This window comes from Mustela nivalis (assembly GCF_964662115.1).
Source record: "Mustela nivalis genome assembly, chromosome: 1".
Classification (NCBI taxonomy): domain Eukaryota; kingdom Metazoa; phylum Chordata; class Mammalia; order Carnivora; family Mustelidae; genus Mustela; species Mustela nivalis.
In genome coordinates this window covers 114848199-114919821 of record NC_139020.1, presented here as the reverse complement: position 1 = coordinate 114919821, position 71623 = coordinate 114848199, and the positions used below count along the sequence as shown (strand labels likewise).

General features: G+C 39.6%; 3 protein-coding genes and 1 long non-coding RNA gene across 9 annotated transcripts in view; 3 read left to right on the top strand and 1 right to left on the bottom strand.

Moving 5' to 3' along the window:
• Nucleotides 1–20808: 20808 nt before the first annotated feature.
• Nucleotides 20809–26446, bottom strand: CEP19 (centrosomal protein 19). Of its 6 annotated transcripts, none has more exons than XM_082700448.1 (4): nucleotides 26103–26231; nucleotides 24322–24379; nucleotides 22788–22984; nucleotides 20809–22156 (listed from the first exon to the last, which is right to left on the bottom strand). In XM_082700448.1, the coding sequence occupies exons 3-4, from the start codon at nucleotides 22915–22917 to the stop codon at nucleotides 21795–21797; spliced, it is 492 nt and encodes a 163-aa protein (XP_082556574.1). In that variant the 5' UTR covers nucleotides 22918–22984; nucleotides 24322–24379; nucleotides 26103–26231; the 3' UTR covers nucleotides 20809–21794. The 6 variants fall into 6 exon arrangements, with proteins under 6 accessions (XP_082556574.1, XP_082556575.1, XP_082556571.1 ...); XM_082700449.1 differs by having other exon boundaries at nucleotides 22788–23237; nucleotides 23456–24379; nucleotides 26103–26228; XM_082700445.1 differs by lacking the exon at nucleotides 24322–24379 and having other exon boundaries at nucleotides 22788–22928; nucleotides 26103–26446.
• Nucleotides 26432–62889, top strand: PIGX (phosphatidylinositol glycan anchor biosynthesis class X; the record flags this gene model as incomplete). The annotated part of the gene is made up of 6 exons (XM_082722612.1): nucleotides 26432–26618; nucleotides 29932–29995; nucleotides 45065–45206; nucleotides 55877–56090; nucleotides 58576–58676; nucleotides 62499–62889. Coding segments are annotated over 6 exons (852 nt in total), but the record flags the coding sequence as incomplete, so codon positions are not given.
• Nucleotides 62890–66096: 3207 nt separating this feature from the next.
• On the top strand, nucleotides 66097–68124 carry LOC309848816. Its single transcript, XR_014303307.1, has 2 exons — nucleotides 66097–66270; nucleotides 66499–68124. It is a non-coding gene; the product is annotated as an uncharacterized lncRNA (long non-coding RNA).
• Nucleotides 68125–69476: 1352 nt separating this feature from the next.
• The window catches only part of PAK2 (p21 (RAC1) activated kinase 2), a 94721-nt gene continuing 92574 nt past the window's right edge, over nucleotides 69477–71623 (top strand). Inside the window, exon 1 of the mRNA XM_082700075.1 lies at nucleotides 69477–69879. The gene's annotated coding sequence lies outside the window, so the exon portion shown is untranslated. The remainder of the gene's footprint in view (nucleotides 69880–71623) is intronic.

Below are 71623 nucleotides of genomic sequence, written 5' to 3'. Positions count from 1 at the left end.
GGTAGGGTTTGTACGGGGCGGAATGTAGAAATCATAGCTACAAAGACAGGCTGAGTTCTAAACGAGCCTAGTTGACGGATTACTGAAACCAGTGTTCAGATCCTACCTCTGCCACTCACATGATGCTAGGTTGCCTACTATTTGCTTCACTCTGCCTTAGTTTCTTAATCTGTATTATCCAAACAGAAATTTCTCTGTGAGGAAATTCTCTGGAAGGATTCCAAATCCAGCAGATTCAAGCATCTGACATTGGCACACTCCTGCCCCCTGGTGGTTACTTTTTAGAACTATGTGGGTTGAGGTAAGGGCACAAATAAAATGTGGAAACTGTAAAGACAAAAATCATGAGATGCCTTCCTTGTAGTGCACTTTAGCTTTTTGGTTGTTAATTTTCTTGCTCTTCAGTGCTTTTACCCTCCACTACTAGTCCAAGCACACCCTGCAGGAAATTTCAAGAGTCATCCAATTACCCCAGGGGAACTGTAGTATATTTGCTTGCATTTGTACATTTCTTCCTCCTCCAGATCTCAAGGATTTGTGGAGCATAGTCATGTCTTTTTGTCATTAGCCTGGCCTTTTTAGGCGGTGTGACCACAGAGTCACACCATGGGAGATACACGGTATCCACCAGAAGATCATTTAAATATGTAAAACTATTGTGTGGAGAATATGAGAAAAATTCAAGATTGAATGGAGTAAATTGATAAATTGAATTTAATTAAGAAGTGAAGCCACTGAGTTATGAAACTTTACCCAACCTAATTAGGTGACTAAGTGGAAAGGAGTTCAAAGAATTATCAGGGCTTTTAATTGGACTCAACTGAATAGGATTACCAATTCAACCCTATTGGTAAAGCAAATTTCTTTCTTGTTTTTTTTTTTTATGATTTTATTTATTTACTTGACAGAGAGAGACACAGCGAGAGAGGGAGCACAAGCAGAGGAGTTGGGAGAGGGAGAAGAAGGCTTCCATGGAGCAGGATGCCCCCCGAGGACTTCAGAATCATGACCTGAGCCGAAGGTAGATACCCAACGACTGAGCCACCCAGGTGCTCCGCAAATTTCTTTCTTAAAAATATGTATTTTTGGGTGCCTGGGTGGCTCAGTTGTTAAGCAGCTTCCTTTGGGTCAGGTCACGATCCCAGTGTCCTCAGATTGAGCCCCACATGGGGCGCCCTGCTCCTCCGGAAGCCTGCTTCTCCCTCTTACATTCCCCCTGCTTGTGTCTCTCTCTCTGTGTCTCTCTCTGTCAAATGAACAAATAAAATTTTTTAAAAAGTGTATTTTCCTGCTTTTCATGACTGCAAATGTGAGTTTGGAGTTGGAGAAAGATGGGAAGCAAAGACAGAAGGAAAAGGAGTTGGAAGAAGATCTCAGAAATGGAGGTGGGATGCTGGAAGGGGTAAGAGCAAAGAGCCTGGCCCCCTTGCTTCTTGGTTGACCAGGGTTCCTGTTCTGTCACCCCAACTGGACACCCAGCTGGACACAAGGGGGGGTATAAGTTGGATGGCAGCCTGGCGTTTTCAGGTCCTAGTTGGGGGGGGCGCTCATTACCCTAAACTTCTAGAGCTTGTATCAACTTGACTCCCCCCCCCTTTTTTAATGATTTTAAAGAAGTTGTAAAGATCAAATGTGTAAAATACATGGGTAAGTATTTATAAAAAGCAAGGTTCTTATCACTATCAAGCAGTGGCATTAAAAGCTAGTATGTGATAATCTGCTGCCTCTAGCCTCCCCAGATCAACTTTATGGTACTCTCAGATTCTCATTCCTTTCTGTCTTTCCCCTTCCCCTATCATGACCTGATCTTTGTGTAGAATTGCTATCCACACCCAACTAGTAGTAAATCAGAGATTTATACAATCTTATCTGAAATGGTTACATCTTGTGCCAAAATATTTGCAAGTTAAACCTTACCTCTCTTCGGTAGTAAAAATATTTAGCCCTTGTTCAAGAATCAATAGGGGCCCCTTGGTGGCTTAGTTCATTAAGCAGCTGCCTTTGGCTCAGACCATGATACCAGGGTCCTGGGATCAAGCCCCATATCCCCATATCTGGCTTTCTGCTCAGCTGGGAGTCTGCTTCTCCCTCTCCTTCTGTCCCTGCTTGTGTTCCCACTCTCTGTTTTTTTTGTTTTGTTTTTGTTTTTGTTTTTTAAAGATTTTATTTATTTATTTATTTGACAGAGATCACAAGTAGGCAGAGAGGCAGGCAGAGAGAGAGGAGGAAAGCACCCGCTCTCTGTTAAATGAATGAATAAATAAATAAAGTTTTAAGAAAGAAAGAAATGTTAACCAGCAGTTTGTGAGAGGGAATAGAAGCAAGGCTTTCCCATGCTCTGCAATCACTCTTATTTTATGCTTGGATTATCCTATCTCAGCTGGAATTCAGAATGAATCTTTGGATCAGTATTTTTTTTTTTCTTTTTTGGATCAATATTTTAAAAGGACAGCTCTAGAGAACCTAAATTCCATTTTTCTTTCTATGTGTATGGTTTGTTTTTAGTTAGGCTACTACTACACATACAGTTAATAGTCTGTTGAGAAATATATTAGTAAGGGGGTTTAGTGCACAAATTCTGGAGCCAGTTGACCTCGGTTCAGATCCCTGCTCTTCTACTTGTTATCTGTGCAGCCTTGGATAGGCCATTGAAATGCAGAGTCTCAATTTCTTTATCTGTAAAATGGGGGAAATTAATAATACCTATCTCCATCGATTTATGGGAAAGATTCAGTAAGTTAATAGGTCAAAAACAGTGTCTGGTACTCAGTAAGCATTAGCTGGTATTTCTTCTAATTACATGTAAAAAATCTCAAACCATACAGAAATTCAATTTTGAAAAATTAAAAATCCCACCTAAACTCCCAAGCTCCCCACCTCCCATGTTAACCTCCTTCCCCTCCTCAGAGGCAGCTGTTAACAGTTCTCTTGTGATCATTCTTCAAGAGTTTTTACAGATATATTTTTCAAATCATGGGATTATAACATACTCATTTGGCAGCTTGTTTTTCTTGCTTAACTGTGTAACTAGGAGACTTTTCCAGGTCACTAGTCCAGCCCTATCTCCTTTTTCCTATGCGTGTCACAATATGCCATCATGGACAACTCTACAATTTATTTAACCAATGTCTTTTTTTTTTTTTTTTTTTTTGGCACCCTGAGCAGGAACAGGAATAACGTCTTACTGATGGATGCTTGGGCTGCTTCCATTTTCCACTATCAAGTTCACTTTTGACACATTCTTTTCTCTTTGTAATTCAAAACCATACAACTGAAGCCAGGCAGGACTTCCGCATTGCAACACGGGAGCTCATTTCCTATTGAGCAAAAGTTCTTCCTCAGGTCCGCTCTTGCCACACCCTGCACGGGTGGGGGCTTTTCCACAGAAAGAAGAAGTGGAATTATCTCTCCTGGGCCTTGGGAGTAAACATGCTCACTACCTCACGGGAGCTGCTCAGCCCACACAGCGCCGCTGCCCCCCACCTCCTCTGGGGATCCTCTACAGCCTACCAAACTGATACAACAAAATCAACGCCTCCTGGCCTGCAGGGCTTCATATGTTCTCACAGTTGTGGCCACAGACAGGATGCCTTCCCATAGCAATACTTCACCGCTTTGTCCAAGAGACGTGTGGGCCAGGGTGGGCCCATCCCCCTGCCAGTGTCATCCCAATATATGTGTCTGTTTTCAGGGGTTGTTGGCTATTGGTTTACTTGTCGGGAATACTCTTTCCAAAAAACTCTAGAGTTTTATTTTATTTATTTATTTATTTTTGAGAGAGAGTGAGCATGAGCAGGGGACAGGGAGGGGTGGAGGTAGGAGCAGAGGGAGAGGGAAAAGCCGGCTCCCCCCTGGGATCATGACCAGAGCTGAAGGCAGATGCTTAACCTACTGAGCCACCCAAGCTAAACAGACAACCCTCCCTTTGAGGATGAACTGAAATCTGATCCCTTTTCTGAAGCTTTCCCAGTTGCTCCAGCCTACATTAGTCTCTCCCTTCTCTGAATCTCCTCAGCAAGAAGGCTAAGTGTACAGCACCTTGTGAAGGGGATCCCCTGGGCCACAGATAAATGCGCACAGAACCAAAGGTTGTGGGAAGGTTCCAGATGGAAGGCCACAGTATACATGAATCTCATAGAAATCATGTTATTGCTAAAGGAGAGGCCAATAAGCAGAGGGTACTTTGGAATATGTTGGAGTTAATAGGAACCAAAGGGAATCGTACATTAGAAACAGGAACATCCACCACAAGAAAGAAGGAAAGCAAGTCTGAGGGAGTGTTTCTCACAGGGTAGTCTTGGGAATTCATTAGAAATGCCAATTCTCAGGGGGCGCCTGGGTGGCTCAGTGGGTTAAAGCCTCTGCCTTCAGCTCAGGTCCTGGGATCGAGCCCCGCATCGGGTTCTCTCCTCAGAGGGGAGCCTGCTTCCTCCCTCTCTCTGCCTGTCTCTCTGCCTACTTGTGACCTCTGTCTGTCAATAAATAAATAAATTCATTAAAAAAAAAAGAAAGAAAGAAAGAACTGTCAATTCTCAGGCCCACCCCAGACCTTGAATCAGAATCTCCAAGGGTGGGTGGGGCCCAGCAATGTGTGTTTTAACAAACCCTCCAAGTAGGTGTGAAGAGACTTCTGCGATCCAAAGTCCTATGGGTTGTAAAGTAAGTGGAAGACTCTAGGCATTATTTAATGCACCCCATCCCCCTCCACTATCAGTTGCTGAATTCCCCCCTGGTGATGGGAAGTGGAGGAACAAATACAGATGACACATGTTCCTTCATTTTAAGGGAAGACAGGATGCGTAAGATAGGAATCATCATGAAAGGTAAGATGGGCTCCAAGCCAAAGGGAGTGATAGACTCCACTGGTTCCCAAATGTGGTCCCTTGGGAGACACTTGTTACAAAGACAGGTTCCCAGATCTTACCCTGCAAGATTCTGATTCAGAACATCTGTGGAGTTACTGGGTCTGTACTTTTAGAAAAAACTGCTCAACTTTTTTGAAGCTTAGTTTGGGAAGCCTTGGTATAAATGGTAGTAATGAGGAGGTTCTGAGGGAGGAGAGAGCTCAAGTCTGGGCAGAAAGGAATCCTACCTGGAGAGCTCCCCTCCAAGGGCTGTGCTGGTCCAGTCATGGCTCCTGAAGGCCTGCTGGACAGGAAAGGTACAGATGTCCAGGGCTAGACTTCTGACTGAACCTTGGCCCCAGGATTTCTCTCCCCCTTGGGGATGGAGAGGCAAGCCTTATCTGCCAGAAGTGGAGATTGATGGAGGAGGGAGGACAGGAGGAAGGCCTGCACGAGGAGGCAAACCAAGGTGGGAAGGGGGCTTGTGAGGAAAAGCTCAAAGGTTAATGCTAGGTATCCAGCACGCTGTGAGGGATTACAGACAAAGGGCTGCTGACGGGAAGGCTAAGACTACTGTGGAGGCCGAAAAAAATCAAGGCCAGCCCACCTCAGATTTAGCCTTAGCATAAGTACAGCCATCTTAGCTCTGGCAACCATCTCAGACCCCTGTGCTCAAGGGCTAAACTTTTCCCCCATCCTGCTTTAGTAAGCCCCACCCTGCTTTGGTTCCAGGAATCCCTACCCTGCTTTAGTAACAGGAACCCATAAATACTCCTGCCTTAACTAAGCTCAGGGTTCAAGTCCTTACTCTGCAGCGTCGGGTATACTTGGGCCCAAGCGTAAGCATGTCACCTCAGGTTCCAAGTCCCTACTCTGCTGTGTAGGGTATACTTGAGCCCAAGCTTAAGCTTGTCGAATAAACCCTCGTGTGATTGCATCGGTGTTGGCTCCTTGGTGGTCTCTCGGACGTGAAAACTTGGGCATAGCACTACCTTATTTTTTTTGTTTTAAGAGAAGGGCCATTTAGAAAGCTGAAGAAATGACTGAGCTCAGACAGAGCTAAGACTTATCTAGATTCTATTCTAGAGTGCTCTCTGACCAGTCTTGGGCCAAAGAGATGGGTGTTACGTCGACCCCTGAGTTGGTGAGAAAGCCATCAGTCCCCAGTGGTTTTCAAAAATTTAATTTAACAGCAGAGCCCTTGACAAATATCTCAAGTAGAAATCCGAAATGGGGAAAACTGAAAACACAAGAACCGAGCTACTGTGGTTCAAGTAGGGATCTCATTTCCACCTCTTTAGTCTCCTTCCTTTCTAATCATTCTGGAATGATTACCATTCCCCTCCCCTCCCCTGGTTCCCTAGGATGCCACTCCCTAGAAAGCGGTTTGAAAACCACTGATCCACTTAACCTCCCAATCACTGCCTTCCTAGATTGCTTTCAGGAATGGTCAGGTCATTATTTAATGGAAGTCATCCTTCCTATGCTGAAACTGATCCTCAGAAAGTTCTTCCTTTTATTGAGGTGAGATCTGCTCCTTTAAACGGCTACCCACTGTGCCAGAGTTGCCCTCCGGAAGTACTGCTGCATTCTTCCATACAAAAACTCTTTAAATAACATGCATTAAGAGCAATCTTCTCTTTTCCAGGCAAAAACCCCAGCATGTCTCCCCATAGATTCTCATGTGGCATGGTCCACTTTGTCAATGTCCCTTTTAAAATGAGGGTCCCGAAAGAACGTGGCTCCAGACAGGAACTGGCCAAGGGAGAGTACACTGGGCCATTCCTTCCCTGGATCTGGACATTAAACCTCAATTAGTGCAGCCTGGGATTACATTAGTGTCCTTGGCAGCTGCTCTGTGGTCTGCTCAGGCTGAATCTACTGTCAATTAAACCCCCTCTGTCTCAGGCTAATTGCTGTTAAGTGGATTCTTTCCCAGCGTGTGCTCCTGCAGTTCATATTTCTTAATGGAAGCTCTGGACTTGATTTTGATCTCTGTAATATTTCATCCTATTGGTTTTATGCAGTCCTTCAAAATATTACAAAATCTTGATTCTGTTCTTCAATGAGCTATTACTGCCCAGTCTCAGTTGCTTTGAATTTTAGTGTTCCTTCTGTATGTCTGGAAATACAGATGTACACACTAGCGTGTATCTGGAGCTTACAAGAGCACTAGAGGCAAGGGCCTTTTTATTTCCCAGTTTAAAAAAATGGGGGGGGGGCGTGCCTGGGTGGCTCAGTCATTAAGCATCTGCCTTCCGCTAAGGTCATGGTTCCAGGGTCCTGGGATCAAGCCCTGCATCTGGCTCCCTGCTCTGCAGAAAGCCTGCTTCTCTCTCTTCCACTCGCCCTGCTTGTGTTCCCTCTCTCCCTGTGTCTTGTTGTGTCAAATAAATAAATAGAATCTTTAAAAAATTTTTTTAAATAAAAATAATTTTTTAAAAAATCGAACTGTAGTTGACACAGAGTGCTAAATTAGTGTCAGGGGGCCAGGTTGGTGCTATGACAAGTCCACGTGCTGTGCTGTGCTGTGCTCGCCGCAAGGGTAGCTCCCATCTGTCCCAATACAACTCTATTACAGAATTACTGACTGTATTCCCTATGCTCTTTTATTTCCGTGGCTTATTCATTCCATTAACTGGAAGCCTGTGTCTCCCCCTCCTCACTCATTTTGCTCATCGCCCCACACCTCTCACCTCTGGCAACCATCAGCTTGTCTTCTCTACTTGTGGCTCTGTTTATTGCATTCAGTTTATTTTCTGTTTGTCCCTTTTGTGTTTTTAGATTCCACATATGAGTGAAATCTTGTGATATTTGTTTTTGTCTGTCTGACTTACATCACTTAGCATAATGCCCTCGAGGTCTATCCATGTTGTCACAAATGGCAAGATGGTTGTTTTTTACGGCCAGTATTCCATTGTGCATTATGGCTAATAGTCCGCATCTTCTTTGTCCGCTCATCTCTCAGTGGAACTGGGCTGCTTCCGTATCCTGACTGTTGTAAATACTGCTGCAATGAACAGAAGGGTGCGTGTGTCTTTTCAAAGTTGTGTTTTCGTCTTTTTTGGGTAAATACCCAGTAGTGGAATTATTGGACCATAGGGTATTTCTAAGTTTAATTTTTTGAGGAAACTCTACACTGTTTTCCACAGTGGCTGCACCAGTTGACATTCCCAGCAGCAGTGCATGAGGGCAAAAGACATTTTTTTAAACTTCCATCTATTGAATACTGACTCCTTGCCGGATGCTTCGTACGCATACACTACCTTATGAGTCTTTACACTGGCCCAGTGAAAACAGGTTTTAACATCTCATTTTACACATGAGGAAATGGTGGGGAGGGGACAAAGAGGAAGATATTCTGTTCTCTAAGGGTCTCTGAAGGGTCTTTCTCAGCAGTCATTGGTCTCAGAGACAACTGAGTGTACAGGTTCTCCTTTGCACACAAACCTTACCAGCCTCCCCCTAAAGGGAGGCTTTGGCTCAGCTGTAGCTGAAAAGATTGGCCCCGGGGGGAGGGAGAGCAGAAAAACTAAGCCCTGGCTCCTTTCCCTTAAGGTGACCTCTCATTAGCCTTTTGAAGAAGATGAAGCCACACATGGAGAATGGACAAAAATTAGAAACAGCTAGGAGAAGATGAAGTTGGAGTGTATTTCTTATTTTTATTTTTTTTAAAGATCTTATTTATTTATTTGACAGAGAGACAGAAAGTGCACAAGTAGGCAGAGAGGCACACAGAGGGAGAGGGAGAAGCGGGCTCTCCGCTGAGCAGGAAACCAGATCCCAGGACCCTGGGATCAAGACCTGAGCAGAAGGCAGCCGCTAACCCGCTGAGCCACCCAGGCACCCCTGAAGCTGGATTTTAAAAACAAAGTTTAGGGGCACCTGGGTGATTCAGTCGTTAGGCCCCTGCCTTCAGCTCAGGTCATGATCCCTGGGGTCCTGGGATCAGACCGCATCAGGCTCCCTGCTCAGTGGGAGGCCTGCTTCTCCTTCTGCCTCTGTCCCTGCTTGTGGTCCCTCTCTTGCTGTGTCTTTCTCTGTCAAATAAAGAAATAAAGTCTTAAAAAAAAAAAGTTTATTGGGCATAAAATGTTACAAAATGTGACTTGGTCATACAGGTGTTTTAGTTACATGATCTTGGAATTTCCATTCGTGGCTTTATCGGGCTGAATTTTCTTTCCCTGTATTCCTTTCTACATTTTGTAGGAGGAAATGATGATTAAGGGAAGGATTAACCCCAAACAGCCCTACTTTATCTGCACAGCATTTATAGTCATATGAGATTTTTCTTATTTACTTATTTCTCCCCCACTGAAATGGGAGCTGCAAGAACATGCGTTCCTGTCTGCCATGTTCTCCTCTGTATCACTAGTATCTAGAAGAGTGCTCGGCACATAGTAGATGCTTAAAATAACTGAATCTAAGTATGCTCCAGAAAACCTAGCATTTTAAAAAGATTATTTAAAAACTATGTGGGCGCCTGGGTGGCTCAGTGGGTTAAGCCACTGCCTTCGGCTCAGGTCATGATCTCAGGGTCCTGGGATCGAGTCCCGTATCGGGCTCTCTGCTCAGCAGGGAGCCTGCTTCCTCCTCTCTCTTTCTGCCTGCCTCTCTGCCTACTTGTGATCTCTCTCTGTCAAATAAATAAATAAAATCTTAAAAAAAAAAAAAAAAACAACTATGTAAAGGTTCACCCCAGCATTCACTCTGGATGTGAGTGTAGGCACATGGCTTACCTTTTAAGAAAATATTACTAACATCCTTCCAGTGCCAAGCCAAAGCTGCCTTTTGATAGATTAAACACACACACACACACACACACACACACAACAACACACATACACACTGCCCTCTAATGGTAGTGGGGGCTTTTTGTTTTCAGTTTTAACAGAAATACTTAAATTCCAGTTTCCTTTAAGGTGGAACTATGGCTGCGGATAATGGCAGAGACAAGGAGTGGCTGGAGAGGGACTTTAAGATGTATGACGTACTTGCTATGGGGATACCTGGGTGGCTCAATGGGTTAAGTCGCTGCCTTCAGCTCAGATCATGATCCCAGGGTCCTGGAATGGAGCCCCACATCGGGTTCCTTCCTCAGCGGGGAACCTCCTTCTCCCTCTGCCTCTGCCTGCCACCTTGCCTGCTTGTGCTATCTGACAAATAAATAAATAAAAACAAACAAAGAAAACAATGTACTTGCTATATGTGTTCAAGGCAAGTGCCCTGGCTACCACCTTTCCCCAGCCTTTCCAGCAAAATTGCTGCCCTCAGCACTCTTAGTCTGGAGTTCCACTGGTTAACTGGGCTGTACGAGGGTAGGCCTGCCTAGGGGCCAAATCAGGAAGATAGTGACACTGCTTGCTTTCCAGGGCCAGCTGGAACCCAAATCGGGGTGACTCCTCATACGGCAGTTTTCCTTTATTTGTCTGACTTTGCAACTTGGCCTCTTCATCTTCTGCCTGTTTCCTGTTCCCAGCTCTTCTCACAGGTGGAAATATCAAAAGTTGAAAGTTTAAATTATGTCACCCCATTATGTCAAAATTATGCCCCCATTAATCCTTTTATCAGATGGGCTACCAGGTGTCAGAGTATAGTTTAAAAAAATATAAAAACCTGTAACTCTCATACCAATATAAAATGAACACGTGTCTGAGACTTACTAACTTACTGACGAAGGAGACCAGTAAGACCGTAAAACTGGTTCAAAAATATTCTGAAGAGGGGCGCCTGGGTGGCTCAGTGTGTTAAGCCTCTGCCTTTGGCTCAGGTCGTAATCTCAGGTTCCTGGGATTGAGCCCACATCGGGCTCTCTGCTCAGCAGGGAGCCTGCTTCTTCCTCTCTCTGCCTGCCTCTCTGCCAACTTATGATCTGTCAAATAAATAAATAAAATCTTTAAAAAAATATTTTGAAGAACTAAGAATGTATAGGCTTTCACAAAGAAATATTAGAATAGGTTGCTAGGTTAATATCATAGAGGCAAATAAACCTATTGATTTTCTTCTCTACTGGACAGATATTTTTTAATTAGCAGGTGAATGGACAGTATCTGGACTTTAATCAAATAGGAAACAGCCAAGTCAAACATAGTTTGCCATAATGCTAGCAGTAGAGTAATGAAAAGATGTGTGGTCCTCATCTTTTCCCTTATTTTCAAGTTTTGGATAATTTTTTACCTCAAGTCTTTATATTTTTCATATATATGTATATATATTTTATAGAACTAAACTTTTTAAAAAAATTTTAAAGATTTTATTTATTTATTTGACAGAGATCACAAGTAGGCAGAGAGGCAGGCAGAGAGAGAAGAAGGGAAGCAGGCTCCCTGCTGAGCAGAGAGCCCAATGTGGGGCTCGATCCCAGGACCCTGAGATCATCATGACCTGAGCCGAAGGCAGAAGCTTTAAACCATTGAGCCACCCAGGCGTCCCCCAGAACAGAACATTTTTAATATAAAGCTTGTATATACTTCTACTGTTAGTCTTTTCCCTGTTTTGGAGTATTAGTACTTCTCAAACACTAAACAGTGGATACTTCCCCAAACTGCTTTTGTTGTAAGGTGATAACTCATTTCAGGGTGAGAGTGTTTGGTGTAGAGCAGAGGGAAAAGAGGTCAAGAGAGGGAAGATATTAAGTTTTGGGTAAAATGAACTTTTGAGGATTACATTAGGATTTTAAGGCATCCTTCCATTTTGTGGTTCATTATCAGAAATAAGGCATACCTTTGAGTTTCTTGTCAGTGGAGAATGCATCCAATCAGAAATGTGACAATTATGTAGTACCCAGTATCTAATAACAGGAAAGAAGGACAGTGGAATCAACAAATACTTAATGGTGGTGATGACAGATGCTTGGCTCTAGTTAAAATTCCCTTTTAACTAGTGAAGCATATGGTAAACGTCAAGAAGGCAGTCCTAATGGAATTTGCTAACCTAAGAGTTTTTATAAGAAACTCAAAATCTCCTACAGCCATAATCATACAGTAGGGTATTCCTATTTAGGTTAGGAACAAAGAGCATCGGGGTGTCTGTGCGGCTCAGTTGGTTAAGCGTCATGATCCCAGTGTCCTGGGATCGAGTCCCACATCGGGCTCCTTGATCAGTGTGGGAACCTGCTTATCCCTCTGCCTGCAGCTACCCCTGCTTTTGCTGATGCTCTCACTCTCTCTCTAGCAAACAAAATCTTAAAAAAATATATAAATAAAGGAACGAGGAGCATTCATTCAAAGAATATCCTGCCTGTCTTGAACGTGTACTGCCATTTTGTTTGTTTGTTTGCTTCAGATAGAACAAGAACTTTTTCTGACTTATAAACAAAACAAAACAAAACCTAATCTTTTATCATTTTTTCCTCTGTACCTGTTCTCTTCCTCTTTCCACACATCCACTATTAATTCCGTCTTTTTACATTTTTTTCTTTAAATTATTAACACTGTTGTCCCAAATCATTAAGCATTTTATATCTACCCAATGATTTTAGGATCTGGCTGATTTTCTGCTGCCCTCTGCCTCTCAGTGTTCCCAGAACCTTTCAACATCCAAGCAGTTGCTTCCTCCGGACTCTGTAATTTCGCAGGAGTCCCTAACTCTGGGTGTTAGATGCTAGGGTTCTGGATCCAGCTTCCTGTGATTCTCTCTGTTCTGCTCTCATTAAATGACCAGTGTTATCCTCAGGCTGTCTGCAGTATTTCCAGGTGTCACATCCAGATATAACATGTCCAGAGTACTAGAGGGGACTTTTCTTTTCTCCAACAAATAAAGAACACTTTTTCCACAAGTCCTTGTAGATCCTCTACACATGTCATTGGCTATCACTGAGTAACACACCCATCTCTAAACCAATCATAGACAAAGAAATGGGACTGCTGGGATTTATTGAGACCAATCAAATTTGTCTCTGGATCTGTGACTTCTGTGGGAGCAGTTACACCTTACCAAATAATATTGGGCCTCTGCAGGCAATGAAGAAGGGGGAAAGGATATTGGGTAGGTAATCCACAGCATCTGCTATCATGTGAAATGGTAAACCATTGAGACAAGGACTTTTATAACCATAAAAGCTAAAAGTTTTGAGCTTGAAGATTGGTTGTAAATTCAGTCATCCAACACTCCTATAAATTTGACCACTGGAAGTAATTTTCTTTGTTTTTAAGGGAGAGGAGGTAAGGACGGGGAACATTCTTTTTCATTTGTAACTCCTGGATTGTAGATTTTCATTCAACCCCTGTGTTCTACTTTCTCCATGTATGTTGAACACATCCAACATTATCCTTCCATCTGAACAAAAGTTCTTCTGCTCACTTCTCATTTTCACCCCACTTCCTCACCTTCTCCTCTAGGTCCTTGTCCCTGCAATCAGATGGCTCTGCCAGGTTCATTAAGGAAAAGACCAAAGTCATAAACTGCAACTTGCTCCTGCCATCCTATCTGGTCCTTATCAGTCTTCTGGCTTTTCCACCTCTTTTATTTTTTTTAAAGATTTTATTTATTTATTTGAGAGAGAGAGACACTGTGAGAGAGCATGAGAGGCAAGAAGATCAGAAGGAGAAGCAGATTCCCCGTGGAGGTGGGAGCCCAATACAGGACTCTATTCTGGGACTCTGGGATCATGACCTGACCTGAAAGCAGTTGCTTAACCAACTGAACCACCCAGGTGCCCCTCTTCCACCTCTTTTAAAACCAGATGTCTTTTCCAGACTGCCTGGAGAGTTTCCACAGAGTAAGTATTCAAAAAGTGTCTATTAAATGAATGCCTTTATTCCACCCCTCCTCCAGTCTTTTTCAAGCTCCATCTCTTACGAGTGTTTGGAGAAGTTTAATGCATTTTTAACCCTCTTGTTCATTCTTAGAACAAATGATCTGATGACATTAATTCTATTCTGTTTCCAATTTTTTTTTACGATTTTATTTCTGTATTTATTTGAGAGAAAGGGAGAGCAAGTTGGGGAGGAGCAGAGCGGGAGGGAGAGGGAGGGAAAGAATCTTCTGTAGACTTCACACTGAGCCAAAGGCGGGGGAAGGGGTGTCGGATCCCACAAGCCTGAGATCACGACCTGAGCCAAAGCCAAGAGTCAGATGCTTAATCAACTGAGCCACCCAGGTGCCTCCCTATTTTGTAATAACTCTATTGAAGTAAACATGCATATCTAAATATATACACACCATAAAATTTGCTTGTTTTCAAGTGCCCAGATCAAGTATTTGTAGTGAATTTACAGAATTCTGCAAACATCACAAAATCCAGTTTTAGAGTGTTTCCATCAACCTATCATTCACTGACCCATGTGCAGTCAATTCCCATTGCTCAGCCCCAGCCCCAGGCAACCACTGGTCTGTTTTCTGTCTCTACAGAGTTGCCCTTTTGTATTTTCATATAAACGGATCATACGATATGTAGTTTTTTTGTGTCTGGCTTCTTTCATTTAGCATAATGTTTTATTGCTGAACAGTATTCTATCATGTAGGTACTACACTTTTGTTTCTTCATGTGCCAACTGATGGATAATTGGAGCATTTCCCTTTTTAGTCTGTTATGAAAATTCAAGTACACTCTTCGGGTGGACATATGTCTTTATTTCTCTTGCATAGAGTCCATGGGTGGAACTGCTGGGTAGTACCATAAGTTTATGTGTTTTGTTTTGTTTTTTAATTTCACTTATCCGGGACACCTGGGTGGCTCAGTGGGTTAAAGCCTCTGCCTTCAGCTCAGGTTGTGGTTGCGGGGTCCTGGGATTGAGCCCTGCGTAGGGCTCTCTGCTCGGCGGGGAGCCTGCTTCCTTTCCACTCTCTCTCTGCCTGCCTCCCTGCCTACTTGTGATCTCTGTCTGTCAAGTAAATAAATAAAATCTTTTTTATTTTTTTTTAAGATTTTATTTATTTATTTGACAGAGAGAGAGATCACAAATAGGCAGAGAGACAGACAGAGAGAGAGACGAGGAGAAGCAGGCTCCCCGCCGAGTTTTTTAAAAAATAATAATTTCACTTATCCATTTGAGAGAGAGGGTATGCACAAGCTGGGGGGGCCTGTAGGGGAGGGGCAGAGGGAGAAGGAAAGCAGACTTCCCACTGAGCAGGGAGCCCAGATGCAGGTCTGATCCCACGACTCAGAGATCATGACCTGAGCCAAAGGCAGACGCCTAATTGACTGAGCCACCCAGGTGCCCCAATATTTGTGTAACTTTTTACAAAAGTGCCAAACTGTTCTCTGAAATGGTTCTACCATTTTATATTCCTACCAACAACATTCCAATTTTCTACATCCTAACACTTGTAATTATCTTTTTATCATTATAGACATTCTAATGGATGTGAAATAGTATCTCACCATAGTTTTAATTTGTATTTTTTGGTTGTTTGTTTGTTTGTTTGTTTTGGGGTAGGCTCCCTGCCCATTGTGGGGCTTGAACTCACAGCCCTGAGATCAAGAGTTCTATGCTTTACTGATTGAGTCAGACAGTTTTCCCTGTTAATTTGCATTTCTTTAATGGCTGATGATGTTGAACATCTTTCCAAGTGCTTATTAACCATTTGCATATCTTCTTTGATAAAATGTGTATGTAAGTCTTTTGTCAATTTTTTAAAAAGATTTTATTTATTTATTGAGTGAGTGTGTTGGAGAGGGGGCAGAGGGAGAGAGAGAAAGAATCCCAAGCAGACAGTGTGCCAGGTGCAGAGCCCGACTTGGGGCTCAATCTCATAACCCCAAGATCTTCCCTGAGACAAGTTCATGAGTTGGACACAACCAACTGAGCCACCCAGGCGTCCATCTTTTGTTCATTTTTAAATTAGGTTCTTTCTTTTATTACTGAGTTGTAAGAACTATTTTTTTAAGAATTTATTCTTATTTTTTTTTTAAAGATTCTATTTATTTATTTGACAGAGAGGTAGAGAGCACAAGTACGCAAAGTGGCAGGTAGGGGGAGAGGGAGAAGCAGGCGCTCTGCTGAGCAGGGAGCCCGATGCAGGGCTCGATTCCAGGACCCTGGCTGGGATCATGATTTGAGTGGAAGGCAGATGCTTCACCAACTGAGCCACTCAGGGACCCCTACGATTTTATTTTTAAGTAATCTGTACACCCAACATGGGGCTTGAATGCTTGAAATCACAACCCTGAGATCAAGAATTGAATACTCCACTGACTGACCAGCCAGGCACCCCAAATTGTAAGGGTTCTCTTTATATGCTGGATACAAGTGCTTTTTCAGTTATATGATCTGTGGATATTTTCTTTCAGTCTGTTTTGTGTTCTCAACATTGTCTTCAGAGTACAAAATTTAAAAATTTGATGAATCCAATACATACATTTTTTCCTTTTACAAATCAGATTTTTGGTATCAAATCAAAGATCTCTGCCTAATTAGTTTTGTGCCCTGAATATTTACTAGTCCTCTCAAAATTCATATGTTGAAGTCCTAACCCCCAAAAGTGATGGTATTACAAGGTATTACAAGGTATTACAAGGCCTTTGGGAGGTCATTAGAATTGATGGAGTCATAAGGGTGGAGCTCTCATGAATGGGATTAGGGCCCTTAAAGTGGGACATGAAGGAGCCGGCTTGCTATCCTCGGCAAGTGCGTAGCTTGCAACATGGAAGATCTTACCAGAAACTGACAAGGCTGGTACCCTTCTCTCAGACTTCCAATCACCAGAACTATGAGGAATAAATTTCCGTTATTTAGCAGCCACCCGGTTGATGGTGTTTTGTTAAAATAGCCTGAAGTGAGACAAAGAGGTCATAAAGATTCTCTCTTTATTTTCTTCTAAAAGTTATATAGTTTCAGCTCCCCCGCCCCCCCAGTTTTAGCTTTCTCATCTAGGTCTATGATCCTATGTTTCCTTCATAATATCCTGCAGTTTCTTTTTCTTTCTTTCTTTCTTTCCTTTTTTGAGATTTTATTTATTTGTCAGAGCAGACACTTAACTGAATGAGCCACCCAGGTGTCCCTATCCTGCAATTTCTATCCAATCACCCCCCCTTCAATCTTCATTCTTTTTTTAAAATTATTTTTTATTTTTAAAGATTTTATTTATTTGGGGCACCTGGGTGGCTCAGTGGGTTAGAGCCTCTGTCTTTGGCTCGGGTCATGATCCCAGCGTCCTGGGATCGAGCCCCACATCGGGCTCTCTGCTCAGCAGGGAGCCTGCTTCCTCCTCTCTCTCTGCCTGCCTCTCTGCTTACTTGTGATCTCTGTCTGTCAAATAAATAAATAAAATCTTTTAAAAAAAAAGATTTTATTTATTTGACAGAGACACAGCAAGAGTGAACACAAGCAGGAGGAGTGGGAGAGGGAGAAGCAGGCTTCTGCTGAGCAGAGAGCCCAATGCGAGGCTCCATCCCAGGACCCCCGGATCATGACCTGAGCAGAAGGCAGCAGCCTTAACCCACTGAGCCACCCAGGTGCCCCGAATCTTCATTCTTGAATATTAACAGAGACATAGTTGCCAAATCCAATGACCTTTCCTCAATTTTCATCTACTACTTTTGTCAAAATACTAGGTAGATGATGAAATAATTACAAAAAAAAAAAAAAAAAAAAAAAACCTGAGTAAAATAATTGCAAAAGTGCAAGGGAGCAGATCTGGTGAACCTCTCAGGACATAATGCTTAAGGTGACCACTCAGTACCTTGATGTGCCTAATGCTTGATTACATACTTGCTGAATTGGTAAAGAGAAAAGACCCTTTAGCTCAATTCTTATGCTGACCCAGGGATTTATATACAATCTTTGGTGAAGACTACAGTACATTAAGTACACTAAGAGATCCAAACTGAATTGTATTTCCAGGCTTACATGTGAACAAACCTACACCTCTCAATGAACCAGAGGTTCTTAGGGATCCAACAAAGTGAGAAGAAGCCAGAGCCAAATTGAACTTTAAAGGCAGCTCTCGGGGCGCCTGGGTGGCTCAGTGGGTTAAGCCTCTCTCTGCCTTCGGCTCAGGTCATGATCTCAGGGTCCTGGGATCGAGCCCTGCATCTGACTCTGCTCAGCAGAGAGCCTGTTTCCTCCTCTCTCTCTGCCTGCCTTTCTGCCTTCTTGTGATCTCTGTCTGTCAAATAAATAAGATTAAAAAAAAATTAATAAAGGCAGCTCTCAAAGTACTGAGTTTCATAGGCTGAGCATGTCTAGTCTAGTCTAATCTAGAATCAGACTACAGACAGATCTGCTCTAAAAGGGTGCAGTAGTCAGGGAAGGGTTAGATTTATCTAATAACTAGATGAGCGATAATTTGGTTAGATACAATATGAGGTAAAGAAAGGCAAAGTGATGTTTTCTTGTTTTAATATGGGAAGAACTTATGCATGTTTACAGACTGTAGATAATTAGCCAGAAGGGAATGAAGCTGAAAATGAGAAAGACAGAGGCAGAGAGAGAAAGAATACTAGTAAGGCAAGGTCACAAAAGAAGATGGGATCCAGAGCCTTCTAGGGAAGCCAAATTCTCTGCAGAGTTGGAATTGAGTAAAGTTGAGAATTTTCCCATTTTACTTTTACACCCTATCTAAAATTTTAAGATAATGGTATTGAGGGGCGCCTGGGTGGCTCAGTGGGTTAAAGTCTCTGCCTTCGGCTTAGGTCATGATTCCAGGGTCCTGGGATAGAGCCCTGTGTCGGGCTGTCTGCTCCGCGGGGAGCCTGCTTCTTCCTCTCTCTGCCTGCCTCTCTGCCTACTTGTGATCTCTGTCAAATAAATAAATAAAATATTTTTTAAAAAGGATAATGATATTGAGTATATATTCATTTTATAATGGAAAAAAATGTGAAAGAGGTCAGCAGAATTTGCTTTGGATAAGGTACCTAAGAAAAAAAAATCCACAACTGCTCAGCTCACATGATCTCCCCCTCCTGCTTTAGACAGAGTCAGTACCTCTAGCTCATATACGCTAGTTTTCTTGTTTTGGTAAACTATGTTAATATCTCAAAGGCAAAAGTTATGGCCCATTTTGTATCTTACTGTAGCTCTTCACAGGATGTGCTCAATAAACACCAAAAAACATAGATTGGGAATGTGCTATAGATGACATTAATATAATCAAAAGATAACTATTCTGACACATATGGGAACTTGTATATAATAAAGCATGCACTTCAACTCAATGGGGGAAAGATAGGTAATTCGGTATATAGTAGTGCAGGAAAGCTGTATGGGCATCGGGAAGTAAGGTTGGGATTCATATCTTTTATCTTATACCAAAATAAATTTCTATGTAGAAAATACCATGGAATTTTTTTTAAAGATTTATTTATTTGACAGACAGAGATCACAAGTAGGCAGAGAGGCAGGTAGAGAGTAGAGAGGAAGCAGGCTCCCCGCTGAGCAGAGAGCCAGATGTGGGGCTCCATCCCAGGACCCTGAGATCATGACCTGAGCCAAAGGCAGAGGCTTAAACCCACTGAGCCACCCAGGTGCCCCAATACCATGGAATTTAAAAAAACAAAACAAAACTTGGAGTGAAGAATGCCTCTCTCAGTATGACAAAAATGCAGAAACACAGAGAAAAATATTGATCAATTTGACTTGAAGAAAATCTGCCCGGAAACAGTATCATAAAGTCAAAACACAAATGACAAAGGTAATGGATCTGCAACTCATATCACAGACCAAGGTCTATTCTCCTTAATAAAGAACTTTTTTTAAAAAGAATTTATTTATTCGACAGTGAGAGCACAAGCAGGGGGAATGGCAGGCAGAGGGAGAGGGAGGAGGAGACTCCCTGCTGAGCAGGGAACCCAATACGGGGCTCAATCTCAGGACCTTGGGATCATGTCCAGCACTGAATGCAGACGCTTAACCAACTGCGCCACCCAGGTGCCCTAATAAAGAACTTTTTACAAATCAGTAAGAAAAAGACCAGTAACACAACAGAAGAATGAGCAAATGACATGTTGTCATAAAAAATTGTCCTTAAGTGTACGAAAATGCTCAATCCCACTCATAATAAAAGACATAGAAATTAAAACCATGAGGTGCCCTTTTTAGATTATAAAATTGGCAAAGATCAACAAGTTTGAGAACACTATCTGTTGATGCGCATGTGGGGAAAATGGGTACCTTCATGTACTGCCAACAGTTTAAGTTGGTACAGCCTTCATGGAAGTACTATGCATTGGTAAGAACACTCCAACCTCATTTCCTACCATTATTCTCCTCCTCAGTCTGTATTAGCCATATCTGTGTCCTTGTTATTCCTCGGTAAGCCAAGCACATTCCAGGCCTGGGGGCCCACACACCTACCTTTCTCTACAACTCATGAAATGCACATCATTTCTTGCTTAACCTCCTTCAGGTCTTTACTCAAATGTCCCACCTCTACAGTGAGGCATTCTCTGATCACTGTCAAAAAAAAGTGGCTCCCAACCCCTCCATCACTGTCTTTTTACCACGTTTTTAATTCCAAGCACATATGTGACATTATTCTATGTATTTATGTTTAATGTCTCTCTTCTGCCACTTGATTGTAAACCTTGTAAAGGCAAGGACTTTGTTGTGTATACTGCTACGTACTCAGACTCCAGAATAATACAGCTCAGCATGTAATATGTGTTCATTAAGTACACATACTGAATGAATGGATGAATGAATGAACTTCTTTGAAGGACAAGTTAGCAATTATCTATTAAAATTTGGAACAGACATACCCAGCAATTCCCTTCTAGGCATTTTATAGTTTTATAAGTGCACAAAACAGAGAATATACAAGGTTATTTGCTGTGGCGTTGCTGTAACAGTGAAAGGAAAAACAACCTAAGGTCAACTTTTAAAATGTATCATCTACATCTGTACAATGAAATACTGTGTAGATATAGGAGATCTCTGATTCTGAAATTTTTTTCCTACCTTTGGCAAATATACATATGATGCCTGACCATCTTAAGCCCCTGATGATACCACTATAAGAGTGACCCCTTTCATGGGGCTTTTACTGGTAAAGACAGTGGAAATGAATAGGTGGAAAGAGTGAATAATTTTTACAGCTTTATTTAATGAGTATTAATCTCCTTGCAGAAAACATGGAATATCTGCCAATTAAACAACATTCTAATGAGAAGAAAGTTGTATCTGTACACATTTAACCTGGTTCAACAAAGATCTTCTCTTTGTAGATCTAAACACATGAATAGGCCTAAACTGGCAATGCCTATTTATTCATTATGGCTAGATTTCCCATTTTACAAACAAACCACTTCAGTTATGGGAAGACCTTCAGGATTTCAGAGTATCTTTAGTACAGGTTTCCTGATCCTGGAGTGGCAGAATTCCCCTACTGTCTATCAGATGACACCCCTTGCAGCTGCAGGGCATTCTGTAGGGCTGGTCTCCTACTCCACAGTCCAATACATATAAAAACACAATGCACACAGGGTAATCCCCTGGTAACAATAAATACCCTCCAATCTTACCAAACTATAATTTGCTTACTGTTCCTCAAATAAAATGTTCTAGTCCCCATCTCCTTACCACTACCCTCCCCAAAGCCCCTTTTTTCTCCCAGCTTCTCTCATCTGGAACCTTATAAACTTCTATCCAAACACTACCATTTCGGGGACCAGACAAAGTCCCATCTCTCTACTAAAGGACTCAGTCTTCCCTGACTATTCTAACCCTATCATCATCTAGGCTCTGACCCCCTTTAACTTTTATCAAGCATCTGGCTCTAATCTTTTTGTTGCCTAATTCTGTTAATTAGCTTTTCACAAGTTTCTGAGTTATCTTCCAATTAGATTGTGAGCTCCTTAAAGGCAGATTCCTATATTCTGGTTTTGTATATTCCTCATGAATCTACACAGTAGATACATGTCCTGGTTTTGAAAAGTAACATGGTCAATCCAAACTTGACCCAACACGTACATTTAGTGTTCTTTAAAGATTTTTCTAGAACCATGTTTATACATCCTTTGTATAAACATGCAGTTTCTGCTAGCTCAATTAATTCTTTGAGTTTTTGGTATCAGAACTCGTCAGCTGACTCTGTGTCCCAGCCGCAAGACTGCAACTGTTCATCCTGTGGGAATTCAACTTCAATGTCATAAACGAAATCTGGATCATCCTTCTTCTTCTGATTTTTCTCAAAAAGTTCATCCATGATGCTCTTTCTCTTAGCAAGTTCCTTATCATCTAGTTTGTTCAGGTCTTCCTCAGGATCAATTGTTGTTTCCCGTTGAATTTGTTCCATTGTTTCTGCCAAACTCTGCCCCAACAAGTAACCTCGTAAAAAAATGAATAACTTCTCTAGCTGCCTCAGGGACACTTGTTCCAGGTAACTCTTGTGTCGCGGATTATTCTTTAATTGTTCAGCAGCTCTGTTGCAATCTAGGAGAGAAAAACAAAATTATATACCACACACAACAAACACATCACAAACTACTGAAAACATTATCTGCTGTGAGAGCCAAGTAGCTAAGTGACTGCTTCAGAATGAATAATTTTGCAGAACTATTATTCTTTTATATCAAGCTTTGAGTGTGGTGGGGGAAAGAGGGATGCATTTTTTATTTTCTTAACTTAAAAATCACTTTAAGGAGATGTCAAACACTTGCAACTGGAGAAAACATCTAAGGTGAAAAGGATTTATTACAGTTTCAGATATTAGTACTGGTACCAAGAAAATATCAAGACTAAGAAAATATCAAGAAAATATCAAGACAAATACAAAACACATTTGGAGGGAGAGAAGGGAGTCAGTATTATTGAAGAATGCAATCTCATTTAACCCATATCACAATTCTGAAAGGATGGGATTATCAATATCCATTTACAGATCAGGAGACTGAAGCTCACTGACAATTTAGCTGGGGTTTACCTACCTACCCTGATAGTCATGATTTGAACCAGAGGCTGTCTAACTCTGAAGGCCATGGTGCTCTATTACAAAACTGAAATCATTCTTAAAAAGTGATTTAGAGAATATTTAAGATAGGAAGCAAGATAAAACATGAGGTACCTGAAAACTTTGAAAAGTTTCGGACTGGCATGATGCGTTGGCGACGTTTTCCCTTCGTTTCATTCTCATAGATTAAGATAATAGCTGGAGGCTGGAACCTAATTCCACATTTCTTGGCAGTGCACATCATTCTCACATGCACTTCAGGGCAAATCAGAGGAAATCTGATGAAAATATGTTAGTCACATAATGACTTCCTGCTAAAGGGGAAAAAAATATAAGTGTTGAATAAATCACACTCCCCAGTACCCCTTCTCCCCAGCAGATCTGGCTCTAGTCTAGTTCTAGAGATGCATGCTCAGCCCATCAACTTCAATACTTTGAGAGCTGCCCTGAACATTCAGTATAGCCCTGGGGTTATCCTTAGTTGTTGGATCCCTGGTTCAATGAGGTGTGTAGGTTTGTTCACACATGAGCCTGGAAGTGCAGTTGTCTGGACCTCTTAGTGTACTGCATTCTTTTTTTTTTTTTTTTTTTTAAAGATTTTATTTATTTATTTGACAGACAGAGATTACAAGTAGGCAGAGAGGCAGTCAGAGAGAGGAGGAAGCAGGCTCCCTGCTGAGCAGAGAGCCCGATGTGGGGCTCGATCCCAGGACCCTGGGATCATGACCTGAGCTGAAGGCAGAGGCTTTAACCCACTGAGCCACCCAGGCGCCCCAGTGTACTGCATTCTTAACCAAAGATTGTACATGAACCCGAGTCAGGCCAAGAATCAACTTACAGGATCTTTTTATTTATCAATTAAACAAGTACGTACAAGCACCCTCTATGGCAAGATACTATGATTTTTTAAACCTTAAACATTAAGTCCTGAGAGGTTCATCAGACTGGGTCTGTCTCCTCTGTACTTTCCCATTTTACTCACCAATTTTTCTATGATTACTTATTGAATCACCTATCTTCCCTTCCATTGTATATGCTGCATGAGGGCAGGGAACATATCCACTGTTCACCAGAATATCCCAGCAAAATACCATACATACTTGTTTAATTTAATGTACTAAGGGCACCTGGGGGGCTCAGTCAATTGACCTTGGTTTCCGCTCAGGTCATGATCTCAGAGACCCACACTGCCCTCTGCACTCAACGGGGAGCCTGCTTTTCTCCCTTTCCCTCTGCTCCTCCCCTCGCTCACTCGCGCACACACAAGCTTTCTCTCAAATAAATAAATACAATCATTTAAAAAATTTAATTTAATCTACTAATATAAGACACAGCCTCTGTATATCCTTTAAGTGTTTCTAGTCTACAGGTCTGATAAAAAAAATGCAGACCCGGTACAGATTCAACCTCTACATATACAAGTCAATAAAGTTTACATCGTTTTTATTTCAACTTATTTGTCTCTCTGTTTTCTCAGTTACAAGAAACACAGCTATTTTGCAGTTAATACTTTCTATTCCCTCTTGTCGGTGCCCAGTGCCAAAATATGCTTAATTATAGCGACTGCTTTGGGTAGGACTTTGATATTCTCAGGAAGATTTGCAAATGTCAAGGAACCTAAAGGTAAAGGAGTATAGAGTGATGATACCTTCATAAACTTGATTTTTCTAGAGAATCACCATAGGAACACAGTACATTGGAGAAGACTGGAAGTAGGGTGGGGGAGGTGGAGGAGGAAGAAACATATATATAATGATTACCTTTGATTTGTTTTTTTCTACATATACTTTTTTTTAGTATAGTAGGTTTTACATTATACATCTATTTCCTGCCTTGTTAATGTAATAACTTACGTGATTCTGTCCTTCGATGCTTTACTAAAACACACATTTCTATGACTGTCAAGTGTTTTGTCTTATGGATATACCATCACCTATACTTTTCACTTCTTATTGTTGAACATCAGAATTTTTACTCTTAAGAAATTAATCATAAAGAACTGCCATTTCAAATTACTGTGCTCTGATCTGACACAAACGATCCCACCCCCCCCTTCTTCAAATAATACTCCCAGTTTATGTCATTAAAATCTGGTTAGTAAGCTTTCTAAGAGATCCTTTTGAGCACAATATAAATTCCACACACTCAAGCAAATGGCTGTACTCATGACTGATGTATGCAACTGATAACAATGGTTTTTCTTTTTAAAATTTAACTTTTGGGGCATGTGGGGGGCTCAGATGGTTGAGCGTCAGCCTTTGATCCCAGGTACTGGGATTGAGTCTTGCATTGGGCTTCCTGCTCAGCGGGGAGCCTGCTTCTCCGACTCTGCGCCTCTCTCTCTTTCTCTCATAAATAAATAAATAAATAAATAATCTTAAAAAAATTTTTTTAACTTTCATTTGTACTAATATGTTTATATTCGGTTAAAAATGTAAAATAATTCTGAGGATTATAACAAAAAAACTGTTGTCCCCTGCCCTTCCTCTCTTCATAGTCAACCAGCTTCAATTCTTTTAAGTGTTTCTTCCAAAATTTATCTCCATATTTCTTAATATCATGCTTATACTGCTATTTTTTTTTTATTTAAAATTTTCCCAAACTGGGAACCACCCAAATATCCTTCAATGGGTGAATATTAAAATGAACTGTGGTTATCCATACAATAGCAGTTTTATTTAAAATTTTCCCAAACTGGGAACTGCTATTTTTTTTTTTAAAGATTTTATTTTTTTGTCAGAGACAGAGGGAGAGAGAGCGAGCGAGCACAGGCAGACAGAGAGGCAGGCAGAGTCAGAGGGAGAAGCAGGCTCTCTGCCGAGCAAAGAGCCCGATGTGGGACTCGATCCCAGGACCCTGGGATCATGACCTGAGCCGAAGGCAGCTGCTTAACCAACTGAGCCACCCAGGCGTCCCTATACTGCTATTTTCACTTTCCGATGGTACATTCTGACATCTTTCCTCTTGCAAACACCTGTCCTAGCTCCAGTCTGCATCCAGGCCTACTTACAGATTCACTTTAATTCAAGAAGACAGACCACACATTTACCTAACTCCTCCTCATAGGCATTAATACTTTTCTCCCCAGGAATCAGTGACCACCATAATTTTACTAAACATCCCCCACAGCACCTAAAACTGTACGGATTTTGCCAACCGAGAAACGATCCTCTCCCAAACTCATGTCCCCGCTACGGCAAGGCTGACTTTCTTATCCTTAGAGAAATAGAGAAAGTGGATCTTCTGCGGCTGGGAAGAGCTTAAAACCGCCGTGAGGGACTTGTTTCCCCCCAACCGCAATGCACAGAGAACTTAACTCGACTTTGAGGCCGGGCGGAGCCTGGCGCTGCAGGAAGAGGCGACAGCCATAGCCCCGCAGACGTGACTGTGGGGTGAATTCCCCCGCAGGAGGGCCGAATCCGCAAGTACCTGGAAGTGGAGGTGGAGACAGGGAGCTCCCCGACACCGCTCGCAGGACTGCTCCAGAGCTCGGGTCTGGATGGGGGCCCAGGGAGTTGTTCCCACAGCAACAGCCCAGGCGTACGTCACGGCGCGTGCGCCGCTCTTTGCCCCGCCCCCTGACCCGACGGCGAGGGGCGGGGTGACAGGGGAGCAAAGACGGAGGTGAGGTTGCAGCCTCCCGCAACGCCGGAAGTTTCGGGGGGACCAGGGCTGCGGGGACCGGGGTAACCGCAGGACCGCAGGCGCGCATCGTTGTCTTCCGTGCCGGTCACTGACTCCGTGGCAGCACGCTCTAGGAGCGGCATAAGACGTGCTCGGGCTCCTCAGTCCGCAGTTCGTCCCCGCGCGCTCTGGGGAGCGCGTTCTCCAGCGTCCTGGCTGTCACGGCCGTGGTCGTCCAGGCGGTGGCCTGGCTGCACCTCTGGGAGGCGGCTGGACTCACCACACCCGCCACGGCCTTCACTGCCACCCCCACCGACGCTGGTAAACGAGGGACGGGGTTGGGGGACCGGCGGGTGGGGGGCAGTCCAGACTCCTAGGTCCTCCAAGGTGTGCCTCTCGTCGCGCGAACCTAGAACCTGCTGGGTGACCTGGAGGAGGTTAAGAATGGAGGTCACGTGCTTCCCACCTTTCCCACCCGCCTAGCCACTGCTCCGAGGCGTCTCTTGGGTCTCTGGAGAGTCGGGTTTTGTCGTTCAGAGGTAGTTACTGGCCGTACTATTACTAAAATATCGGGAAGGCAGTACAGCCGTCAAGTGTCTTGGGATGCATGAAGCTTGGGACCCCTGAGAGGATCAGCAAGGCCACAGTGCCCTATGGGGTGTGAGAATCCCAGTCCAGAATGGAGAGACTGACGGGGTGAGGGCGTAGGAAGGGGTGAACAACTAGTTTTATTTAACAAAAAAGTTTTTGTAATAGACTGGATTGGGCTGGGGCTTTTCTTCTAACTACAGGCTGGGCAAGTGAGTTGATTTCATTTCTTTGGGTCTGACTCGGAGGGCCGAAGTGCTGTGCTAGGCGCTGTAGATCCAGCGCTGAGCTAAATATGGCCCCAACCCTCGCAAAACTTGCAGAGTAGTGGGGAAGTGCCGTAGTAATTACAATAAGGAAAGTAGTACAAATTAGGTTAAGTTTCTCCACCTGTAAAGTGAGAATATTAGACTAGGGTCAATCACTGATTTGTGTCTTCACATTTTAGGTTTCCAGATTTACTCGAAGTATTATGAAGCCAAAATGAATTTTTAAACAGCTGGACTTTTTTTTTTTTTTAAGATTTTATTTATTTATTCGACAGAGAGATCACAAGTAGGCAGAGAGAGATAGGAGGAAGCAGGCTCCCCGCCGAGCAGAGAGCCCAACACGGGACTTGATCCCAGGTCCCCGAGACCACGACCTGAGCTGAAGGCAGCGGCCTAACCCACTGAGCCACCCAGGTGCTCTGGACTTGGTGATTTCTAAAGGCTCTTCCAGCCCTGGTTTTTTATCATTAAAAAGAGGTCAATTTCCAGAGCCTGTTCCCGCCGCTGTAATCAAATAAAGTAATATTTAAGAGGAAAAATTAAAAAAAAAAAAGGGAGGAAAAATCTTGACGGTCAATTCAGATGCAGCAAATTTATTTTGAAAATGATATTTTTGCTTGGGACACCCGTGTGGCTCAGTCATTAAGCATCTGCCTTTGGCTCAGGTCGTGATCTCAGGGTCCTGGAATGGAGCCGCACATTGGGCTCTCTGCTCCGAGGAGCCTGCCCCTCTGTCTAGCTCTGTCTCTGTCTGTCAAATAAGAAAATACATAAATAAAAACCTTAAAAAAAAAAAAAGAAAGAAAAAGGAGGCCTGCCTCTCTCTCTAGCTGTGTCTCTATCAAATAAATAAATAAATAAAAATCTTAAAAAAAAAAAAAGAAAATGGTATTTTTGCTTTAAAAAATTATGAATTATCTATTTGCTATACTGTTTGTGAATTAACCTTTCTACCATCCTGAGATGAAAGGGGTTTAGTATTCTCCAGTATACATCCCAACAGAATTTAAGCCTATTAATCTGATTTTTTTTCTAATTTAAGTTCTAGATAGATATAAATCCTGACTCTCCACCCCTATTAAAATTAAACATAGTGAAACATCTGGATTTGTAAAAAAGATACCCAAAGGTATTTTTAGGGAATGATTATATATGGTCTCTGAAGCAAATAAGGGTTTTTTTTTAGACAGCTAGGAAGGTCGAAATATCTTAAGCTTTAAATCTCTAGGAGATTTTGCTTCTAATCAGTAACTTACTTAGTGGTATGGCCTGGAGCCAGTGAGAACTGTTTGTTAATCAGTTTCTTCCCATGTGCAAATGGCAGTAATTTCGCCTATTTTGCTGGGTTGTGAGAGTTAAAATATGTGAAAGCCCCAAGTAGAGGATTTGTCATGGATATCATTTAATAAATATTATTTTTCCTTTCCTTGTAAATTTTGGTGTTCTCATATCTTTGTGTGTGTGTGTGTGTGTGTGTGTGTCTTTTCAGGAATGAATCTAATAGACTTAGCAATACATAATAGTGTATGGGTTTTTTTGTGTTTGGGGTTTTTTTGGTTGTTTTTTTTTTTAAGATTTTATTTATTTGTCAGAGAGAGTGCTCACTTCGGCAGCACATATACTAAAATATTTGTCAGAGAGAGAGAGAGCACAAGCAGGCAAAGTGCAGGCAGAGGCAGAGAGAGAAGCAGGTTCCTCGCTAAGCAAGGAGCCCGATGTGGGACTTGATCCCAGGACCCTGGGATGAAGCAGAAGGCAGCGGCTTAACCTACTGAGCTACCCAGTCATCCCTTTTGTGTTTGTTTTAATGTTAGTGCACTTCCAGCTTTTCAAAATGGATTAATGTTCCATATAGCAGGGTACCCAGAACAGTTGATGGTCATTAGTAATGGAATTATTTATTTATTTATTTATTTATTTGGAGTTGGGAGAACATCTTAAGCAGGCTCAACACCCAGCGCAGGGCCTGTCTCAGGGCTGATCTCACAACCTGATCAGATCATGACCTGAGCTGAAATCAAGAACTGGACGTTTGACTGAGCCACCCAGGTGCCCCTGAATTTTTAATTTTATGATGCTGACCTTGAATAATAGTTTTAACATCTGAATTCTGCATGGTGTCATTACAGTGAGATTTTAGATTATTCTAAGTTTAAAAGGAACCCTTTGGATCTTTGAAAACCCTCAAGTTTTTGTTTCTCTGTTTTAAACCTTCCCAACATCTCCACAAGGTGTAAATGTACTATTTTCTCAGTTTTACAGGTATGGACGATAGAATACAAAAGTTGGCAGTATGTATCTAAAATACAGTTTCAGTGAACCAGGATTAAAACTGAGATTTCCTGGCTCTTTAGCCAGTCTGTTCCTTTTGGTGTCCTGGGATCATCTGAAAAAACAGTATTAATGACACACACTTATACAGAGCTTTTACTATCTGGTAAGCCCTGTTCTAAGGGCTTCTACATGTATAAAAATACTCATGACAAATAGCAGAGAAATAAACTATCTTGTCCAAAGTCACATAGCTTTAAGGGACAGACTGGGGTTATAATTAGGCAGTATTACTCCAAGGTCAATGTTCTAAATGCCTCTGCTATATTAGAAGTAGCTTTTTAGATAGCTCAAATTCTTTAAGTCTTAAAAGCTTTTCTTTTGTTTATAGGTTGGTTAGATTTTCCAGGCAAGTAAAGCCTATTCAAGCAATTATTTTCTAATTATTTAAATGTTCTTTCAACTGAGCGCTTATTTTATTTTAAGAAATCTTCTGATTCTTATAGGCATAAGGGCTACTTGTTCAGAAATTATTTTGAGGCAAGAAGTTTTGAAAGATGGTTTCCACAGGTAAGTTGCCCACTGACGTTCACTAATGTCAAAATACTGTTTCATATAATTTAGAGCAAAAAATCAATAGCTGCAAAATGGATAAACCGAAAATCTCTTGCTTTCTTACAAATTTTATAAGTGACAGATTTATCATATGTGGTTCAGAGTTTGAAATAATGATTAAAATAACAGTAGAGGAGCACCTGGGTGGCTCCATTAGGTTAAGCATCTGCCACGGCTCAGGTCATGATCTCCAGGTCCTGGGATGACTCCCCCTGTGTCGGCCCCCTACTCAGCCAGGAGTCTGCTTCTCCCTCTGCCTGCCCCTCTCCCTGCTTGCGAGCACACTCTCTCCCTCTGTCAAATAAATAGTAAAAATAAATACATAAATAAAATAACAGTAGAGAAGAGGAGAAAAATGTTTATTATTTATCATGCATGTATGGGTTTTTTTAGGATTTTATTTATTTTTGTGAATGAGAGAGCACACATGAGCATGAGTGGGGGAGGGTGGAGGGGCAGAGGGAGAATCAAACTCCCACCTGAGCAGAGAGCCTGACATGGGACTAGATCCCAGGACCCCAGGATCATGACCTGAGCTGGAGGCAGGCACCTAACTGACTGAGCCACCCAAATCCTCGCATGTGTATTATGTGTATATATATGTAACATACATACAGCCAGATTCACTTAATCTTCACAGTGGTTGTGAAATAGATGATATTTTCTTCCTTTTCACTTCATCTTAGCCAGGAGGCCAAGAAGTGATTCCCTTTTTTCCTTTTCAGATGAGAGAAGTAGGGTTCAGAGAATTTAAATAATTTAGTAGAAGTTAGGGGGGTAAGGTTCTAACTCAAATTTATGACTGTCATACTCCAAAGCCATGCCCTCATGTACTAAGATATTATATCACCCTAAATCACTGTTTCTGATTTATAGGAATTGGTTCCAAATGACCATGCTGTTTCCAAAATAGAAATTATTCTTGGGCAACCCTCTCAGGTCCCCTTTCTATTTAGGAGCTTTGTACTCTTTATCTTTCAGTAAACTTTACTATCACTCAATAAGCCTTGATTTGTAGCCCCTTAAAAAAGATTCTCAAAAATGAATATTTGACCGGTATTGAAGATACTTAAAAGACTAGTAGGGATGCCTGGGGTGGCTCAGTCAGTCAGGTGTCTGCCTTCGTCTCGGGTCATGATTTCAGGGTCCTGGAAATGAGTCCCATGTGGGGCTCCTTGCTTGCCAGGGAGCCTATCTTCTCTCCCTCTGCCTGCCTCTCCCCTCCTTATGAGCTTGCTTTCTCTCTCTCTAATAAATAAATAAATAAAATAGTTTATTTTTTTTTCAAAGATTTTATTTATTTGTCAGAGAGAGAGAGAGAGTGCGCACAAGCAGGCAGAGTGGCAGGCAGAGGCAGAGGCAGAGAGAGAAGCAGGCTCCCTGCAAAGCAAGGAGCCCGATGTAGGACCCAATCCCAGGATCCTGGGATCGTGACCTGAGCCAAAGGCAGTGGCTTAACCCACTGAGCCATTCAGGCATCCCAATAAAATATTAAATTAAAAAACAAAAAAAAGAAGACTAGTAAAAAGTTGTAGAAACTGTTCTGTAAGAAAACTTCCCAAACTTTAAAGCTTACAAGGTAATTAATTTGAAATAGTTCTGATACATGATTTACAAAATTTGATACGTTTATTTTTTTTAAATCATTGCATTTTATAAGCCACCTTAAACTGAGACATCTCACTCTCCACCCTCTTCAAAGTCAGCCTATGTGTGAATGGCTAGGAGATACAGTAGAAAAAACTTGGGATTTCGTTTTGTTTTGTTTTTTAACTCAGACAGACTTGGGCTCAGAGTGTAGCTCTTTTATTTAGTAACTATGTGGCTTTAGTCAAGTTACTTAAATCTTTGCCACCTTACCAATAAAATTAGATAATGATAGTATTTCCTCATTAGGTTCACAAGGATTTAATCTAAGAATATATAGGAAGTCTTTTAATATAGTGCTTGTTATATAGTACATCCATAGGAAATGTTAGCTCTTATACAAACAATGAGATAGATGATCAAATTGGGCACTACAATTTCAGTAAAGAGGAGATGTGACTACACAGTAATAAAACTGATTTTGGGAGGGAAGTCACTTCTGAAAGGAATTTTTAACTGGGTTTCAGACAAATTTAAAGCAATGTCAGGGTAATTATGCCAAGGTTATAGCTTTTTTTTTTTTAATTAATTTGTGAGAGAGAGGGAGAATCATAAGCCAACTCCCCATTGAGCACCATCCCAGGACCCTGAGATTGTGACCTGAACCCATATCAGAGTCAGATGCCCAACCAACCGAACCACCCAGGTGTCCCATGCCAAGGTTATAACCTGTTTTTAGAGAAATTGGGATGTATTCTCAAGAGAAATGGGAAATACTAAGTAATGCAAATTTGGCAGTACAATTATAAGTGACTCCAGTGAGGAAGAAAGAAGTGCCTGAAGAGGTCATTGTGACAGCAAAAGTAGCTGTCCAGTTAGAAGTACTGAAGATAAAAACCAGGATATAAAACCAAGGATGAAGAGTGACAGAACCCATAAGAATAAACTCAGAAACTAGAAATCTCAGAGTTACTGGAGACCCTCAGAAAATGCCAGTGAAAGGCTTTTCTGTTATGTTTAGAGCAGGTGTAATCTTGCTGCTGGGTAGGGAAGGAAACATTAACAGATTGTAGAAAGTAGAATTAGTTACCTTCTCTTATTTCTGTCTTCTTGGTCAAGAAGAATTACTTCCACTCCGGAGAAGGTCAAGCAAATACTGATAGGAGGAAACTGAAGTGCAGAATACATAAGGGAATTATATAAAAGGACCTTAGTATTTTAATTGAGTTTAGGGCCTCCCTTCTGTGATAATCTATAGTTTAGTGCAGTAGAAGAATTTACTTAAGTGATTGCTGAACTTCTGTTTGTAATCTTTGGATAATCTGGGAATTATTTGCTGTAGCTTCTGGTCTAGCCCAGATTGTTAAAAGGATGGTGTATAAACACAAAAGAGGAAACGGTAGTCTCTGGGAACTAGCATGAATTTATGACAAATTTATGTCCTTCGTACAGATCCATTAGGTAGATCAAAGAAATGCTGTAGATACAGTATATCTTACTTTCTGCAAAACTTGATGAAGTTTTACTTGTTGTATTTGTGAACAAGATAAAGAATGTGAACTGAAAGCTAAAACAGTTGAATGACTTCATAAAGATCAACAAAGTTATCCAACATGTTCCGATTAATAGATTGTCATCTTGGAGAGAGGTCCTGAATAGTCTCTGTCTTTTTAAGTATATGTATTTTTTCTAATTATAAAATAGTACATGTTCATGAATAGATATCCATTATCTGGAAGAAAAGAGATTATAGGTATATCCTACTTTTATAGAGGCAGAGTGATATAGTGGCTAAGAATGTGGGCATTAGAGTAAAACTATTGGGGTTTGAATCCTGGCTCTTGGATAAGTTAGTTTCTGAGTGCTGTGGTTTTCTTTCTTTCTTTCTTTGAGGAGGGAAAGTATTTGAGAAGGAAAAATACTTGTTTCTTAAAATCCTTTTGGATTTAATTTAATTTAAATCCTTTTAGATTTAATTGATTTGCGTACATCACTAGAAATTATATATTTGGATAAAAATAGAATATAACAATACTGTGAATATTATTCAGATTTCTTTCAATGAATATAAATTATTAGGAAAATAAAATTCTATATGTAAAATTACCTATTTGGAAGAATATAAGCAAAAAAAAAATCAAAACAATTCTTTTTCTGTATAGCTGCTCTTAATATTCAATTCTCGAAGTTGCTGCTGTGTTCTTGGAGCAATGAGTCCATAAAAATTTATTGATTATCTGAGAACCAAAACCTAATATCATACATTTATATAAAGTCTCAAAGAATTTCCCCATACTTTTTGAGTTAGAGGTAACAATTATTCTATAAAAACGGTAACACGGGTGTTTTAACCCTGGTGCTTTAATTTTTTACAGGTAAAAGAGGAATTATTATAGTACTATTTCATAGTGATTTTTAAAAATATTTATTTATTTATTTTGGTGGGGGAGGGGTATGGGAAAAGGGAAAAGAATCTCAAGCAGACTCTGTACTGAGTGTGGGGCCTGAGACTGTGAGATCATGACTTGAGCTGAAACCAAGAGTTGGTCTTGATCCACCCAGGTGCCCTCATAGTGACTTTTTAAATCAACTTCATTGAGTTTTGACAATTCTGTATACCCATGTAACCACCACCCCAGTCAAAATATAGAGTATTTTCATCATTTCCCAAAATACCCATGCAGTGCTATTTGGAATTATTCTATCTCACCTATACCCAGACTCAGCAAACCAGTGATCTATTTTTTTTTTCACTATATAGATTTTCTAGAATTTTATGTAAATGAAACCAAGTGGTCTTTTTGATATCTGGGTTCTTTCACTGCATTATATCAGTGACATTTATCCATATTGTGCATGGCAGTAATTTTTTCCTTTTTGTTGCTGAGTAGTAAAATTTGTTTAGCCATTCACATTTTTATGGCATTGGGGCCATTTCTAATTTTGGGCTAAGATAAATAAAACTATAATGAACATCTGTATACAAGACTTTGTGTGAACATGTTTTCATTTCTCTTGGGTTCCTGGATATATGGTAGGTGTATGTTGAATTTAAGAAACCACCAAACTGTTTTCCAAAGTGGTTATACTGTTTTACATTCTTACAAGCAGTGTATGAGAATTCTGTCCCTGCCACATCATTACCAACACTTGGTATTGTCAGTCTTTTTAATTTCAGAGATTCTGGTGGGTGTGTAGTGGTAACTCATTGTAGTTTTAATGGGTTATTTCCCTGATGATGGTGTTGAGCATCTTTCCATGTGCTTTTTGGGGTCTGGTTTATCTTCCTTTGTGCAGCATCTGCTTAAATCTTGCCCATTTTAATTTTATTTAATTAAAAATTTTAAAAAGATTTTGTATATTTCATAGAGAGAGAGAGAGCATAAGCAGGGAGAGTAGTAGGCAGAGGGAGAGGGAGAAGCAGGCTCCCTGCTCAGCAGGGAACCTGATGTGGGGCTCAATCCCAGGACTTTGGGTTCATGACCTAAGATGAAGGCAGATGCCCAACCATGTGATCACCCCCCCAGGTGCCCCAAATCTTGTCAAAAGCTTTTTCTGTATCTATTCTAAGAGAATCTTGATTTTTTTACTTTATTTTGTCAGTATGGTACAATACATATGTTGATAATTCCAGTAAATCTATCACCTGGTCATGATGCATTATCTTTTTGAAATATTACTGGGTTTAATTTGTTAGTATCTTGTTAAGGATTTTTACTTCTCAGTTCATGAGGGATATTGGTCTGTACTTCTCTTTTGTTGTGATGGCTCACTTGGGTTTTGGTGTCAGGCCAATTCTAGCCTTGTAAAAAAATTGGGAAATACTTCCTTCTCTATTTTCTGATGGTGTAGCACCAATATTATTTTTTTAAATATACAATAGAATTCAACAATAAAAGGCCTGAGGTTTTTTATATGGAAGGCTTTAAATTTTTTTAAATTACAAATTGAAGATACAGAGCTATTCAGATACTCTATTTTTTCTTTTGTCAGTTTTGGTCATTTTTTTCTTTCTAAGAATTTAGCTATTTTATTTAAGTTGTTTAATTTATTGGGATAATTGGAATAAAATCACTCAAATATTCTCTTATTGTGCTCTTCATAGGTAGAGGTTGTATAGTAATGTTCCTTTTATTCCTTTTTTAAAATAATTTTTTATTTTATTTAAAAATTTTTCTGTTTTTAAAGATTTTATTTACTTGAGAGAGAGAGACCACATGAGTGGCAGAGTGGGGGAGATGTTGGAGAGAGGGAGAGGGAGAAGCAGACTCCTTGCTAAGCAGGGAGCCAGGTGTGAGGCTCGATCCCAGGACACTGAGATCATAGCATGATCCAAACGCAGATGCCTGACTGAACCCAGGCACCCCCCAAATTTTTTTTAAGTAGGCTCCATACCCAGCATGGAGTCCAACATAGGACTTGAACTCAAGACCTGAACTGAGATTAAGAGTCAGTCACTTAACTAACCAAGCCACCCATACAACACCCCCCAACTCTTTTATTCCTAGTATTGATAGTGTGTGCTTTTTCTCTTTCATGATCAATACAGAGATTCATCAATGTTACTGACCTTTGGAAAGAAGACGTTTCGTTGTTTATTTGTCTACTTTCTGTTTCATGGATTTCTGTTCTTTATTATTTCTTTCCCTTTTGCTTTGATTTTAATTTCCTCTTCCTTCTTAGCTTTTTAAGATGGCAGCTTAGGTCGTTGATTTTAGATCTTTTTCTATTCTATAAATTTTGACATTTATTTTCATTTCCATCTAGTTCAGTATATTTTTAATTTCCTTTTTGACACCTTAGTTATTTAGACATACATTGTTTGATTTTAAGGTTTTGGGAGATTTTCCAGAAATTTTTTACTGCCCTTTTTTTTTCTTTTTGTACTATTTTATTCCACCCTGGGCATCTCAATATCAAACTAAATACTGGTGAACTGTTTTCCTTACTAATTCTGAATTGCTGTAGATGTATAAATTCTGCTAACTGTTCAGCACTTTAATAGATGAAATCATTTCTGACACATAGTGGAAATACCTAAAACAATTAGTGCAGTATATCGAACGGATCAAAATAACATGAATTTGGGAAAACAAGGCTGCAAGATTACCAATATATTGCAACATTCATGTGACAGATTACAGGTATCCTGTTTATGGTGGTTCTGGCCATATAGGAATAATTGAAACCCTTCCTTTCAAAGGAGGAGAGAGGAAATAATTAGCTGTTTTAGTAACCGTACAGTTCATAAACTTTTAAACAACTCTTAGTGTTACAGAAAAGTAGTAAACATATATGGAAGCTTCAGTGTAGTACCCTACTTACAATACAGTTGAAGATTGAATTTAAAATAAGTTTAAATGTACATATTGTTAGTGCATTGACTTTATTGTGTCCAAAGGAAACAAAAGCCCCCTTTTAGCCCCTAAACAAAATCAAACTCAGTAAGTAAACAGAGTCACATCTGGTTTGCTTCATTTTTATTGCAGAGCTCACATGTTTGCAGGAATTGCTATTCATTAAGATGCATTTATCATGGGGTGCCTGGGTGGCTTAGTATGTTAAAGGTCAGACTCTTGATTTCAGCTCAGTCATGTTCTCAGGGTTGTGGGATCAAGTCCCACATCAAGCTCATGCTGGGTGTGGGCCTGTTTGAGATTCTACCTTTCCCTCTTCCTCTGCCCCTCCCCCACAAAGATGCATTTTACAGTTTCATATTCCTAAAGCTAACTATGGTTACATTTGATTTTTTAAAAAAAGATTTAATTTACTTATTTGACAGACAAAGATCACAAGTAGGCAGGGAGGCAGGTGGAGAGAGAGGAGGAAGCAGGCTCCATGCTGGGCAGGGAGCCTGATGTGAGGCTCAATCCCAGGACCCTGGGATCATGACCTGAGCCAAAGGCAGAGGCTTTAACCCACTGAGCCACCTGGGTGCCCCACATTTGATTTTTTAAAGTCTATTTTATTTTATTTATTTATTTAAAAGATTTTATTTATTTATTTATTTATTTATTTATTAGAGAGAGAGAAAGATTGAAAAAATGAGTGTTAAGAGAGGTAGAGGGAGAAGCAGACTCCAGGAGGAGCAAGGAGCCCCACACGAGACTCCATCCCAGGACTCTGGGATCATAACCTGAGTCAAAGGCAGATGCCTAACTAATTTAAGCCACCCAGGCACCCTTACCTTAAAGGCTATTTTTAAAATAACAGAACTAGTTATAGTTTAGATGCCACTAATACTCATTCTTTAGCTTGAAGATATGGGACTCTCTTTTTTTAAAAAGATTGTTTATTTATTTATTTATTTATTTGTCAGAAAGGGTGAGTGTGAGCGCACAAGCAGGGGCAGCAGCAGGCCGAAGGAGAAGTGGGCTCCCCGCTGAAGAAGGAGTCCAATGTGGACTCGCTTCTAGGACCCCAGGATTATGACCTGAGCCAAAGACAGTTGCTTAACCGACTGAGCTACCCAGAACATCCACTGGGACAGTTTTCTTGTGGTTAATTTGTTTTGTTTTATGATTTTATATTTTTTTTTTGAAGATTTTATTTAAGAGAGAGAGTGGAAGAGAGCACAAGTGGGGAGGAGAGGGAGAAGCAGAGAGGAAAGAGAGAAGCAGGCTCCCTGCTGAACAGGGAACCCCATGTGGGGCTCAGTCCCAGGACCCTGAGATCATGACCTGAGCCCCAAGGCAGCTGCTTAATCAACTGAGCCACCCAGGTGTCCCTTAAGATTGTATTTCTAGGGATGCCTGAGTGGCTCAGTTGGTTAAGCAGCTGCCTTCCGCTCAGGTCATGATCCCAGCGTCCTGGGATCGAGTCCCACATCGGGCTCCTTGCTCAGCAGGGAGCCTGCTTCTCCCTCTGCCTCTGCCTGCCATTCTGTCTGCCTGTGCTCGCTCTCTCCCCATCTCTCTCTCTGATAAATAAATAAAATCTTTAAAAAAAAAAAAAAGATTGTATTTCTAAGTATTCTCTACATCCGTGGGGTTCAAGATCAAGAGTTGCATGCTCCGTGGACTGAGCCAGCCAGCTGACCCTGTTAATTTCTTAAGAAGTGGAATATATGCTTTAAAGGTAGATACTAGGAGAAATTACTGTTTGTCTGAGTTACTGTGGCAAACTATAAGCATCCTTAGAACCTCCTTTTTTAAAAAAAATCTTTTTGCAAAGTCTAAATCAGTAAGTTCAAAGTCTGATTTGTTAGATCTCTGGTGATGAGAAGTGATTTCCCCTAACCTTTCAGTAAAGCAAGTAGACACACAGCTCTCATTTTCTTGTATTGCTGAAACAGGCAGAGGGACACATACACATTATTAAAAATTAAGTTTGAAACATTTAAAATAATTCTGTATTAGAAGCTTGACTCTGGGACACCTGGGTGGCTCAGTTGTTAGGTAGCTGCCTTTGGCTTGGGTCATGATCCCAGAGTCCTGGGATCAAGCCCCACATTGGGCTCCATTCTTGGCGGAAGGCCTGCTTCTCCCTCTCCCACTCCCCCTGCCTGTGTTCCCTCTCTCACTGTGTCTCTGTTGCAAATAAATAAATAAAATTTTAAAAAAGAAAGAAAGAAAGAAACTGGACTCTGGGTCCCTGGGTGGCTTTGTCCTTTTGGGTCCCCCTCACCCCCACTCTTTCTCTTTGTCTCTCAAATAGATAAAATCTTAAAAAAAAAAAAAAAAAGACCATCATAAGCCTCTTTTTGGAAGTTAGACTGGACTGGACTGGTTAGGTGCATCAGTTTCACTGCTGTTTACATTTAGGAAGCAGAAGAATAGTCCAGCTAGCTCAAATTGGAGGTTTAATTACACTGTCCCCTGGTTGGCTGTGTGGGTTCAGTAAGTTCTGCTACTCTTCTTGGGCAGAATTTGCTCCTAGATTCTGTGGTTCATTATTTGGCAGCTTTTTAGCCATAACTGTAAATATTTCATTCACATACATTGAGGTTTTAGCTGATGTCTCCATGAATAATAAACTTGTCATCTTCATAGGGCTGTGCTTCCTGTGAATCTATAGCCCTTTTATTCTAGGTCAGCTTTATTTCCTGGTAAAGCTATGACAGTGTTAGGACTTGTTTTCCTTTGAGGTTTTTTTTAACCCAGTGTTTTGCTCTTGCAAGGGACTCCTCATTGGAGCTCTCATATTCAACTATGGCTTCCTGTGCTCCTCTGTAGTACATGGGTGCTAGGCTGTAGTGTCATTCTTGACCACTGTATCTCCTATTTCAGACTTCACAGTTACATTATCATGGTAGACGGCTTGGGTTAAAAAGCAGCCACAATGGTACCGTCTTGAAATTCATGAAACAAAGAACTAGGCTTCATTAGCCAACGGCAGACTCTCCCAGAAGTACTAGTTTCAACTGGTGTATTTTATTTATAATATTTGGCCTGTTGGGTCTTGTTGCTTCTCAGCCATGTCCAGATTTGAAAGAAGTCCCTAATTTCAATCTCCTAAATGAATTTTCAGGTTGTGAGGTATCTTTTTTTCTTTTTTTCTGGAGGTAAGAAACCTGAGATGACACAAGCAGCTGTGAAGTCAAAGCTTCCTGGCAGCAGATCCCAGGCATAGCCAAAGGAGGAGACTGAGCCTCAGGCTGTGGCTTTGGTGAAGGCTGTGTCTCCTCCTCCTTTTGGTTTCTAACTTAATTCCATGTGGTTAGAGACTATATGCAATATAATTTCAGTCTTTTGATACTTCTGGAGACTTATTTTATTGCCCAGCATATTGTTATATATATGGCCCGTGTAATGTGCTTTTGTTTGGTAGAACATTTATATATATCAATTGGATAAACTTGATTGAAAGTTGTTCATGCCTTCTATATCCCTCCTGCATTTGTACTTAGTCTGTCCATTATTGAGAGAGGGGTATTAAAATCTCTGGCTCTAATTGCAGATTTATCTATTTATCCTTGAAGTTCTCCCAGTTTTTGCTGTGAAGTAAAATACGTGAATATTTTGAAGCAGTGTTTTTAGGTGCATGCAGCACATTTAGGATGGTTATATCTTCTTGATGAATTGATCCTTTTATCTTGGTGTAATGTCCTTTTTTATCCCTGTCAGTATTCTTGTTCTGAAGTCTCCTTTTTTTTTTTGCATTTTTTATATTAATGTGCCCACTCCATTTTTTATTATTAATGAGTATCTTGTACATAGCATGTAATTGTTTCTATTTAACCAGTCTGTCAATCTCTACATTCTAATTAGAGTGATTAGACCATTTACTTTTAATATAAATATTAATTTGGTTGGTTTGGTTTAAATCTACCCATCTTGCCACTTTTTTCCTATTTGCTTTTCTTTTTTTTTCTTTCTTTTTCTTTTTTAGAGAGGGTGAGAGAGGAGAAGAGAGAGAGGGTCTCAAGCAGGCCCCTAACCCAGCATGGAGCCTGACTTGGGGCTTGATCCCACAACCCGGAGATCATGACCTGAGCCAAAATCAGGAGTCGGCTCAACCGACTGTTTGCTTTTCTATTTGTCCTCATTAATCTTTTCTCTCTTTTCTTGCCTTATTTTAGATACATTGAGTATTCTTTAAGCATTCCACTTTATCTCCATTTTGGCTTATTAACGGTACTTCTTTTTTTAATTGGTTGCTTCAGGGTTTACAGTGTGCAATTTTAACTTATCATAGTCTACCTTCCAATATTATTCCATACTATGAATAATGTATAAATCTTAGAATACTTTTTTTTCTCCTCCCTTTTATGCTTTTGTTGCCATACATGTATCAACTTTATGTTTTACTAATAATCCCCTCTACTGTTATTTTTGTTTTGAATAGTCATATATTTCTTCATTACTATTTAATTGCGGTAGAGCACCCATCACATAAAACCTACATCACTTAAAAATATTTTTTAAGGGGCGCCTGGGTGGCTCAGTGGGTTAAAGCCTCTGCCTTCAGCTTAGGTCATGATCCCAGGGTCCTGGGATTGAGCCCCGTATCGGGCTCTCTGCTCAACAGGGAACCTGCTTCCTCCTCTCTCTCTGCCTGCCTCTGCCTACTTGTGATCTCTGTCAAATAAATAAATAAAATCTTTAAAAAAAATTTTTTTTTTTTTTAAATTTAAGTAGGCTTTACACTCAGCATGGGGCTTGAACTCATGACCCTAAGATCAAGAGTTACATGCTCTACCTGGGTGGCTCAGTGGGTTAAAGCCTCTGCGTTCAGCTCAGGTTATGATCTCAGGGTCCTGGGATCAATCCCCCCATTGGGCTCTCTGCTCAGCAGGGAGCCTGCTTCCTTCTCTCTCTGCCTGCCTCTCTGCCTACTTGTGATCTCTGTCTGTCAAATAAATAAAATCTTTAAAAAAAAAAAAATTACATGCTCTACTGATTGAGCCAATCATGCATCCCCCATCTTAACCATTTTTCACTGTACACTTGGCTGTCATTTAGGACATACACATTATTGTGTTACCATCACCACCATCCGTCCACAGAACTCTTTCATCTTGCAAGATTGGGACTTTACCTATTAATTTAAGCCCCCGATTCTCCCCTTCCACCAGCCCCTTTCTATTTCTGTGAATTTGACTATTCTCGATACCTCGTATAAGCAGAATCATACAGTATTTGTCACTGGCTTACTTCACTTAACATAATGTGTTCATCATCCATGTTAATTTTCTGTGGACTCATCATCCTGTTTTCCTTAGAGCTGTACCAGTTGACATTTCCACCAAGAAATGAACAGAGTTCCAATTTTTCTATCAATCAAATTTTAAAGCAATTTAAAAATAAGTAAAAAAATTCTTATATTCACTCACATACTTAGCATTTGCTCTTCTTTCTTTTCTTTCCCTATTTCCATGTGATACCATTTTCTTTCTGCCTAAAGAATTTTTTGTAGTGACAAATTCTCTTAGTTCATATTTGTTTTAGCTTTTTTTTTTTTTTTTGCCTTTATTTTTGAAGGGTTCTCCTTTTGGATATATAATTCTATATTGATAGCCTTTTCTCATTTAATAGTTTAAACGCTTTGTCCTATTGTCCTCTGGTTTGTTCTTTGTTATTCTCCATAATGCTGCTTTTTCCTCTGATGGCTTTTAAGATTTTTTCTTTCTAGTGACTAGTTGATAATATGTCTTGGTGTGGTTTTCTCTTTCTTTCTTTCTTTCTTTCTTTCTTTCCTTCCTTCCTTCCTTCCTTCCTTCCTTCCTTCCTTCAAGATTTTGTTCATTCCACGGACACAGAGATCGTAAGTAGGCAGAGAGGCAGGCAGGGGTGGGGGAAGCAGGCTCCCTGCTGAGCAGAGAGCCCGATGCGGGGCTTGATCTCAGGACCCTGAGATCATGACCTGAACGGAAGTCAGAGGCTTTAACCCACTGAGCCATCCAGGTGCCCCTTGGTGTGGTTTTCTTTATGTTTATCCTGCTTGGGATTTGTTGAATTTCTTGGATTTATGGGCTTATAATTTTCATGAAATTCAGAAAATTTTCAGCCATTATGTCTTAAAATATTTTAATATTTTATATATAATACTTAATATTATATATTAAATATATATGTATATTATATATGTATGTTTATGTGTGTATAGAATGTGTATTATATATAATATATAAATATCTCATATATAAAATCTTATATATAAAATAATATATAAATATATAATTTATATTTTTATGTTTATAAATTATAAATGTATAAGTATATAAATTTATATTTATAATTTATAAATATATACATATATTATATTTATAATTCATTTATTAATATATAAATATGTGTATGTTATTTTTAGACTATTTTTTTCTATTGATTGTTGTCTGTTTATATAAATATATAGGTATAAAATCTCTTTCTCTCACGGTGTTCGTGTTTTTCTTTAAACTTTGAATGTGTTGGGCATATTTCAGAAGACTTTTAACATCCTTTGCTAATTCTGTCACTTCTGTCATTTCTATGTCTGTTTCTATTGAACAGTTTCTTTCTTGGTTATTGGTCGCATTTCCCTTCTTTTTTGCATCTTCAGTGACTTTTTTTTTTTTAATGATTTTATTTATCTATTTTTTTAAAGAGTTTATTTATTTGAGAGAGAGAGAAAGAGAGAGAGCCAGAAAGAGCCCTTCACAAGTGAAGGGGAGGGGCAGAGGCAGAAGCAGACTCCCTACTAAGCAGGTAACCTGACTTAGGGCTCAATCATCATGACCTGAGCCGAAGGCAGACGCTTAACTGACTGACCCACCCAGGTGCCCTATATATTTATTTTAGAGAGAAAGAGAATGTGCTTGTGGTGAGGAAGAGAAAAAAGATTCCAAGCAGACTCTGTGCTGAGCATGGAACTCAGCTTAGGGCTCAGTCTCACAACTCCAAGATCAGGATCCAAGCCAAAACCAGGAGTTGGACGCCCAACTGACTGAGCCACCCAGGCACCCCATATGTTTAGTGAGTTTTGATGGGATACTGAACACTGTTAATGTTGTAGATACGAGCATTTTTTAGTGTGTTTGTCTTATTTTTTTCTGTTAGCAGTTAAGTTACTTGTTTATCAGCTTGATTATGTTAACCTTTTTTTGTATAGGTCTAAAGTTAAAATGGCCTTTACTACAAGGCTAATTTAAGAGTCTGAGCTAGCCGAGCACCTACTACAAGGCTAATTTAGCCACTAAGGCCTTACCCTATTGGTGTCTCTACCAAAGGCTGTGATCTCTATACTTTGGTTGATTGGAATGCAAATTTCTCCCAACTGTGTGGAATTTTCTAATTTTTCATATTCAGTTTTCTGGTCATTCTTTGTACCATCTTTTGGAATTACACTTTGCTTTTGCTTTTCTTACTATTCAACAAAAAATCAAGGGGAGTTCAACTCAGATTTATAGAACTCTTTCTGCATAGTTCCCTCCTCTCTGGAATTTAGCACCTTGACTTCCAGCCACTTTAGTTTCTCTTAACCTCTGTCTCTGTTTTATAATTTAAGCAAAACCACCATGTTGTGCTTTGGATTTCCTTCCTTGCATTTGGTCCCAAATGTGCCTTCAGAAAGAAAGCTGGGACAATTATACATTTAGGTCTATAATCTGTTTCAAATTAATACTTGTATATGGTATGAGACTGAGGTCAAGGTTCATTTTTTTCTACATAGGTATTTGTTTCAGTACCATTTGGTGAAAAGACTCTCTTCTCCCCATCAAATCATGTTGGTACCTTTATTGCCATATAAATATGTGTGTGTCTATTTTTAGACTATTTCTTTCTGTTGATTGTTGTCTGTTTTCATACTAATACTATACTGTGGCTCTTGACAGAAGTTTATGAAAGATATAATTGAGTGATTCTGACATGAAATAAATACTTACTTGACTTTATAATGTTTTGAGAATAGATTTTGAGTTTGAAATACAGTGTGTCCACTAATTTGAATGTAATGTTATGCTGTCTCATTTACAACTGAATGAAGAGATATATTTTAAACATGCTTCTCTTACAGAGACCTTTTAATAAAAGTGAAATTTGGAGAAAGCATCGAGGACTTGCAGACCTGCCGACTCTTAATTAAACAGTACATCCCGACGGGACTTTTTGTGGATCCATATGAGTTGGCTTCATTAAGAGAGAGAAACATAACAGAGGTATAACTATTAGAGGATTTTTTTTGGAGAGATTATTTTAGGAATGCTGTCATTTGGATTAAGGAAAAACAATAGACAAGACAACATTGTACTTTTTATTCATTTTGTTTAAGTGCATAAAGTAACCCTTTTTTTTTTTAGGTAGTATGGGAGTATTATTTTAAAAATGAGTGATAATGTGTCAGACTTGTCAGTAATAAGCCAACTGAACTGAGCTAGTCAAAATGGTTTTTGTTAGAATTGTTCCTAGTTTCATAACTAAAAAAATTATATATCTTTGAGAAGGTTAATGATTATAAATACTGCTTCAGCAGCATTTGACAGTATTGTTTGAGTGACTTATACATCAACACCTGTATAATTTGGATGTGGGAGGAAAGGAAGCTGATATTTATTGGATATCTGTATGTCAGATATCATCTTCTCTTTTTTTTTAAGGAAGCAATAGATAAAGATTATGTCCCAAACCCATGCGTAGACCCATTTTTGTGTGTGTGTGTGATTTATGTTTTTTATTATTTTTATTAACGTATAATATAGTATTTTCCCCTGGGGGTATAGGTCTGTGAATCGTCAGTTTTACACACTTCACAGCACACACCATGTCACATACCCTCCCCAATGTCCATAACCCAACTACCCTCTTCATACCCGCCTCCCCCAGATCAGTCTTTATAACAACCCTAGAAGTATTATTTCTCCATTTTATAGATAAGGAACCTGAGGCACAAAGAGGCCAGGTAAATTATCCAGGATCACACAGGTAAATGGAAGAGCCAAGAGGTATATCCAGGGTTGTCTAATTATAAAGTTGTTCCTTTTTCCAGAAATGAATTTTATTCCTTAATTAATGGGTTCTCTGACTTTTGGTAAGAATCACTTGGGGCCACTTTTTGTGCAGATTATGTCTTCCTGGGAAAGCTTAATTCAGTAGGTCTAGATTGAACCCAAAAATCTGTTTTAACAACTCAGATAATTCCTATTAAGAAATTATGGCAGGGCCTGGGTGGCTCAGTGGGTTAAGCCGCTGCCTTCGGCTCAGGTCATGATCTCAGGGTCCTGGGATCGAGTCCCGCATCAGGCTCTCTGCTCTGCAGGGAGCCTGCTTCCTCCTCTCCCTCTCTCTGCCTGCCTGTCTGCCTGCTTGTGATCTCTGTCTGTCAAATAAATAAATAAATCTTTAAAAAATAATAATAATAAAATAAAAAATAAAAATAAAATAAAGAAATTATGGCAAACAACATCTTCATTCTTAAGATTATAATCTATATGTGAATATAAAAGAGGCAAAATAGATATACTTGGAGTCATTTATGATGATAGTTTATAATTGTGGTTTAGGCCAATTTCTTCACCTATTTTAATTACTTGTTTATCAAGTAATTATTTAATTATTTAAATTTTTTGAATAGGTGATTATATTCTCATCGTTCAAAATTTAGGAGATATAAAAAGGTGTACAATGATAAGCATCCACCTATCTTGACCCCCATTCACCAAGTTTCTTCCTGTGTTCTGTTTTTTTGCACACATATTACAGTTTAAATAAACATGTTCACTTATATGGCGGTCTCAGTACATTTGCACATGTAGACAGACCTCATTGCTTTTTCCCTCATTCCTTTCCTTCACTGAGTCATGAATTCTGAATGAGGCTTTTAAAATTTTAAATAATTGGTTTCAGATTTAAATGTGGTTCTTGGCTTATAGGGACATGGATTGGAATCATATTTAAACCTACTTAATAAAATTGCCTACAACGTTTTAAGAAAATGGAATTTTTTTTTTTTTTTTTTTTTTTTGCATAGGAGTACCCAAAAAGAGATCACATGCCCACCGTCTTGGGATGAGATTGGGGTATGTGCAGATTAATTGTAACTAGAAAACTGGGCAGGCAGAGGATGCCACTCTGGATTGATTGACAAGCTTTTCTTTATCTTAATTTTCTGTTTCCTACTTTTCTAATCCCTAATTATAAGCCCTCTAAGTGAATTTACTTTTTCATTTCAAATAGATGTCTCATTTGTGACACATAGATAATTAGAAGCTGATTTCCTGATATAGGAGATGCTATTTCTTTCTGCCTAGCTGAGTTGAGACTGTGGCACAATCCTTTGTGTAGAGAAACTTTGTCTCAAGAAGTATTGAGGAGTATAACTGGATAGAAGGAAATTTATATTTAGGGAATGATTTATACTTATGTATTTAGATTGAGATCTTAACTATTCCATGAGATAAAATTTGTGACTGCAGCACATAGAACAATGGGTTCAAATTAAATGAGTTATGGTGGCAATAAAATGTTTTGTAAGGAGTTTGTGATGGTTTGTGAGCAATTTGAAAATAAATACAGGCCTTAAACAGAGTCATAATGAATAAAGCACTTCACATGAATCTCACTTCATTTTTATGTAGGGCTATTTGATATATTTAATAAAAACCTCTCACGTTCTTTGAAAAAGGCATAATATTAGATTGAAGCTTATGAAACTGCTGTTCTGTAGGTCAAAATGGAAATGCTGTGCTTTTGAAATCATAAATTTTACTCAATCAAAGTATGTAATAATAGGACTTAATGCCCTCACCAAGTTGGAGGACAGGGACCAGATTTACTCTCCCACTTGAAATAACCAAGAAATAGACAAATTATATGAAATAATGGGAAAGATTGTTGAATACCAAGCAGTGAGGACAGTGATGTCTGAAATTAATGGAAAATAAATAAGATGAGCTCTATGACTGTCCCAGCTTATCTCTTATTGCCTGAAGAGTTTTCGAGCTCTAGCATAGGGAGCAAGAACCCAAGCAGAGCCTAGTGGACTGCTTGAGTTTAGGAAATGAACATGAAATCCTGGGAAGACAAAGGTCACCAGAATTGACAAGGCAGTATAGAGAGAGCTGCACAGAGACAACTCCAGAGATCCATAAAAGGTTCCCTTCAAGTTCATAGTTGAGTACTGATTAGTGCATTTTTGTGAGGAAACTACTTGCTTCTGGGAAAAGACCTTATGAAAAAATTAGAGGTTACAATGTCAGACACTCACATAGGGCCAGTGGTAGTGTTTGTTCTCAGCAACCATGCTAGGAAAAGCCTCATAATTCATTGGGCATTCAGTAGAGTAAGCAGAAGAACTTTTACTCAGTAGTGGGGAATATTTAGTCCCCATGACAGTTCTGTTTAACAAATCTTAAAAGCATGACCTGTTTAAAAGGTCAAACTGTTTATAAGTAAGTTTACTGCATACAAACAAAGCTCAAGAATTCTTATAGGAATACAGCACCCAACAATATCAAAACCACAGTGTCTTGATTCTAATAAAAATTTTGATGCAATGATGGGGAGAAATATGGCCTGTAATGAGGAGATAAATGAATCAATCAAAACCAATCCAGAACTGACCCAGATGTTAGAATTGGGCTATGAAAACAGTTACAATAACTGTATTCCATATGTTAAAAAAATTAAATACAGATATGGAAGATATATAAAAGGAGAACGTTAAACTTGTGAAGATTAAGACTACAGTGTATGCGATAGAAAAGATTCTAGATAAAATTAATGGCATTTCAAACAGTGCAAAAGAAAAGATTAATAGATTTGAAGACATAGTAATAGAAACTACCTAAAATAGATTTTTTTAAAAAGAGAGAAATATAAAAAGTGAATAGAGTGGGGGGCGCCTGGGTGGCTCAGTGGGTTAAAGCCTCTACCTTCGGCTCAGGTCATGATCCCAGGGTCCTGGGATTGAGTTCTGCATCGGGCTCTCTGCTCAGCGGGGAGTCTGCTTCCTCCTCTCTCTCTCTCTCTCTCTTTCTCTGCCAGCCTCTCTGCCTACTTATGGTCTCTGCCTGTCAAATAAATAAATAAAATCTAAAAACAAAAATGTGAATAGAATAATAGTGAGTTGTGGGACAACTTCAGGTGGCCTCCTATACCTGTGGTTGGACTATGTTGAAGAGATATCTCTATCTCCATGTTCCTTTCGTTGTTCACAGTAGACAAGCTGTGGAAACAATCTAAGTGTCCATCAACAGATGAGTGGATAAAGAAAATAGTATGAAAATAGGATACAATGGAATGTTATTCACCTATAAAAAAGAAGAAAATCCTGCCATTTGCTACAAGCTAAGTGAAATAAGTCAGAGAAAGACAAATACTGTATGATCTCATTTGTATGTGGAATCTAAAAAAATCCTGAAATCATTGAAATAGAGTAGATTGATGGTTGCCAGGAGCAAGAGTGTGGGAGAAACAGATGAAGGTGTTCAAAGAGTATAGACATCCAGTTATAAGATGAGTACACTCAGGGGTTCTAGTGTATAGCATGGTGACTATAGTTAACAATAGTGTGTTATATATTTGAAGATTGTTAAAAGAGTATACTTTAAAAGTGTTCATCAGGGGTGCCTCGCTGGCTCAGTAGAGCATATGGCTCTTGATCTTGGAGTCATGAGTTTGAGCCTTGTGCTGAATGTAGAGATTACTTTAAAAAGTAATAAAATAAAAGTTTTCATTGTACACACGCATACACATAAGAGGTAACTATGAGTGATGATGGATGTGTTAACTAACCTTACTGTGGCAATCATTTTGCATTATAAACATATTTCAAATAGTGATGTTGTATGCCTTAGACCTATACAATGTTATATGTCAGTTATATCTCAATGAAGCTCAGTGTGGGGAGTGGGGTAGGGAAGGTGTGATTGGAATCTCCAAGGACAGAAGAGAGAAATGGAGATGGAAAAAAATTTAAAGAAATAATGGCTGAGAAATTTCCAAATTTGGTGAAAACTATAAATCCGTATGTCTAAGCTGCTCAAGTACCAGAAACATGAAGAAAATTATCCCGAGGTGCATGTACTCAAATTGTTTAAAACAGTGAGAATGAGGGGCACCTGGGTGGCTCAGTTAAGCATCTGACTTTGGCTCAGGTCATGATCTCGGGGTCCTGGGGGTAAGCCCCATGTTGGGCTCCATGCTCAGTAGGGAGTCTGCTTCTCCTTCTCCCTCTGCCCCTCTCTTGCCTTGTGCTCACTCACTGTCTTTCTCTCTCAAGTGAATAAAATCTTTAAAAAAAAAAATGAGAATGAGAAAAAAACTTTAAGTTTTTATTTAAATTCCAGTTAGTTAACATACAGTGTAATATTAGCGTCAGGTATACTAAATGGTGATTCAACACTTCAATATATCACCCAGTTCTCCTTATAACAAGTGCACTCCTTAATCCCCATCACCTGTTGAACACACCCCCCCACCACCATCTACCTCCCTTCTGGTAACCATCAGTTTGTTCTCTTTATTTAAGAATCTGTTTCTTGGTTTCCCCCCCCACCGCGCTTTTTTTTTAATTCTCCTTGTTCGTTTGTTTTCTTTCTTAAGTTCCATGTGCGAGTGAAATCATATGGCATTTGTCTTTTTGTCTTTCCCTGACTTATTTCACTCAGCCTAATACTCTCTAGCTCCATCCATGTCATTGCAAATGGCATTCTTTTTTATGGCCGAATAATAGTCCATTGTATATATATATACTACATCTTTTTTTTTTTTTTTTAAGTAGGCTCCCAGGCCAACGTGGGGCTTGAAACCACAGCCCTGAGATCAAGAGTCACATGCTCTACCAACTGAACCAGCCAGACACCCCTGAATCTTCTCTGTCCATTCTTTAATTGATGGACTTTTAGGCTGTTTCCATAATTTAGCTAAGAAAATGCTGCTATAAACATCAGGGTGCATGTATCCCTTTAAATTAATATTTTTGTATTCTTTGGGTAAATACCTAGTAGTGCTATTGCTGGATCATTAATTTTTTGAAGAACATTGATACTGTGTTCTAGAGTGGCTGTATCAGTTTGCATTCCTATCAACAGTGCAAAAGGGTTGCCCTTTCTCTATATCCTTGCCAACACCTGTTGTTTCTTATGTTGTTGATTTAAGCCAGAGAATGAGAAAATTTTAAAAGTGGCAAGAGGGAAAGAAAAACATAAAATATAAGGGAAAAAAGATAACAGGTTTTTGTCAAAAATAATGCAGACTAGGGGCGCCTGGGTGGCTCAGTGGGCTAAAGCCTCTGCCTTCAGCTCAGGTCTTGATCCCAGGATTCTGGGATCAAGCCCCGAATTGGGCTCTCTGCTCAGCGGGGAGCCTGCTTCCTCCTCTCTCTCTCTCTCTGCCTGCCTCTCTGCCTACTTGTGATCTGTCTGTCAAATAAATAAGTAAGTAAATCTTTAAAAAAATAATAATGCAAACAAGAAAATAGTACAACACCATCCTTAAAGTATGGAAAGAAAAGAAACCTGTTGATTTTGAATTCTGTATGCAGTGATAATATCTTTCAAAGTGAAGGTGAAATACTTTTCAGACATCTAAAAGAATTAATCACTAATAGACCTCCACTATAAAAATGTTATAGGAAAATAATATCAGATAAAATCTGTATCTATACTAGGGAGAGAAGAGCACTTGAAATGATAACTACATGGGTAAATATAAGACTTTTCCCCCTTATTTAAATTTTTTATTTATCAGATAATTGAAAAAAATAATATAACATTCATACCATATGTAAAAATAAAATGCATGACACCAAATATCACAAAGTTGGGAAGGAGAAGATGGAAGCATACTTTTATAAGGTTGCTATTCTAAATGTGAAGTAGTTTAATACCACTTAAGTGTAGACTGTGCTACATTAAAGATGTAAACCTTAAAGTAAACATAAAAATAGCGAAGAGTTTTGGGGTGCCTGGCTGGCTCAGGTGGTGGGGCAAGGCAACTTTTGATCTCAAGGTCATGAGTTCAAGCCTCACATTGGGCCTAGAGCCTACCTAAAAATAAGTAAAAGTTAAGAAAAACACAAAGAGTTTTAGCTAGTATACCAGCAAAGCAGATACAATGAAATTATAAAAAATATTCAATCCAAAAAGCAGAGAAAGAACAGAAAAGGACAAAGAATGTATGTTAAATATAGAAAACAAGATGATACATTTCAACTTAACCATATCAATGGTCACATTAAATATAAATGTCTAAATATCCCCATTAAAAGACAGAGATCATCAGATTGGATAAGAAAGCAAGATCCAACTGTATGTTGCTTACAAGAAATGTTTTATTTTAAAACATTTAAATTTTAAAAGAAAAGATATGGAGGTGCCTGGGTGGTTCAGTGGATTAAGCCTCTGCCTTCGGCTCAGATCATGATCTCAGGGTCCTGGGATCAAGACCCGTATTGGGCTCTCTGCTCAACAGGCTCTCTCTCTGCTCAATTGGACTTGCTCTCTGCCTGCTGCTCTGCCTACTTGTGATATCGCTCTCTCTCTCTCTATTCAATAAATAAATAAAATCTTTTTAAAAAATAAAAGAAAAGATGTGCTCACACTGGTCAAAGGAAGCTGAAGTGGGATTATTAATTTTAGGTGAAGTGGATTTCAGAGCAAAGACTATCACCAGAGCTAACGGAAGGCATTTTGATAATGGGATCAACGCAGCAGGAGGAAATAATAACCATAAACATTTATGTACCTAATAGCACAGATTCAAAATGGATGAAGAAAAACTGGTAGAACTGTAAGGTATAACAGACAAATCTATACTTACAGTTGACGGTTTCAGTACACTTTTCTCACTAATTGATACAGGAAATTATTAAGACTTTATAAGATTTGAATAAAAATGTCAACTTGACCTAATTGGCATTTATAGACCACTCTTCCCAGCCACAGTGGAATATACATTCTTTTTAGACATACATGGAACACTTGCCAAGATAGAGCATATTCTATGTCATAAAACAAGTCTCAATATATTTAGACAAATTCAAGTTTCACAAAGCACATTCTTTGACTACAGAGGAATTAAAGTAGACATTAAGAATGGAAGGATCTTTGGTACCTGGGTAGCTCAGTTGGTTAAGTGCCTGCCTTCATCTTAGGTTATGATCCCGGGATACTGGGATCGAGTCCCATGTCGGGCTCTCTGCTCAGCTGGGAGCCTGCTTCTCCCTCTCCTTCTGCCAGCCACTCTGCCTGCTTGTGCATGAGCTCTCTTTATATCTCTCTCAAATAAATAAAGTCTTTTTAAAAAAGAAAGAAAGAAAGAAGAAAGCTCTCTGGAAAAGGCTCAAACATTTGGGAGCCAATCAACATACTTCTAAGTAGTCCGTGGGTCAAAGAAGAAAGCAAAAGGGAAATAAGGGATTTTGAACTGAATAAAAGTGAAAACACAATATATTAGAATTAGTAGGGTGCTGCTAGAGCTGCATTTAGGGGGAAATCTGTAGTCCTAAAATGCCTGTTTTAGAAAGAAGAAAGATCTCAGATTAGTGATAGCCAAGCCTCCCTAAATTATAAAAAGAAAAGCACGTGAAACCAAGTTAAGTAGGAGAATAGGAATAGAAAAAACAGCAGAAATCAATGAATTAGAAAATAGAAACACAATAGGGAAAACCAGCGAAACAAAGCTGGTTCTTTGAGATGGGTAAAATTGGTGAACCTTTAGCCAGAGAGATCATTTTTTAAAATGTACTGTTAGAATTAACATTGCAGTGTCAGAAAAGTAGTCTACATTTCATTTTTTTATAAAGTCATATTTTTATATCGTGTAAGTTGTTCAAAAGCACCAATTACTGTGTCTTAATTGGGAGAATTTTTTCCTGTTTTTGAAAGAACTAGTTTATAAGAGAAAGATCTGGCAAATGTTACAGACATGGCACAATTTCATAGCTTAACTCATTTAACTTAGCTCTGGTGGTTTGTGACGTGTTAGTTGAGTATTGTGAAAAGGAATAGGTTCATGGCTGTTAACAAGTATATGCTCTTGTTTGATGAATTTTTTGTGTATCATTTCGGTTTTTTGTTAATACATTATTGCTGTTTACCCAGGCACCCCTAAGAGAACTATGACTATTTCTCTGAGGAGGAGAAAACTTAGTGGAGATGTTTGAGTGACCCTTAGTGAAATAAGGAACAGATTTATTGTAGATACTGTAAGCAAGGACAGTTGCGAATGTTAAAGACCAGAGCATCGGACTTCTACTTATAAAAAAGGAATGGGGATACCTAGGTGGCACAGTAGGTGGAGCGTCTGACTCCTGGTTGTCGGCTCAGGTCATGACTTCGGGGTTGTGGGATCGAGTCCTTTGTTGAGCTCTGGACTCAGCACTGAGTCTGCTTAAGACTCTCTCCATCTTCTCTCTGCCCCTCCCTCCCACACTCTTGTTCTCTCTCTCAAATAAATAAATCTAAAAATAAAAAAGATATAACCTTTTAACGGAAGATAAAATGATATGACTCAAAGTAATAACCTCCATTTTAGTCATTGAGCGTATTCAGGCAGCGGCTGGATTCTTGAACAATGCCCTCATTGACAGTGGTTTAATTTAATCACCTTTAAAGTTCATTATGACTCATAAGATTATATTCTTTGCCCTTTGCCAATGAACTTTTTTATTCCTGTGATTAACAGGGAAGGAAAAACATGAAAAAATACAGCACTTGGTGTCACTCTGAAACAGAAGAATTAGGATGTTTGCCATTATGTGAAGACTTTAATTCTGTTTTTGTTTTTGTTTTTTCCTGGAGATATGTAAGGGCTTCACATAGAGAATCTAGAGACAAGTTGTATGTGTATACATCTGTACATAACACATACACACAGACTCACAGATTATGTAGTGTCTGTATATATGTATGTATAAATATATGTGAATGTGAGTGTATGTATGTATGTTTATACAGAAATATGTGTGGGTGGATAGATATACATACATATATAATATGTACTTACATTATAATTTAGGACTATTTTCTCTCACATATGCATTTTTAGTTTTGGAATAGAATACCTTTTTCTTTTTTAAAGATCTTTTTTATTTCTTCATTTGAGAGAGAGTAAGCAAAAGCTTGAACAGGGGGGAGGGGCAGTGGGAGAGGGAAAATCAGATGCCTCCCTGAGCTGGGAGCCCAATACAGGGCTCAATCCCAGAACTCTGAGATCACGAACTGAAGGCTGAAGGCTGAGCTTAACTGACTGAGCCACCCAGGTGCCCCTAGAATACCTGTTTTAAAATGGTTTTTACCATATTATTTTTTTAAAGAATCATTTACTATTTTCCTTTTAACTTTTTATACCTAATATGGGAAGAATACTGACCTTTGCTTTGACTTCCTCACCACAGTGCTCTGTCTTACTCATTGCCATCTTACCTACTTTTCTGAAGAACAGGAAATTACCAGAATGATACCAATCATTTCAACCAATACTGGGCTAACTGTTTTTGTCATATTTTCATTTGTGAATACAGCATCATTTAATATTTATTAAATTTAACAAATATTAAATGATGCTGTATTCACAAAATTTCTCTTTTCTTATTACCTGTTTTGTCACCTAAACAAAGCTTGATAAGGATATTATAAATACATAATTTCTGTTATGGGGAAATTTCACACCCCAGAGTATAATTTCCTCAGTTTACTTTTAGTAAACAAACTTTTATTAAACATAGATCACATCTTATTTTTCTATTTAAAATTGAGGATAGAATGAAATGGGAATTGTTTATAGGGGGAGTGAATTTGACATTTCTGTTCATCAGTATAGCATTCTTCTGGTTTTATTAATCTTCTCTATTTCTTCTTTGGATTAATATTTGTTTTCTTTTTGATAGGCAGTGATGGTTTCCGAAGACTTTAATATAGAAGCTCCCAATTATTTGTCTAAGGAATCCGAAGTTCTTATTTATGCCAGACAAGATTCACAGTGCATTGATTGTTTCCAAGCTTTTTTGCCTGTGCACTACCGCTATCATCGGCCACATAGTAAAGATGGAGAAACCTTTATTGTGATCAATAACCCTGATTTATTGATGTATTGTGACCAAGGTGAGAGTTGCAAGTCTTTTCTGCGGGTTGAAAATAAAAATAAAGGTATGATGGCAAGTCCAAAGTCAAGGACAGGGGTGACAGAAGGTTTCTTTTTACTTTCCTTTTTAACTTTTTTTTTTTTTTTTAAGAAGATTTTATTTATTTATTTATTTATTTGTCAGAGAGAGAAAGAGAGCACAAGCAGGGGGAGCAGCAGAGGGAGAAGGACAAGTAGGCTCCCTGCTGAACAAGGAGCCTGATGTGAGATTTGATTCCAGGACCATGACCTGAGCCAAAGAAGAACTGACTGAGCCACTCAGGCAGCCCCCTTTTTAACCTTTTCATTGTAAAATACACCATAGGTATAGAAAAGCTTCACAAATAAATAGTTTAGTATATTATTATAAGGCAAAGACCCTTCCTTGTAACTACCACCCAGGTAGAGAAATAGAGCTTTACCAGTCACCCTAGAAGCAGCTGTGTGTCCCGTCTCAATCATAACCTCCTCCTTTCCTCTAAGACTAACCCATATCCTGACTTTTAATCAGTTGCTTATGTTTCTTTATACTTTTTCACCCAAGTGTGCATTCGTGGATAGTAAAGCCTCATCTTCCCCATTTGAAGAAATGTGTTTCCACTAAGTCTCTTAATTTACAAGTTTCCCCTCTTTCCCTTTCTTTTTTTTAGATTCACCTGTTGAGAAACCTGGGTCATCTGACCTGTCTAGTTTCTCATAGTTGGGGTTTTGGTGATTTTGCTTATGCCATTCATCTAGCCTCTTTATTTCCTGGAAATTGGCTGCTGGCTCCAGAGCTGTGATCAGATTCAGTTTGATTCTTTTGACAAGACTATAGGTGGTGCTGTGTTCTTGTATGAGGACTCATATAATGTCTGGTGTGTTTCTTTTTTTTTGGCCATTGATCCTCTGCCCTTGTGCTGCTTTCTATTTCTTTATGCTGATTTGCGGGACTTACAGCTGTTGGTGTTTTGTCTACTTGTATAGATTTTTTGTGTTTGAGGGAATACTTTACCACCTAGTTTTGTGTAAATGTTAGCCATGAGTTTTTGGTTTGGGAAATAATTGTTCTTTCTGTTTTTATGTGTGCATTTGAATTAAAAAAAAACAAAAAACAAGGAACTATGCTTCCTCATTTTCAGTCTTCCTAGAATCAGGACTTTAAGAAGTCCCTTTCAGATTTTGGTGTTTTTTGTTTTGTTTTGTTTTGTTTTTAAGATTTTATTTATTTATTTAACAGAGATCACAAGTAGGCAGAGAGGCAGGCAGAGAGAAAGGAGGAAGCAGGCTCCCTGCTGAGCAGAGAGCCCGATGTGGGGCTCTATCCCAGGACCCTGAGATCATGACCTGAGCCGAAGGCAGAGGCTTTAACCCACTGAGCCACCCAGGCGCCCCCAGATTTTGGTTCTTTGTGTCTCCAAATTTAGGTTGATTAGAATATTCACAAATCAGTAGCACCAAAGATTGGGAGATAGTAAGTTTTTTGGTTTTTTGTTTTGTTTTGTTTTGTTTTTTTTAAAGATTTTATTTATTTATTTGACAGAGAGAGATCGCAGGTAGGTAGAGAGGCTGGCAGAGAGAGAGAGAGAGGGAAGCAGGCTCCCTGCCGAGCAGAGAGCCCGATGTGGGACTCGATCCCAGGACCCTGAGATCATGACCTGAGCCGAAGGCAGTGGCTTAACCTACTGAACCACCCAGGCGCCCCGGGAGATAGGAAGTTTTTAATCATACTTTGCTGCCATGATAAATTTCATGATGAGAAAATAATAAACTGTTCAACTTTGTTAGATCTGTTCATCCAACCTAGTTTTTTTTTCTTTCAATTACTCAGAATAAAGTTTGGAAAAGTGTCCTCTGCTGGAGTTCTGGTATTGTGTTTTGTTTTGTTTTGTTTTGTTTTTTTAGTCTGAATGTTCTTTATATGGGTTTGTTTAGTTTATGGAAATTTTTTTCAGTTGTATGTTTAGGATCTGTTAATTTTTCTGAGTATATGTTATACTTCAAAAAAAGTTTAAGTTAAAGTTTTTAAAAAATTATACCTACTGGGGGCACCTGGGTGGCTCAGTAGGTTGGGTGTCTGCCTTTGGCTCAGGTCTTGATCTCTACATCCTGGGATTAAGCTCCACAGCTGGCTTCCTGCTTAGTGGGGAGTCTGCTTCTCCCTCCCTCTGCTCCTTCTCTCTCTCAAATAAATAAATAAATAAATAAATAAATAAATAACATCTTAAGAAAAAAAAGTGGCACCTACTGTAATGGGATTTATTAAGAACTCATGCTTAACTTCTGTACAGTCTTGGTAATTTTGTAATTTCTTTGGCATCCTCTTAGAACAGGTTGCTGAAATAAAACGGCATGTGATAGATGGATTCAGGTCTTGTACATTGTGTGACAAAGAGTATGAGTACTCATATCTCAACATGGAAGACTGGCTTAGTGTCTAGTCCAGATGCATGTTTTCTGATATGATGTTCTACCACTTTTTCTCAGAGTTTCCAATTTTGAAATGCTGGGCTCAGTCACAAGTGGCAGCTCCTTGTGCTTTGAAGAATAAGGATATATGCCAGTGGAACAATATGAAATACAAATCAGTAAGTTAATATTTTGAGGTGTTTTTCAATCATGCTGCATTATTTAAAACTCATAATGTTTCTGCCACATTTAAGGGATTAGCATTTTATATTCTACCATTAAAAGCTGTTTTTTGTTTGTTTGTTTTTTAATTTTTTAAAAAAGATTTTATATATTTATTTGACAGGGAAAGAGAGAACAAATACAGGGAGAGGGAGGCAAAAGGAGAGGGAGAAGCAGGCTACTGCTGAGCAAGGAGCCCAATGTGGGGCTCAGTCCTAGGATCCTGGGATCAGGACCTGGGCCGAAGACAACTATTTAACCAGCTGAGCCAACCAGGAACCCTTTGTTTGTTTTTAATGTTGTTTCTTTGCTACTGATGGCAACAATGGCTCCTCATTTCCGTAGAGTCATAGAATCATTTAATTTGGGAACTGGAGATTTAGGGTTAGTTCCATGCCTTATATTAGTCCAGAGCCCAAGTAAGCTAATATGCTTTTTAAACGTGTGGAGTAGCAACAAATAACAGTGCTATGTCCATCTGGTTTTACTTTATCTAGAAAAATGTTTCCACAGCTGATGTCAAAGAAATCACTGCCTATGTTTTTTCCAGGGGTTTGATGGTATCTTGTCTCACATTTAGGTTTTTAGTCCATTTTGAGTTTATTTTTATGTATGGTTTAAGAAGGTGGTCCAGTTTCATTCTTGGTTTTACTTTATAGGTACTTTATTTTATTTAGAACTTTTTATTAACTTTTGAACAACGAAGTCAATTAGTTAACTTCAATATATTACATAGAAAAAGTGAGAAAAGAGAAATAAAGACTCCAAGTAGTAATATTTCAACTATGATAAAGTTTCTAGACAGTTGTATTGCAATTTATATATCTAAATCCAGGTTGTGGCCAGCCATTTTGATAGTTTTGACCCCGACCTTGTTTTCAGTTAATAAATTAGGTAAGTATTCTTATTTCATTATCATTGGCTTTGTCTGAGGAGTGTACAGTTTTCTATTTACCTTCTTAAGTTATCATGGTCTACTTCTCTCTGTTCAGTGGCAAGTCTTATACAGCCATCTCTCTTCTTTCCCTCTTTTCCTAACCTTTCCTTCCTCTTTTATGAGCTGCATTTTAACTGATGGTTGTACTATCTGTTTGTGTTTCACTTTGACCCTAATTCTCTTTAAGGTCTGCCTCCTTTGGTGGAATAGCACAATCTCTGTCAACATTCTTACAATTTACTTTTACAAAGAGTCAAATGAGTCTGCAGTAAAAGTAAAATAAATTAGGGGCGCCTGGGTGGCTCAGTGGGTTAAAGCCTCTGCCTTCGGCTCAGGTCATGATCCCAGGGTCCTGGGATCAAGCCCCACATAGGGCTCTCTGCTCAGCAGGGAACCTGCTTCCTCCTCTCTGTCTGCCTCTCCGCCTACTTGTGATCTCTGTCTGTTAAATAAATAAAATCTTAAAAAAAAAAAAAAAGTAAAATAAATTAAAATGTTAAGCCCACAGTCAGATAAACATAAAGCAGATTTGTTTGTATGTGCTGTTGGAGATTATTATAGATTTGAAGTATTTTCCTTGGAGTTGCTTTGAAGCCTGTCTACCAGCTAGCCTAGAGAACAACTAGTTACCGTTAAGTCTTACTATAAAGCACTGCTATTTTGTAGTGGGGAACTCTCTTAGAGCTGACAATTGTAAGAAGTATGACTCTGCTAATATGTTTTGTAGTATAGAGTTGCTTTTGAGTAGATTTCCATTAGCATATGGAACCTGAACTTTTTTTACACTCTAAAATACATCTGGAGAATTACATGTGATTTTCTTATGTGAATGAAGAGTATAATTAGTGTTTACAATTTATTAATTTAAAATACTGGTAGTGTGCATTGCTACAAAATAAGTAATTACCTTATTAAAACATTCTGAATTCAGTTCTCTTTTAGACCATGTAACTTGAAATAAAAGGTCTTAATGAACCCTTTGATTTATGTGTGTGTATGTTGTGTTAACATTTCTTGTTTATATATATCAGGAAAATAGGTGACCATCACTGAGGTGGTGATCTACACTAAGTCTTGTTTGTTTAAGACACCATTTTTTTAAAAGATAATTTAAAAGAAAAAGATAAAGATAAATAAAAAGATAAAAAAATATCTTTTTCTGGGCACCTGGGTGGCTCAGTGGGTTAAGCCGCTGCCTTCGGCTCAGGTCATGATCCCAGGGTCCTGGGATCGAGTCCCGCATCAGGCTCTCTGCTCAGCGGGGAGCCTGCTTCGTCCTCTCTCTCTCTGCCTGCCTCTCTGCCTACTTGTGATCTCTCTCTGTCAAATAAATAAATAAAATCTTAAAAAAAAAATCCATAATATTAAAAAATATATAAAACAGTGAGCATTTAAAAAAAATATATATCTTTTTCAAAAAATAATTTTAAAAGATAATTTGAAAAGATAATTTTCAAATTAACATTTGTTTTGGATGTGAAATTATACTCCAGATATTTATAAAAAGGAACCAAAAATAAGAGCATTCCCAAGTTACCTAAATTTTAATATTTTTAAAAACCGATTTTATTGGGGCGCCTGGGTGGCTCAGCGGGTTAGGCCTCTGCCTTTGGCTCAGGTCATGATCTCAGGGTCCTGGGATCGAGCCCTGCATCAGTCTGTCTGCTTAGGGGAGAGCCTGCTTCCCCCTACCCCGCCCCTGCCTCTGCCTACTTGTGATCTCTGTCTGTCAAATAGATAAATAAATCTTTAAAAAAAAAAAAACACCCCGATTTTTTTTTCTTTTTTTATGATTTTACTTTCTTTTTTAAAAAGATTTTATTTATTTATTTGACACACAGAGATCACAGATAGGCAGGGAGGCAGGCAGAGGGAGAGAGGGGGAAGCAGGCTTCCCGCTGAGCAGACAGCCTGATGCAGGGCTCGATCCCAGGACCCTGAGATCATGACCTGAGCCGAAGGCAGAGAGGCCTAACCTGCTGAGCCACCCAGGCGTCCCCAAAGGCAGAGGCTTAACCCACTGAGCTACCCAGGTGCCCCGATTTTACTTATTTATTTACCAGAGATTGAGGGAGAGAGAGAGAGCACATGAGTACAAGCAGGGGGAGCGGCCAGCAGAAAGAGAAGCAGGCTCCTTGCTGAACAGGGATCCCGATGCAGGACTCCATCTGACCGGGATCATGACCTAAGCGGAAGGCAGACAGTTAACCGACTGAGCCACCCAGGTGTCCCTAAAAAACTATTTTAAACCACAAAATTTCCTAGAGTTTTTATCCTCTTTATCTTCAAAACCAAATAGAAAATAGAAACCAAGTTGAACTGTAGGAGAACTGTTTTGTTGGTCAGGATGACAGTGACTTTGATGTTTTAACAGTAAAAGACACATTCACTGTGTAACTTGTAATAATAGACTTTTTAAAGGTATTTTGGAGAGAGAAACAGCAAAACAGAAGTGATTGGATACTTTAGCTTTATTGTTGTTTTAATGTTTTTCCTTTAGGGCTTTGACTGAGAGATAATTCTGTATTCTAATAGAAAGGTAACAAAAAGAAGTAAATGTTTATACTGATTACAGAGGTGACAATGGCAGATAGCTAACATCAGTAGAAGTAGAAATCAAAATTAATGAGAATTTAAGGATTATTGTGATGAATCTGATTCTGTTACATTAAATGAAATGTTGAATCCAAAAGAATCACTCAAACAATAATGTTACATGTAGTGTAGCATTGGCTGAAAGATACTAAAAGAAAAAAATTACATTAAAAGTCAAAGAACTAGGTCTCACCTTAGGGCCTGCATTTTAGATGTCTCTAACCTCTCTCTCTCTCTCTTTCTCTAGGTATATAAGAACGTGACTCTACAGGTTCCAGTGGGACTAACTATACATACCTCCTTAGTGTGTTCTGTGACTCTGCTCATTACCATCCTGTGTTCAACTCTGATCCTTGTGGCTGTTTTCAAATATGGCCATTTTTCCCTATAAGTTTTGTGGAGCTTAATGCTTCCCATAAACCTAAATAAGACCTATTTACTTGTGATCAGAAGTGTTCTTCTAGGGGTGCCTGGGTGGCTCAGTCGGTTAAGTGGCTTCTTCAGTTCATGATCTCAGGGTCCTGAGATCCGGCTCCTTGCTTCACAGGAAGCCTGCTTCTCCCTCTCCCTCTGTTGTTCTCCCCTGCTTATACTCTAGCTCTCAAATAAATAAAATAACATGTTTAAAAAAAAAAAAAGGAGTGTTCTTCTAGAATTATGTCGTTTTTGTCTTCATTTATGGCTATAATTTTGTGTACTAGAGGAAATTTTGGACCATTTTCAACCCATTCCAGAATTTAGTACTCTGTTGTATAGACCATTGATAATCTTCAAGCAAGTACCAATAGGAGAGGAAACTTAATTTTGTTGAATTTATATTTATTTTGTGAGAAGTGATTTCAGTTTCATTTCGGTCATGAAAAGAGTACTTTATGTGTTAGAGACAAATTATTCTTATTTTATGAATAGAAACATTTTAATTTCAGCTAAAAATTGAGAAAATCATTTTAAATGAGAATAAAATATTTTGGATGAATCAGTTTATTTAAACATTAGTTTTATAAGAATATTAAAGTTACTCATCCAGAGTTTAAAGAAAATAAAGTAGGACAGCTAAGAAATTATTAATATCAAGATTGATTATTCCTTAAAGCATTTCTATTCTCTTTTTGTATTTTATTTACTGTTTTGAATATATGAATGGCTAGATGAAACTAAATACTAAGTACTAAGATACAGTTTTTGTTTAGTACTGAATTTGTCAGGAAGACAATTCAGATTGTCATTTTAGAGTATGTTTTATTAAGTTGTACATTTATGAAAAAAAATATTTTTGTATCCTTTGCTCCATGCTGAACTTGGGTCTTAAACTCATGACCCTGAGATCGAGTCACATGCTCTACCGACTACTGCCAGGTACCCCTCTTTTGTGTATCTTCAGTGGCTTTTTTTTTAAACAAAGGTTCCTATTCTACTGTTTTTCTTGGGGAAAAGTTATAAAATAAAGTGCCATAAGCTAATTAAAAAATAAAAAAGTGGGGGTGCCTGGGTGGCTCAGTGGGTTGGCCCTCTGCCTTCCACCCAGGTCATGATCTCAGGGTCCTGGGATCCTGAGCCCCACATCAGGCTCTCTGCTCAGCAGGGAGCCTGCTTCCCCCTCTCTCTCTGCTTGCCTCTCTGCCTACTTGCGATCTCTCTCTGTCAAATAAATAAATAAAAATCTTTAAAAAAATAATAAAAATAAAAATAAAAAATGTATGGGGCACCTGGCTGGCTCAGTCAGTGGAGCATGTAACTCTTGAACTCAGGGTTTTGAGTTTGAGCCCCATGTTGAATGTAGAGATTACTTAAAAATAAAGTCTTTGAAAAAAAATAAAAAAAAAGGCAATGGGGCACCTGGGTGGCTCAGTGGGTTGAGGCCTCTGCCTTCGGCTCAGGTCATGATCCCAGGGTCCTGGGATCGAGCCCCACATCGGGCTCTCTGCTCTGCAGGGAGCCTGCTTCCTCCTCTCTCTCTCTCTGCCTGCCTCTCTGCCTACTTGAGATCTCTGTTTCTCAAATAAATAAATAAAATATTTAAATAAATAAATAAATAGGCAAGCACGTCCTTCTGTTTATATGGGGCAATGCTTTGAGGACAAGCATGTTCCAAAACAGAAGCCAGTAAACCAGGGTTTGTTTGCAATGTTTGTTTCATAGAATAATGGAATGATACATATTTATATATGCTAGCACCGCTTAGCTTCCTAAAACATTCTGGTGTTTTTATGGGAATAAATCTTTCATAATTTGACATGTATGACTTGATGAGTCATAATAGTTCTTTTTGAAGGTGTGTTTAAGAATGTAAATATTGAAAAAGCAACCGAGTGCCATGAAACAAGAAATATTTTTTTTTTAAGATTTTATTTATTTATCAGAGAGAGAGCAAGCACAGGCAGATAGAATGGCAGGCAGAGGCAGAGGGAGAAGCAGGCTCCCCGCCAAGCAAGGAGCCCAATGCGGGACTCAATCCCAGGACGCTGGGATCATGACCTGAGCTGAAGGCAGCCACTTAACCAACTGAGCCACCCAGGCGTCCCATGAAACAAGAAATATTAGAGACCACTAATATTTCAAACCCAATCTAATTTTATACTTATTTAGTATCTTCTTACAAGAAAGAATTCCTGTTTTTTACAAGCATTTCTTTCACAGTGGGATTAGTATGGGGACACTGAAATGAAATTACGAGACCAGTGCTCTAACCCCTGAGCTACGGAGCCTGAAATGAAATTATATGTCAGTTAAAAATCAGTAACATGGGGGCGCCTGGATGGCTCAGTGGGTTGAGCCGCTGCCTTCGGCTCAGGTCATGATCTCAGGGTCCTGGGATCGAGTCCCGCATCGGGCTTTCTGCTTGGCAGGGAGCCTGCTTCCCTCTCTCTCTCTCTCTCTGCCTGCCTCTCCATCTACTTGTGATTTCTCTCTGTAAAATAAATAAATAAAATCTTAAAAAAAAAAAAAGAGTATATGTGGGGAAAAAAAGAAAGTATATGTGGGGGGGGCAGAATATATATATATATAAAAGAATATATATAAAATATATATATTATATATATAAGAATATATATAAAGAATATATATAAAAGAATATATATGTATGTGTGTGTATATATATATATTCTATATATTCTGAGCCACCTATGCGCACCAAGCACATATTTTTTAAATCAGTTTTGTAATTCTGTGTATGCCTTTTTTTGTTTAAAGTGAAAAAAATGGGTACTGTCCTCTTGGTCATTTTGTTCCAGTATTTGTATATATATAAAATATATATATTCTATATATATAGAAATACGTATTTCTATATATAAATAAACATATGTATTTATATATGTATTTTATATATTTATATATTATTATATATTATATAATTTATATTATATAATTATTAATATATTATATATTTAATATATATTTCTATATATATACATATTCTTTTGTATATCAGAACCAAGTTTCATCAGTATTTAAATGAGTTTTCAAGTTAATATTTGAGATGGTGGCCTGGGATATGATTCAGCCATTTATTCATTTACACAGGTATTCAAGGGTGTAATAAAAATGTGAAAGTGAATGAAGAGTACTTTGATATGACTCTTTGCCTAATAAATGGTTGCAGATGACGTCATTTTTTTTTACATTACTTTTGATAGAATATTTCTGGTTTTGAACTATTTATTATCTTCTTTGGATACTTTGAATAAGCACTTTATTTTTTTAACAAGTTCTGTGCCCAACATGGGGCTTCAACTCATGACCCTGAGATCAAGAGTCACATGCTCTACCAACTGAGCCAGCCAGGCACCCTAAGCGCTGTATTTTTAATTTTTATTTTTTTAAGGTTTTATTTATTTGACAGAAAGAACATGAGAAGTTGGGGGAGTGATAGAGGGAGAGGGGGAAGCAGGTTCCATCCAAGAACCCTGGGATTATGACCTGAGCCAAAAGTAGCTGTTTAACGGACTGAGCCACCCATGCGCACCAAGCACTGTATTTTTTAAATCAGTTTTGTAATTCTGTGTATGGCCTTTTTTGTTTAAAGTGAAGAAAATGGGGACGCCTGGGTGGCTCAGTTGGTTAAGCAGCTGCCTCCGGCTCAGGTCATGATCCCAGCGTCCTGGGATCGAGTCCCACATCAGGCTCCTTGCTCGGCAGGGAGCCTGCTTCTCTCTCTGCCTCTGCCTGCCATTCTGTCTGCCTGTGCTCGCTCGCTCTGCTCTCTCTCTCTGATAAATAAATAAAGTCTTTAAAAAAAAAAAAAGATTTAAAGTGAAGAAAATGGGTACTGTCCTCTTGGTCATTTTGTTCCAGTATTTGTTGAACTTTTATGGTTTATTTTTCTTAAAGTGTTAGGTTATGTTTGTTCAGATAAACAGAGATATGAGTTACTTCAGCTAAGGGTGGTGATGGGGCAGAGATGCATGCACGCGCGTGTGTGTGTCGGTGTGTGTGTATGTATCTAAGCCACTCTACCAGGAATTTAGATTATTTAGCTAGGTCTCATGGAAGATGGTAGATATATGGCTTGGAAACTAGAAAGATCTAATGCAGCTCTATTGATTTCAGAATATAATGAGTTTAAGAACGATTAGAGGAAGATATTCTATTTATTTTAGTTACTCATATTTTGATAATTGGTGCTCAAGATATGGAGATAAATTAGGGTGAGATGACTAACATCTTTCCACATTATCCTCCAAACTTAGAAAATATACTACTGGCGGGTAGTTGAATGTAGGGTTTGGTAGGCTGTGAGAGAATGAGATAATATGGATTAAATATGCTCTTCAGGATTGTCCTAACCAGTGATAGGATGGGTAGGTTTAGCTAGCTATCTGATTTCTTACGTCTCACACCTAATTTCTGGAATCAGTCTCCTCCTGAAGTATATCTTTTGAATGAGTTCCTTTAGTAGGTCTTTGTCTTTTTTAAAATTGAAGTATAACTGACACACAGTGTTACATTAGTTTCAGGTGTACTGCATAGTGCATAGTGATTCCACAAGTCTATGGTTTTGCTCTGCCTCCCAAAAGTGTAGGTACCATTGTCACCATACAACACTGTTACAATACCGGCAACAGTCTCTGCTTTTGTCTGATTCCTTTTTTTTTTTTTTTTTTTAAGATTTGATTTATTTATTTGACAGAGAGAGCAGAAGAGAGGGAATACAAGCAGGGTGAGTGGGAAAAAGAGAAGCAGGCTTCCTGCCAAGCAGGTAGCCTGATGTGGGTGGGGCTTGATCCCAGGACCCTGAGATGATGACCTGAGCCGAAGCCAGACACTTAATGACTGAGCTACCCAGGTGCCACTGATGATATCTTTCTTTCACCTTCATATGACTGATAATTTAGCTCAGTCTACATTTGTAAGTGTGGTTATTTTATCTTGGTACTTTGAAAATATTTCCCACTGTCAACTGGCACCCATTGTCTCAGTTCAGAAATGTTCAGAAATTTAATAGTTGTTTCTTTGTAGGATATGTTTTTCCTTTCCGGTTACTTTTTCTATGGTTTTCTGCAGTTTGATGTTGTTGTGTTTGAAAAGATCCCTTTTACTTATCCTGGTTGGGCTTTATTTTGCTTCCTGAATCTGAAGATTCTTGTCTTTACTCAGTTCTAGAAAATTCTTAGCCATTATCTCATCATTTACTGTCTGTCCCTTTTGTATTCTCTCTTCTCTCAGAGTTCTTGCTAGGTGTATGGTAGACCCTCACAATATATCCCTAATGTCTCTCGATCTTTCTTTCATATTTCCTTTGTCTCTGGGCTGCCCTTAGTAATTTCTTTAGATCTGTCATCCAGTTTACTAATTCTCTCTTCAATGTGTAATCTACTGTTTAACCCAAACATTGGCTTTGGTTGCAATTACTAAATTCTTTATTTGTAGAAGATCTACTTGTTACTTCTCAAAGCTGCGTGGTCATATTTTTTAAAAAGCAATATCTTGTATCTTACTCCTGTATTATTTTGTTTAATCATTTAAATTTATTTTATTTTAAAAGATTATTTATTTATTTGACAGAGGGATAGAGACAGGGAGAGAGGGGACACCAGCAGGGGGAGTGGGAGAGGGAGAAGCAGGCTCCCTGCTGAGCAGGGAACTGGATGCAGGACTTGATCCCAGGAATTTTCCCTTCTGTTCTTCCATCTGTATACTACATTTTCCATATAGCAATCTAATGAGCTTAAAGTATAAGCCAGATAACTTCACTTCCCTGTTTGAAACTCTTTAATAGCTTTTTGAAATAAATCCAAACTCCTTAGTATGGCATTCAAGATTCTTCTTGACCTGAATCTTACCTACTCTATAATGTTTTTTCACAGTACACTACTCTTGCACTAAGCTCAGGCTACACCGGTCTTCTTTACTGATCATAGCAAGCCTTTTTCTTGACCCTTTTGCCTGTAACGCTTTCTCCTAGGAGCTTCTTATGTCTCTCTTCTGTTCTCAGCTTAAATGTTGTCTCCTTAAAGATGCTTTCTCTGACCACCCAATCTAAAATAATCTCCCCAGTTTTCTTCTCATACCCGATATCATGAGTTTAATTACTTGTTCGCATATATGTAAGCTCCGCAAAGGCAAAGTGATTCATGTCCACCCGTTATCCCTGATGCCTAAATGATACATTTTAGATGTTCAAATGTTTGTAGAATTAGTGAATACGCTGATGAACTCCTCCCTGGATAAAACATGAAGGCTTTAATTTCAAGGAGCTGGGACTTCATTTAGCAGCAAAAAAACAGTAAGAGTTTGTAAGTAAAATGCAAAATGGATAACAATGTAGTTGTTATCACAAACAAATGTACGGAAGCAGATTTCTATACAGCAATGTTGGTCAGCATCTTTGACTGGCAAGGACCCGAATGAAGACAATGCTCAAAGGAGGGATTGGCTTTCTCAATTTAAAGATTTTTTTAAATTTATTTGTCAGAGAGAGAGAGAGAGAGAGAGAGAGCAAACACAGGCAGACAGAATGGCAGGCAGAGGAAGAGGGAGAAGCAGACTCTCTGCCGAGCAAGGAGCCCGATGTGGGACTCTATCCTGGACGCTGGGATCATGACCTGAGCCGAAGGCAGCTGCTTAACCAACTGAGCCACCGAAGCGTCCCTGTCTTTCTCAATTTAAAGAACACTCTCCCCGCCCCTCCCACCGCCAAGAAGGAAAAGAAAAAAACCGTGAAAGAAAGCGAGAAGAGCCGGGTGCACGTGTCCAAACTACGACTCCCAGCAGCCCTCGCGCGAGCCCTCCCATCCGGAGGTGGTGCGGGTCTCCGCCCGGTGGAGCTCCGGGCTTGGGTCAGAGAGGGGCGGTGTTCTGGCCCCGCCCCTGCCCGCTCCCAGCCGTCGCCCTCCCCCAGGGTTGTGGCCACGCGCAGCGGCGGCGGTTGTTCCGCTTCCCCTCCGGCCCGGGCCGTCGCCATTGCCGAAGGCTCCCTGCCCTCCCCTGCCGGCGCCCGCGGGGCTCTGCTGCCGCTCGGCCTAGCGGTAGCAGCGGCTGCGCTCCAGCGCGGCTTGTCTTCCCGCCCCGCTTCCCCTTCCGTCCCCGCCTGCCCCGCGCCGCGCGCTTGCCCGGGGCGGCTCCGGAGCCCGCCGGGAGCTCGGACCGAGGCGCCTCGCTGGGGCGGGGACCTTTCCTCGCCTAGGGTAAGTGTGCAGACAGGCCGGGACACGGGCCGTCGCTCTCTTCCTCCTTCCTCCTCGGCGGCCTGGCCGGCGCGAGCGGCCCGCAGCAGCCTACCTGCCGGGGGCAGCGCCGGGGCAGCCGCCACCTGCGTTCCGGGAGCCGCGGCTCCTGGGGCGGTGGCTCATTGTCTGCTCCCTAGGGCTGTTTTCTTCGGCTTTAGCCCGAAATGGGAAGCTCGCTAGGCTGGCGAAGTCTAACTCTTCCTGGACCCAGCCCTGCCCAGGGCCGCGCCGCGCCACAGGCTCTGCCCACTCTCGGTCTCCCTTCCCTCGCATTTCAGCGTCCTCCTGTTCTCAGTTTAGTGGTCGACCTCACGTCTCGGCTTTTCGTCCTCGATTTTTCCTGTCGTACGGAGTCCCTCCTTGCTACCTCTCCGGTCGTTCTAGTTTCATCGGTTAGGCATATTGTCTCTCGTCCCTGTACCCTGTTCTAAACTGCAATGTGCGGTCTCTTCCATATTCCGCGTTAGTGGGAACGCATAGTGCTCCGAGGGTTTGAGGGCCTCGCCTAATACCCGAACTTTCGGATCTTCTCGTGATTCTTGTTTGGTCTTCAGCCAGGGGGTGAATAGTTGCTTCTTTAGGTAATTTAGGCGAAGGTTGGCTTTTCACCGTGTTTGGCTTTAACCCAACGCACTACAGTCTTCGGTGGACTCAGCCTTTTGACTGATTCTTTAAAGATAAAGTCATCCCAGAGCTAAAGTGTGAAAAGTGATTTCTCTTGTTGGTTGGTGCGGGGCCGTATCCTCCTTGTAGCTTCATTTTAATTGGAAGTCGTGAGCGTGATTTGTTTCCTCCTTGATAAATCATGCCAACTCCCATTGATATAACTGTTTCAATTATACTTTACAAGTTATCTGTAGTTGTTTGTTTTCTTTTTAACCTCTAAAAGACAATCAAAATGGGTAGGCCTAAAATTAGACAACGACGAGTTGTGTTTTGGATCAAGGTTGTGCACGTCACGTTTTTTCCCCCTTCTCTGTTTGACTCTTCCGCTCTTATAAGTAGGCAGGATATTGAAATTTACAAGAATTTGCTTGTGGGGTTTTGTTTTTTGTAGGATTGTCCAAAAGAATAACATTAAGTAAAATTAGATTGGGGTGAAGACAGTGAATAGTAATTTTTAAAGCAGGTTAGAACTTGTCAACTTTGCCAGAAGCTCAATGGCATTTGTGAAACACACTTACACTAACTCCTAAGTATCTTTTATGGCTATGTGGAAACATACATGTATATACACACATACAGATACATATGAATGGAAAGCATTGTTCATATTCTGTTAATACAGGGTATTGATTAAGGCAATTCCTTAATCTTTAGCTTTTAAATCTATTAATTACCCAAGAAAAGTGATTTACATTGTGAAAAATGAATCTTAAAATGTTTTTGACTTGTAATATATGTAGGTTGTTAAGCCCAGTTTCAGGTTTGGTGAAAGTGGTTGATCAAAATTCAGTGAATTTTACTTTCACTAAATACTCTACTTTTACCTAAGTGACTTTGTACAGAGCTTTAATACTATCATCATTTGATAGTGTCAGTTGTCAATTTGAGAGGTCTTTTTTTTTTTTTTTTTTTTTAAAGATTTTATTTATTTATTTGACAGAGCGAGATCACAAGTAGGCAGAGAGGCAGGCAGAGAGAGAGGAAGGGAAGCAGGCTCCCTGCTGAGCAGAGAGCCCGATGCGGGACTCGATCCCAG

Coding starts and splice junctions, on each gene's coding strand:
- CEP19 (XM_082700445.1), bottom strand. CDS start 26,385: ATGCGCGCCTGCGGTCCTGCGGTTACCCCGGTCCCCGCAGCCCTGGTC. Junction 22,929..26,102: donor GTCTCCACCTCCACTTCCAG/GTACTTGCGGAT, acceptor TTTGCCCTGAAG/TGCATGTGAGAATGATGTGC. Junction 22,157..22,787: donor AAACTTTTCAAAGTTTTCAG/GTACCTCATGTT, acceptor TTTCTCTCCTAG/ATTGCAACAGAGCTGCTGAA.